General features: G+C 43.0%; 1 protein-coding gene across 1 annotated transcript; it reads left to right on the top strand.

Moving 5' to 3' along the window:
* Positions 1-5,194: 5,194 nt before the first annotated feature.
* Positions 5,195-53,968, top strand: LOC118857504 (putative PIP5K1A and PSMD4-like protein). The gene is made up of 27 exons (XM_036768173.1): positions 5,195-5,288; positions 12,735-12,773; positions 20,783-20,820; positions 22,362-22,439; positions 24,962-25,092; positions 26,089-26,206; positions 26,321-26,473; positions 27,201-27,500; positions 29,067-29,272; positions 29,725-29,808; positions 31,115-31,163; positions 31,664-31,748; positions 32,705-32,854; positions 33,050-33,176; positions 33,303-33,383; positions 33,896-33,967; positions 44,846-45,046; positions 45,108-45,191; positions 49,665-49,805; positions 50,414-50,528; positions 50,951-51,037; positions 51,668-51,736; positions 51,920-52,135; positions 52,583-52,691; positions 52,897-53,028; positions 53,109-53,176; positions 53,652-53,968. Exons 1-27 carry the CDS (start codon positions 5,210-5,212, stop codon positions 53,820-53,822), a joined length of 3,183 nt encoding a protein of 1,060 aa, XP_036624068.1. The 5' UTR covers positions 5,195-5,209; the 3' UTR covers positions 53,823-53,968.
* The last annotated feature ends 7,166 nt before the right edge of the window (positions 53,969-61,134 follow it).

The raw sequence follows: 61,134 nt of genomic DNA, 5'->3' as shown, positions 1-61,134 counted from the left end.
CCTTTAAAAACAGGGAATCAGATAACCTTATCAAGGACTGGCTTGTCAACAAAGCTGTTAAAGATGGTGTGTGGACGATGTCAAAACGAGGAAATGCTTATGTGAAACAATGTGTTAAGAACATAGATTAAAAAATGGCCATGAAAATAGCACTTATCATAGGACTGGTGTGAGACTCAGGAAGTATTTGTAAAGTGCTTAGCACAGTGCCTGACACATAGTAAGCACTATATAGAAGTTAGCAGTGATTATTATTATCATTATAATACATAAGGTGCTCTGCAATCTTTTATGTTTGTTACAATTCCTCTGGAAAGGATGATGATAGAATTTGTACAGCACTTTAAGGTTTGCTATGTATATATACGCAGCATATATAAAAATACATGTATGTATATATAATGCAATATTACAAAAATTAGCTTCTTTTAAGCCTTGGGGGAATGCAAGGTTCCTATGGTTTTCTTCTCTTCAGCTTTATGGACAATATTTTAGATGAAAAGTTATAAATTCAGTCACAAGCTCCAAGATCCTACGTTAGAAAATTCCTAACATTGAGACAGAGATCAAACTATTTGCCTTACTCTTCATATATGTGTGTGTTTGTATATATACATATACACACATGTTATATATGTTAACTATTAATATAGTTAATATATTTAATAATTAATATACAGGCATATATTATATACACACATATAGTTAACCTATGGCCTCTTTATGGTTTAGGCAAAAATCAATTCACTAGAAATATTTGAGCAACAGGTTATACTATAGTGTCTGTGGATAGATGGGCACGAACAAAGTATGCAGGCCCTTCACACTTGGTTCTGATTGATTGATTCAATCAAGAACCGTTTTGGTTTGGAGGGAGAAGGCAGGGCAATTGGGGTTAAGTGACTTGCCCAAGGCCACACAGCTAGTAAGTGTGTTAAGTGTCTGAGGTCACATTTGAACTCAGGTCCTCCTGACTCCAGGGCCAGTGCTCTACTCACTGTGCCACCTAGCTGCCCCAAGAACTGTTTTTCCTTTTTATTAGGTGAGATAATCAATGGAGTCTGACCCTTATTCAGATTAATAAAGATCAAAATATAATTTCACAGAACCACAGAGATTTAGAGCTAGAAGAGATATCACTGGGCAAAGTAGTCTAACCTGTAAGGGGTAACTAGGTTAGAGTTAGATGCTATATTTTTTTCCTGTAAATTTACTTCAGTTTCGTAATTTTAAAACAATTGTGAGGGAGAGAAAAGATTCCTAAACTCCTTGCTTGTCCTCTGTCCCCTCCACCTGTTTTTCATCCAGACTCACTAAACTGTCCAATATTTTGGAGGGTGGTCATATCTGGCCTCCCTAGTAGAGGGATGTGTATAATAATGAGAGCTGACATTTATATAGCATCTTAAAGTTTGGAAAGTGCTTTGGGGATCAATCAACTGTGCCAAACTGTCTCTCATACATGCAGGATTGTCTCTATGATTCTTTTTAGAGGCACCATTCCATTTCCCCTTTTCTAGTGGAAATGGAGATTAGCCCCTTTTCCCACTTCCTGAAGAATACAAAACCAACCTGCCCTACCCTTACCCCCACACCCTGCCACATCATCCTGTGTCCTCATGCGCTATGCCAGGAATGTTGCTAGGGAAGATCAGGGATATGACTCAAACAGAATGTTGCAGAGAAGGGGGTGGAGGGGCTGCCTTGCCTGAACAGCATACCGCCCCTGCATGAGTCAAGATTGAGAAGGAGGAATCCCCTCATTATGTTCTTGCCCATTCCCCGACCCCTCTGATTTAGTTATGAATATATAATTGCTCATTACTGTGATTCCTTTTCTAATACATGGAGAGAAAACTAAGATTTCCTAGGCCAGAATGAAACTGCAAGACAGAGGCCCCCATTGGAGCTGTTTTTGTCATCCAAATCCCACTCTTTCCTGGATTCAAATGTATTGCTGAGGCCGATGGGTTTCCTTCATATGGCTGGATTCCATCTTGCTCAGACTCACGGAGAGATGTCCAACTTTAATGTAATCTCGGCTTTATACTCATAACTGCTGGTTGTAGAAGTAACTCAGCATATGAAAGGAACCCTAGGCTCCTTGGGGAGGTATTGTCTTCTGTGGGAGAATTTTCACAGGAATGTAGTGGCCCTTTTCGAAATCTCCTACACTCATAGCAGCTCATGGAATCATATCCAACCCTCTCCTTTTACAGATGAAATAAAACAACTGCAGCTGATGGTCCAGTAGATGGAACATCAGGCCTGGAGTCAGGAAGACTCATCTTCCTGGGTTGAAATCTGGACTCAGACACTTTCTAGCTGCGTGAACCTGGGCGAGTCACTTAACCCTGTTTGCCTCAGTTTCCTCATCTGTTAAATGAGCTGGAAAAGGAAATGGCAAACCACTCCAGTATCTTTGCCAAGAAAGACCCCTAAATGAGGTCTCAAAGATTCAAACAGGACTGAACAAGAACAGAAAAGGTAAGTAATTTAGTCAAAGCTACTCAGCCAGTCCAGCCAGGATTGTAACCCAAGTCCCCTGCCTGACCCTAAATTCAGTGGTTCTTCTAACATACCAAACGACCTTCCTTCTTCTCTCCTTTGTACATCTTGAGCTGGGCAACCTAATATATGGGGGGAAACAAAACAAACAAACAAAACCAAAAAGTCCAGTAGATGGCAGCAGGGAGCAATTACTATAGTTCTTGACTTCTCATAGGCATAAGAGATAGCAAAGTTCATTTGGTGCATATTGGTTGGTTGTAGTCTTCCCTTCTCCAAGAAGACCAAAATGACATCACTATGTTAGAGTCAAATTACAATGCCTCCGACTGTGGCTGATCAGACCAATTTGAGCTCAGAATGCTCTAACACAGGTCGGGAACAAATAGTCTGTGTGAACATTTAGGGTGGATTCTCTAAATTTGCACATCTTGCATTTCTTTTGAGTTACTTCAACTCTGCTTTGCTGATAGAGCACAGCACCTTCTCTGATGAGGGCATACCATATGGGCAGTCCTGTGCCAGTGTCTCCCATGTCATACAATCAATTCCAAAGTTCTTTTTTTGTTTGTTTAGTTAATTAATTTTTAGTTTTCAACATTCACTTTTATAAGATTTTGAGTTCTAAATTCCCCCCCTTTCCTTTTCTCCTCCCCAAGAGACAGCACGCAATCTGATATATGTACAATCATCTTAAACATATTTATACATTAGTCACGTTATGAAAGAAGAATTGAAACAAAGGAGAAAAACCACAAAAAAGAATGAACAAAAAACAAAAAAAGAAGATAAAATAGTATGCTTTTGATGTGCATACAGATTCTGTACTTCTTTCTCTCTGGATATGGATAGCAGACCTTGAGAGAGTCTTTGTATTGATTCTTCAGACCACCATGTGAATACTTGCCCTGTGTGAGTTCTCCATCTTTTTTAGGCAAGCTTATGTTTGGCATTCAAACAGTGTGGCTAGCTCATTGGAGATTCACTCTCTGCAGTAGAGTTTGAATGCTTGGCAGTTTGTTAGAGAAAGGACCTTTGTGTCTGGTATCTTAGCCTGCCAGGTGATCTTCAGAGTCTTCCTAAGACAGTTCAAATGGAAGCCATTCAGTTTCCTGGCATGGTGCTGGTAGATTGTTCAGGTTTCACAGGCATACAACAATGAGGTCAGCACAATGGCTCTGTAGCCCTTCAGTTTGGTAGTCAGTCTAATACCTCTTCTCTCCCACTATTTCCTTCGGAGCCTCCCAAACACTGAGCTAACTCTGGCAATGCATGCTTCAACCCAAGATAAGCTTATATAATTCATGGGGTGCATATATGTATGAGGCAGATGTCCATGACGTTTCAGCCCTGACATTTCTTCCTCAAGAGAAAACTGAATTATTGAAATATTAAAATGGAGATAGGGAAGAAATGATCTTGAAAATACTTAAACAGGATTTCTCTGCTCTCCTCCAAATTTCCACAATACTTCTGGCAATCTTTGTTGAAACTGAATAGACCTAATACAAAGATGACAGGATGAAAATGTCAGCTAAAGCTCTCTGTCTTATGCCTATTTTTCTTTAAACCTACAAGAATTCTTGACTGAGAACAAGAGCGGCACGATGACTTTTAGTTGGGGTCAGATGACCTCTGATACGATCCACTGATTACGGCCTTCTGAGCGTGGTGACTTGCACTCATTCAACCATTATATAAGTGCTTACTACGGGCACGTTTTGCTTGGCCAGTGGGGCATGGAGAAGTATGCGATGGGACGTGTTCAGAAGCCTGTGAGAGAGGCATGACAGCTTCAGAATGAGTCCAATGAACGTGTGTCAAATGAATGAACATACGTGAAGATAATCGTGACGAATATCAGGAGGGTGGGGACCACATAGGCCTTTGAGGTGGGGCTCTTGGAACTTGACTTGTGAACTCGCTAAAAGTTCCTAGACTTGTGAATTCTCTTGCAAAGGGCTTTTTCTTCCATCAGTGCCCTTTGATTAACTGAACGCTAACTATATACTCTGACTCCTAGCCCACTCCTAAATGACCCACCCAGGCCACCATAGTGTAGGAAGGCCAAGCGAGTTCGGCTTCCCCTCCCCGCCCCCCAGAGCCTCCCGGGATTTGCTGGGGCGTGTGAGGCTCGCGTCATGAGACCTCCAGACGTGCCCAGATTGGTCTCGCCGTCCCTTGGCTCCCGCCCACCGAAAGTGTGGGCTGGAACGCGAGCGAAGTAGGGCGGAGAACAGGCGCATGCGCGGGCTCCGGATTTTCCTAGACACCCAGTGTGGCGCTCCGAAGTTGGACGATAAACAAGTCTCTGGAAGGGGTTGGGATTCGCTCAGCAGGGGACTTCTCACGCCCCCTTTTTTCTTTAGGTGTGGTTCAGCCCGAAGGCGTGGCCCAAGCGGTCCGGGCGACACCAAAGAGTTTCCAGGGTGGAGGGGGAAAGCAGATCCAGTTGAGATCTTTACGGTGTCGGGGCCCGAGAGCGGGGGCGAATCCCCCTGTGCCAGACGAATGGTGCGGTCCTGAGCCGGGTCCGGAGCCGGCCGGACGCGTCTGAGTGAGGCCCTCGAGGAGGGGGCGCCGGCCGGCGGGAAGCGGGCTACCTGCGGAGCCTGCCGAGGGAGATTCGTCTCCAGGAAGGGGAAAAGCCCGATCTGCGACGGAGCGAGGGCGCCGGGGTGGGGGGGAGGGGGCTGCCAAGATGGCGTCGTTCTCCGGGTCGTCGACGGTCGGGACTACCTCCTTGGAGTTGGGGAGCAGTAGCTGTACCTCCAGTTCAGGTGAGGCAGGGGTGCCGGGGGGTGGTCCCGCTGGCGGGTGTACGGGGGCCGTGGGTTGGGGCGGACCCGAAGAGGGGCTGGAGCCGAGAGCGGGTCGGGGTGGGGAGTGAGTGAGGAGGCCGGGAGGGAACGCACCGAGAGCGGAGACCCGCGGCTGGGAAAGTTCAGAGTCCGGGGACGGGAATCGAGGGGGAGCGTTTGTGTGGGGTGGTGGCTGCCGCTTATCTGGGGGGCGCAGAGGGAGAGACACACATAGGACCTCTTAAAGAACATAGGACTCCTTACCAGGGGGCGGGGGAGGTAGGAGACAGGGGGCTCGAAGTGGCTGAAGAGTTTGTGGCCGTGGAAGTGGGTGCCGGAAAGCAGGGGAAAGGACCCCCCCCCACGAGGAGTGCGAGAAATCGGGGTCTCCAAAAGAGGGTCTGAGAGGCAGCAAAGGTGGGGCCTCAGGTTGCGCCTGAGGAGGGAGGACTGACTGGTGGGACGTGCGGGGCGAAAGGATGGGCAGTGTGCCTTTGGGGGTTTGGGGGGAGTGGTCGAGGTTTGGTGAAGGAGGCCCCAGAAGAGGGATCTCGGGTCAGGCAGAAGAATTTGGGGGAGATTGGGAGTGGGCTGAGCAGCAGGATGTGAGGAGCCCAGAAGAAAAAACAGCAGAGTGTCTGTGGGAGGGAAAGTGTGTGGCGTTGGGGGAGGAAGGGGATGTGAGTCAGGGATTGGAAAGGGATGGTGCAAAGGGCTGGGGATTGATGAAAAATCTTTAAGATAACTTTGGGTGGGAGTATCTTCTTTGGAAATAGATGGTATGGAATGGGTATGGTTGCCCCCTCCAGTGAGCTGGGAATACTGCTGGATGTTGGTTGCTCTGCCTAAAATCTGGTGCCTGGTGATGTCCCTGTGCTGATTGCCACTTCTTGGTCTCCCTCTCCCCTTCTCACCCCCACCCCCCTTTCCAATTTTGAATAGATCGATGGTTTTCAGGGACCTAGCTTTCACACTCTTAATTAGCTGAATGGCAGAATACAAAGTCTTAGACATTTCATTAGTTTAAGTTTTATTTATGTTGCACATGTTATGGGGAGTCACTTTGAGCTTGAGGAGAGACACTTGGAAAATGACTGCCTTCCGTCCTTGGCTGGAAGTCAGATCCTCCAAGTAGGGATGGGAAAAATAGAATAGTTGTATATGGTCTTTAATCAGACTTGTCATTAATTAGCTAGAAAAAAAGGGGGGTCTATTACTACTGGATTACTTATGAGAGCTTATGTTTGTGTTCCAAAACCTTGATTAAGACTTTTTTGGAGAGATTGACCAGATGAATGGGTTTAACAATAAGGAGGAAACATCTGTTTGTCACTTAATTATACTTTTCCCTCTATCCTCACCCCTCTTTTCCTGCTACAAAGAATCCTAATTTTAGCCTTCTTCGATATTACTAGTTTACACCTCTTAACTTTGTGGGCCTTGTGTCCTATGGGCAGTGTTGTGTCTTTTGTCATCTGGAAATTAAAAAAATAGATGTTTATGTATTGTTAACTCTCCTGTTTTTGCCAGAAAGTCAATTGTTAGATTTGGGTTATACTTTACCACACATTTTAATGGGCATGAAAACATTCAGCATAAAATTGTACATCTTTTTTTAAAAAGTACTTTGTATAATTATGTAATTTCTTTCTTTTCTCTGGCAAATTATTTAAGAAGTTGCAGCCAAACTATTTTTGCCTTTAAAATTATTTTGTTTCCTCTAATGTGTCTGAAAATTTGAGGTGAGAGGCACACTTGTGCCCAAATGTAGCATGATGCATTTTTATATATTTAGATGTATATGGGTACTTTTGGTTTTAATCTGATAGTGTTTTTCCCTCCATGGATATGTTTTTCAGAAGCTTGATCCTAGTGCCGAAAAGCTAATAAGAAAGAGATTTTGTGTGTTGATTGGAGAAGATAATTGTACCTCTGGCTCCAGGGAAATAGCGAAATTGAAACAAATAGGAGATAACTTATGATTTCCTAAATATTTATGAAATAACACTGTGGGGACACAACATGTATTCTTATTCCCCTGAAATAAACTGATCTTTTCTCCATTTTGATGCTCTTCATTCTTGAATTTAAACAGTGTTAACATTTCAGTAGAACTCTGGAATTCCACAGGCAATGTTTTCTAGCAAGACTAAAACTGAAGTGAAGGGAGCGGACAGGGTGACCCTTATAGAGGAGCCACTCTTCAATCTGTGGGTGTTAAAAAGCTTTGCCATCTCAGTCAGGAAGGGCCAGTGTTTAAAAGAATGTCGGTCTCTATCATTATTAAACCCCAGAATTCATTCTCTTGCCTGCTTTCAGATTGTTTGCCCATCAGGCCTGGGCTGCTCCCTAATGATCTGTTAACAAACTGAAATACAGGGTGTAGCAAATCATAAGCTGTAAGAGTTGCTTAACATCTCTTCGTAGTGGGGTAATTAACATGTTTGGCTTTTGGGAAGACAATGACTGGTAAATATCTTATGTCAGATTCATTCTTGCATTTTGTTAATGAGTAGTGGCAAAAGTTTGTCATTTTGCTTGAACTTTTTGATTTGCATAGGAGATTTTCTCCTTCACTCCAGTCTTTGTTATTTGGGACAATGACACCATCTTAATAAAATTGAAGATGATATGTAGGGGCTGACAGTGCAGCCATCTGTCACACACCAATGTGCAACATCTATATCTCAATCTTTGTTTCCAGCTTGTCTTAGTCCATCAGAGCGTTGAAATCTACTACCTAGCCTAGAACCTTCTCTCCCATTATTGAAAGGGGGTCCCAACTTTCCTCTTATTGGCTCGATTTGGAGGTTAGTGAAATCAGGTCACCTGAAATAAACATAGAACAATAAAGTAAAGTCTGACTCCCGTGGAAATGCATTTTATTTCTTAGACATCCATGAACTGTAGCTCCTTTTGATTCCTGAAGGGCCAGAACAGCAGTCTCATCACAACGTGTGTCTGAAATGTCACCATTCCCTGTTGAATATCAGGAATACGAAGTGACCTGCTCTATTCTTGATTCCATCCAGAGGACATGACATTGGGTCACTTTTGTTTGTGACTTTTTTGTTGAGGCCCACTCATCCATCTGTGGCTGTGATGCCTTTGTTCTCTTTAGCCTTGCCCAACCAGTAAACTGTGCTGTAATCTGATAACCCCATAGTGCAGCCATTCTTGTTGAGAATTTTTTTTTGTCTGTGTTCATTGTATACATCAAAAGCAATTTCTAGGCTGACCTGACAGATTCTCTCCTCTTTCTATTTTGTTTTCTTATGAGTGACAAGGAGTTTAGACTTAAGTGAGCCATCTTGTTAGTGAAACCTAAGGGGAAAAATTAAATTTTTAAATGCATACTATCTAGAACTTAATCCAATGCACTTACTTTTAGAGACCTGCTTTTGGTCTCTATTCTCCCTCTAATTCTACATAGGTATCTATTGTTTTTTTTTTTTTAAAGATGCTGGAGTTTTGAAGGTGGAAAAGGTGTTTTGTTTGTCTTTTAAAGAGAGGGCAATAATTGTCCGTGGAGAAGTTTGTTTTCTTTTACTTGTTGGCATATAAGAGTGTTAAAGAAAATGCAGATTTGGTGTTAGGTTTCCCGTTGCTTCTGACTTGACCATGTATACATTATGGTTCTTATGTTCATTCATTGACAGGTTTAATGAATGGATTCTGCACACACCCAGTGCCTGATTGATTAGGAACTTGTGAACTAGGTTTGAGTGCCGGAGTATACTTTTTATTTTTGGCCCTGTTGATGATCTTTGTAGGCTTTTTTTGAGCTGATATAAAACTACTGATAATACCTTTGGCTATCTACTACATAACAGCTGTTCTTTAAAAACTAATCTTTTGGGAGCATATGGAAATTAAAGCCTTTGAAGGTGAACGATAGATGATAACAGATCAAGGCGGGGAAGGGGTTATTTTCTCTAGTAAACCTGCCAAGTGCTTTCTTGGGAGGTGTCTGAATACCCCTTTTGATACTGAGTAAGCTCCCAAGTTACCAATGTCCCCAGTCTCTTTTTCTCCTTTTTCTCCCCCTCTCAACTGGGGTATTTCAGGTTATGTGGTGCTTCATGATACCCTAGGAATGGGAATCTCTGTTCTGCTGTCCTCTAAGTCCAGTCTTTCACCACTCAGCTCTGAGAGAGTGTTTGATCTGATGGTGTTTCCTAGAGAATGGAAGCTCTTACCCAGCCTGTTTCCTGTACTGCATCCCACTTCCCCACCCTTTTCCATCAAAAAAGTAAGTTTAGTTTATTCTTTCTGGGTGTCGATCCTGTTTTGTTCGTTTCACTTTGCAGTTTACTTTTCTATTCCTCCTCCTCCCATTTTTAAACCCTGCTTCAAGATTCATTTCTCCTCCTCTAGCCAGTGGATCTGTCACTATGCAAAATATTTTGCTTATGGACATTTTATTCTTGGGTCTCTTATTGTTTTTTCGGGAAGCTTCTGTTGAAAAGATTATCAGGTTCTGGGAAATCCCATTGTTACTATATCTTGTTTTGTATGCCTGGCTACCAAGTGAATATACAATCCAAATAAGCAGGGCTCGGTCAGGAAAGTGGCTGAAGTATTAGAAGAGATGACTGTATGAACGGGGATGGGATTTCAAGAGATATTCTTGTTGATAACATATTATACATAGTAAGAACCAGAGTCCTATATTACAGGAATCTGATCATAGAGAGGATAGTGACCATTTGGCTACCACTTTTGTCCTATTCTGGGTTATGAGGAACTCTAGGACATATTTGGGACAGTTGTTGCCAATCCTGTAGTTCACCCTGACATTTTCAAGAGTGAGACTTTACTTTAACAAACATTTATTGAATATATGAGGCACTTTCCTGAATGCTAAGGATGCATATATTACAGTCTTAAATTGATTGTTTCCCCAAGGTAGTTGGAGCTGTGTTTGGGAGTGGTGATTGAAGGGGCAATAGGCCAGAAATATTAAATGTCTCTTGGCCAGGAGCCATTCAACAGACCTTTGTGGGAGGGATGGGAGTTTGTTACAAGCCTGGGGCAGAGTTTTGAAGCCATGGAGAACAAATGTTAGAACTGAGAACCTTAATCCTCTCCTGAGAAAAGAGAAATAAAGTTAGAGCTAGAAGAGATGAGAGACCTAGACTAAATGTCTTTTTTTACAGGTGAGGAAACTATGTCCGGAGAAGTGAGTTTCCTAGGATCACACAGCTAGTTATTGGTGGAGTTGTTGGACGAGGGTATGCCTGCTAGGGTTGTCAGACTGGTTTTTAGTCCATTCCCTTCTCCCTCAACACACACAGACTTTACAAGTATTAATTCCCCTTTGTCAACTAAGATAACCCCAGTATCACCAGACTAACTTGGTTAAAAGATTTGTTCTCTAGGAATATCCTAACTTTTCGAATGTCTTCCCAAGCCAGTCATGCATTCTTAGGAAAAAGAAAATTTCCATTGAGCTAAGTTTAATTTTTATCTATGATATATGTTCTTGATCAGTCATTATCACATGTGGTGGGAGTTGGGTGGGGGGGTCTTTTCTCAACACTTTCCTTGAGCTGTGTTCAGCTAAACTTCTCAGGAGGCAGGCTGGCATTAAAGATAGAGTTGTGAGGTTTTTTTTTTGAGGCAGAGAACATATTGTGCCTCCCACCTCTGGCAGGGTAAAGGGAATGACTACCCAGATTGCAAATATCTAGAAGGGAGCTATTCCTCCAGAGAACTTGTACAGTAAACAAATGGCTTTCTTGATTATTTGACTGATTTGTTTTAAAATGTTCTGCTGTGCCAGATGAGAGACCATAGTGATTGGCAGTTTAATTCTTTGGTTTATTTTGCTTCTATCTGACCTATGTAGGACTCACTGGCACATTTGAAACCAATTAAAAATTGCCCCATAATTCTCTAAGATGGCTTCTTCTGTGATCAGTCTGGGAACTAGCATGCAGCTTAAGTAGTTTTAGGAATGCATATCTGTCTGGCCTGCAGCTTCCCAAAATTATATATATACTGCAAATATTGAAGTTAGCCACACACAAGCTCTTAGTTTCTCTGCTGGTAGATGATGTCATTTCATCTCCTACGGAAATGCTTCTGCCCTGAAAACACAGGGAGAGGCTCCAGTATTAAGGCCAGCTCTGTTTTGCTCTACACGTTGAAATAACCCTCACTGCAGACCTATCTACTGCCTGTAAAACCAGCTTTGTTTCAGTCATCTCTTCTTATGACACTCAATTTCTTTTCCCCCCTTTCAAGTCTACATTTACCACATCTCTTGATATTACTTTTGAACTTCTTGTTTTCCTCATCTCTTTCTCTCCTTTCTCCCAAAATTGAGTCTGAATTTTCAGTAGCTCAGCAACAGTAGGTACATTTATATAGAGTTATGACTGTAACTCTACACAAATACACATTTTGCCAAGTGACTTGAAACCAATCCTTCCATGTGGAAAGTAGTCTCTTTTGCTCCACAAACACAGCTCTGGGTGGGGTCAGGAACCAAAATTTAAGTCTTCCTTAAAACTAGGACTAAGTAAATGATTTTTTAAAACTGTCCTGTGACAGGATGATGATACAATTTCATCTTTTAGAGAGAGAATAGAGTATAACTGATTTGGGACTTGATTCGGTTGGCACAACTGTTTTCTGAGGTTACATTGGCAACATTTAACAATCCAGTGATATTTGTACTGGAACATTTAGCCTAAGTCTTAAAGTTCAGGAAATATATTGAGATTAAATGGTAGACTTGTTTATTTCTGTTCTGATAGGAAAGTATCAGTGTTATCCTGATGACTAGGAAGCTCTCTGTGGGTGATATACTCGAGCAGCAACCCTAGTATGATATATTCTCAGGTGGGTTTACTGGTCACTTTAGCTGGCATCAAAAGCAGGGTTTTGAATGTGTGGGAATCATCTTGTAATGTTGGGGATCTTTGGAGCCCAAAAGTGTCAATAGCACCTTGGATGTTTTCTGTTGGCTTTTTCCCCTTCTTGTAACAGCTTTGGAGCATCAGAGTGGCAGGTTTATGAGTTTAGTTTAATGGAAGGCAACATAAGCATGTGTTCAGTGTAACTGAATGGTGATGACCTGGTAGAGAATGAGTGTTGGACACAAAGAACTGAGAACTACTTAAAATGGAAAGCTTCTGTCTAAAATTTCTGAAAGGAAAAATGTGATTCTTGGGTTGGGGTGAGGGTATTATGTCTGCTAATGAAATTCTTCTGCCAAAGCTTTTCCTTGACTTGTGACCTTTTGAAAATGGCACACTCAGTATCAAAAGTTATTCCACATTTGAAAATTGGTCCATGGGACTTAATCTCTTTCCTTTTTCTTAGTTTAAGCTTTTAGAATCTTTTAAAATGTTCATTCTGCTATAAGCAAGTAGAAACTCCTCAGTTTATGATAACTTTCTGTTTTTCCTCATTTAGGTTTCCACTTTCTGTGCTGTGGGGCCACCCGTAAGAGAGGTAGATCTGATGCATATCTGTGCTTATTGAGGCATGAGCTCCCCACAATAACTAGCAGCCAGCTCCCCTTCCCCATAACCATCTCAGGTTCCTCGGAATGGGATGGAGTGGAGTATAGTCCTCTCTGAAAGGGCTATGAATGAAGGGTTTTGTAAGCACATTTGACTAAAGGTTCCTGCTCTTCTCCCTTCCATCATGCCTCTTGAGGAGGAAAAAAAAAAGTCCCCTCCTAATATAGAAGTATCTTTGCTTACAGTTCTCTAATACAATGTGAACTGCTATTCCCAACTCCTCCATTCCCATCTGCCAGTGCCTCCCTTCTGCTTACCCTGGAGTCTTTTTGTAGCATCCTTCTTACTGTTCCAACAGCCTGTTTCTCTGCCCTACCTCTCCTGGCTATCTAATTTCCACTGCTCTCATTGCTTAGAAGGGCTTTGTTGGTGTTATTAACAAGAAAATTTTTGTGTTAACCAATTTGGCAATGAACCCAGGGGTCCAGGGATTGGACCATCCAAGGATTCCAGTTCATTTTAAAAATGTGAAAACCATTCATGTCTCACAGTCCATTGAAAAAAGTCAGTTGGATTTAGCCCTTGAACTGTAGTTTGCCAGCCCTTGTCTAGCTACGGAGGCCTTCTTCCCTCCCCATTTTGTAAATGAACGCCCTAGTATGGGATTAGTTGACTTGCTGACAGTTTCTCTACACAATGCTCTGAAACTAGGGAATAGTGCTAAAGTTTTATACTTCATTCAGTCAATTTTAAGTAATCTGTAAACATCCTGGTATTTAAGATTCCCTCTTTTGTGTCTCCTCCACAATAATAAATAAGACTGTTGGTAAAATGGTAAAAAAGGCTTTTTGATTAAAATTCACTGTTGTTCCATTTATTATTTGGGGGAAGAAGGTTGGAAATCATGCTCTGATCAGCAGAAATGCTTCTAGATGTGTGCAAAAGAGCTGAAAGCATTATGCTTTTTGCTGCAGTAAGCAATGAAAACATAGGTACCAAACCCGGGCAGAAATCTGCAATCTCAGAGGAAACTATTTCTATTTTTTAAAAAAACTGATGATTCCTATTATAAAGGCAAAAGCTCTTTTTTCCTCTGTTTGTGGCACTTTGGAATTTTACTCTCCTTGGGTTGGCAGCTTCAAGCCATTCCTTCATTCCTGGAGAAACTTTGGGACCTGTGAAAATGAGAAACTGCCCCCTCAGGTGCAGGAGTGGCAGGAAAATGGCACTCTCTTATATAATAATAGGGTAGCTCCTCAGTTTAATCAGTGGAAGGGGCGAGGAGTGGGGAGTCGTCAAGGATCTACCTGGTTTTCATTCCTTTTGGTTAAAGAAATTGCCTGCTGTCACACAGGAGATAAAGGATATTGTTGATTTCACTGAAAAGAGCTGAGGGAAGAGAACTGTGTTCTTCTGTTGCTGAAACTGACCTCCTGGGGCACTGAGGAGCAAGTATCTCCAAGTGATCAAAAAATATGTGTCATCAGCTTATTCATTGCAGTTTTTGGTTTTTTTTGAACCCCAATATTCTGTTAGAGTCACCCAGTTGGAGAAGGAAGCATGAAGCATGAAAAATACTAGACTAGGGGATTAATAGATTGGGCTTCTGGTTTTGTCTCTCACTATCTGTAAGATCTTGGGTAAGGTACTGAACATATTTAGGCCTTGATTTCCATATATGTCAACCACAGGGATTGGAATAGATAATCTCTTAAGTGCTCTTCCAACTTTGTGGTGCAGTGATTTCAAGAATTTTTCTTGTTTTAGCTTAGGAATGGGTAAGCAGCTTCATGTGGAGCTCATGGAGCCAAACTTCCAATTTGGAGTATTTTTTTAAAGCCAGCTGTCATTAGCTGATTTAGCTATAGGTAACTGAGAAGTGACATTCTCCTAAAATAAGTGATTGGTGACCCAAGTGGGTCACAGACTGCTCATCTACTTTTTTTCTCTTCTGCTCTCTATATTGAGGGCTTGGAAGTCTGAATCATTGGGCCTGACACTGTGTCATCTACTCCTTTGGCCAAAACAGGCTATTTGTAGCCACTCCGTGTTTTCTGTAAAGCAGCCAACTTGTCTTAGCTTCATCTTTGTTTCCAGTAAAGTCGCTATATCTAGTCCTCTGAAATGTACTTCAGGGCCTATTAATAAAGTAGGATACCTGAAAGCATGTTGGGAACAACCAGGAGAGGCAGGGCAAAGCAGCCCATTACACTGAATGGTACCAGAGACAATTGTTGGTCACATTCCACCACCTTGTATAGGTAGGTCTTTCATCTTTCTCCATTTTTTAATCTTTTATTTTTCTCTCTCCCACCTTCCTTTCCTTTTAATAAATGTGGTTTGTTATTTTTTTTCCCTCCTCCTTTCCTTCCTTCAACAAATATTTATTAAGTTCCTATCATGTGCAGGATACTATGCCCAGTGCCAGGGGTGGGGGGTAAAGAAATCAATGACTCCTTACTTTTACATTCTAGGTTTGTGGGTAGGGTGCCTAAAAGTGGTATGAGGGGACATAGTTAAGTCAACAAGCATTTATTAGGTGCCAGGCACTGTACTAACCGCTGGAGATACAGAGAAAGGCAAAAAGCCCGCAGTCTCTGCCCTCAAAAGAGCTTACATTCTAATAGAGAAGACAACATGTCAAAAAAGGAGGTGCTTACAAGATAAAGGAGTTCATGGAAAGAGAATACTGAGCTTTATTTACACTGGGCCTTAATGTATGTGCCACACAATTATGGAGAACGATTAGAGTTGTTGCTTTTTTCTGCTTTACAATTGTCGAAGTACTTCCGCAAAAATATTCCAGCTTCATTAACCAGCTGTAGCACTAGAACGAGCGCTAGATTGAGCCAAAAGACTTTAGTTCAAGTTTCAACTCCACCACTTATTGTCTGTGTCACTTTACACAAGCCATTTAAACTATCAGCTTTTTCCTTTTCTGTAAAATGAATTACTCTCAGAGTTGTTGTTAGAATCAAAAAAGTGTTTTATATTCTTCAAGTTATAAATATGAGATTACTGTTATTGATACCTTCCTACTCTGAGAGGTACTGTTACTGAGGTCATTCTACATACCCCAGTTCCATCCTGGCTTCTTTAGCACCTTCTTGTCATTCACCTCAGTCTTTGGGCTAACAGCCCTGCTCCAGGGCCTGATACCACTGTCAAAGCACTTGGACTAAAAGCTCAGGCAGTACTGACCTTGAATACAGTAGCTGGTCTGTCCTGCATCTCTCTATCTTGCAGATGCTATGAAGGATAACACAGTTGTGCATCATCCTTTTTAGTGAAGGTCAGCATAGGCTGGATGGAAGTAAGGTAGGTGAGGACCTTGTCTATACCAATGCTGGCTTTTACCAGTGCAGTTTCAAGACTTCAGGGAAGCGTTTCTAGCCAAGTCTAGTGTACCACTCATTACTTTAGGGTCCTGTATGAGAGACCTGCATTGTCTCTGTCACTTAACCACTACTTCCTGCCAGTGCTAACACAACATGAACTCTCTTTTCTACTTCTTTTCCTTCTGTTAGATTTGAGGAGGCAGGAATGCCCCCTCTGTGCTACATAAGCTTTAGTGGAATAGAAGTAGAAAGTGTTGGCAGTGGCCTTAGGTGTACCCCGAATGCATCTAATGATGGTACTGTGTCTCACCAGCTGCTGTCTTGGTATCTCATTGGCACTGAATCTCTTAGAGGATAGAGTTCCTGCCTGACTCCTCCTTATTTCTTCTGTTGCTAAATGTGCTAATTGTGAAGAATTTCATAGTTTCTCCCTTTTTTGCTTCTCTTTTCTGTGCTTAATCACAATACTCTTGGATGAAGGGGTTGTTAATACCTACAAACTAAGCAGTTTAAGGTACCTTTGAAGCTAGTTTTCTCCAAGATCTATGAACCTACAAAACATCTCCCCTAATAGTACTTCAACACTAATGGTGAGAATCATTGACCTAAGAATTGTTAGTCTTACTGCTGGGATTATGCTTTCCATTTTGTTTCCTTCTGGCTGTATATGCATCCTGATCTCTTTCTTGTCCTGTGGGCCATATGTTCCATTGGATTAATTGCCTAGAAATTATCTTGGTCATATCTTTTTTCCTTAAGTTGGTAATTCCCTAAAAGTCTTCTTGGAAACGTCATAAGCTTCTCTCTTATCCTGTTCCCACATATCAGTGTGAAGAAACTGGCTCAAAAAATGTATCAAAGAAGGTTGGCTTATGAGGGTGATTCAGTATCACAGAGTGGAAGGTTGTAGAGAAGCCACAGTAATGGTGGTGAAAAGGAGCAAAAAATATTTCATCTTTGAGACTACTAGAATGTGGTGGTAGAATAGAGTGATATCAGGCTTTGTTCAGACTTACTCTGCAGCCTTCCTGGCTGAGCTAGTTACTAGTATGTTTGGTTTACCTTCATAGGTTGAAATATGTGCTAAGTTCTTCCAAAGCTTTCCACACCTCAACTTAACAGTATTTTAAATACCATTTTAGGAGAAAAAAAATAAGATCTCATAAATGCCAGGGAGAAACCTTTCCTGTTTGAGAAAAGTCATTTTATATATTTACCTCTATTCCTTCTTCTGGGTTCCCCATTCAATAAGAGAATATACTGGGATGATTGTATTCTTACCAGAAGGTATTTGAGGAAAAGTGTCAAGAAATAAATGTCCTACTTAAAGAAATTTGGTCTTATGCAAAGAGATTAAATCTCTCCTCTCCTCTCAAGTCAAATGGCATAGTATTTTAGATCAAATACGATTCAGCTGAAAGTATCAAGCTGGTATTGCCATGCTGAGTTGGCATTTTTGACAGTTTCTCTTTTGAGGCCATTTCCCACAATTATAAAATGTTTAGACAGAGGAAAGAAGGCTTAATTGTGAAGAGGACAGGTGCAGTGATATTGGCTGCTCCAGCTTTGGAGTTTCCTCGATAGGCCATCTCAAGTTGGCAGAACTCTAGGGCTAAGTGGGCAGTCCATAGCAGATGGTACCCAGTGTTGGCACTCCAATGTCCATCAGGCCTCTGCACTAAGCTGGGTTGTAGCATTGAGTCTTTGTTAGCAGCATTAGCAAAATCCTATAGGTTTTCTCTTTTTTCTATCCCTCCCTGGTAGCTTGGCACGCTAATCAGTTTCCTAAGGACATAACTTCCGGCAAAGAGAAGAGTCAGTCCTGTTCTCCAAGTGCCATTTGGTCTGAGGGCCATTATTTAGCACCTGGCAGCCCCCTTTCTTCAACCCTTACAGCTGCAAGCTTCCTGGGATGCACCCCAGCTCTGCAGCTGCGGTATCCCAGCTAAAAAAAGGAGAGAGAAAGACATCATTGGATGGAGTCCTCCCACCAATCTTAGGCATTGTCTAGGACTACGGCTCTAGATCTGGTTGGTACATGTTACATGAATACTGTGAAAGTGTAAGAACCAGAACCTCTTTTAAGGAGTGTATGAAACAAAGTTGTCCTAGAGCTGTCAAGTTCTCTCTCTCTCTCTCTCTCTCTCCCCCCCCTCCCCCTCTCTCCCTGTCCCTCTCTGTCCCCCCTTTCTCCTTTCCTCTCCCCACCCCCCTCTTTCCCTCTTGTCTCCTTTCTTTCCTCTTCTCTTGGAAATAGCATTGTAAAAATTCCTTCATTTTCATTATTTTGGCCTCTACTAATGACTCAATTTCCATCCAATTGGAATATTCTCTCCCTCTCATTTCGCCTCCTTCCCCCAGTGAAAGGAAGGAAGGAGGAGTGAAAAAAAAAAAAAAATCTTTGTAACATGCATGGTCAAACAAAACAAATTTTTGCATTGGCCATGTCTAAAAATTAGATGTTTCAGTCTGTACCGTGAATCTATCACTTATCAGGATGTGGGTAGCATGTTTTTGTGGTCTTCTGGAATCATAGGTGGGACCTACCAGCATTTTCAGAATTCAGCTCTCCTTTTGTTTGTCTTATTTGGGCATCTGTCTCCAACCTCAAAGCAGAGTAAGTTCTACCTAGAGGATTAAGGAGTGAGAGAAACCAAGGCTTTGAGATGCTCAGTATAAATTCATGAGTGTTTACATGGGAGATGAACTTCAGACCTTGCTCTTTGACCCATCTTTCCCACATTAGAATTCATGCTCAGTATCTTACTCCTCCCATCGAGGAAATAACTTTTTTATCTTTTTTCAGAGGCTAAGCCACTAAATTGAGAGAGTCAGTCACAAATTTACAATCAAAATGTAAATGTGCTGCTTTGGAATCCCTAATCTAGGCCCTCAAGTCTCAAACTAATTTTGGTGTTCACTCAAGTTAATTTTTGTGAGAATTGGTCAGATATGTAAAGGGTGAAGGATTTATAGGGCCATGGTAAGGGAGAGGCAATAATTTTCTTTAGATCTCTGGGTGAAGGGCATCTGTTTTTCATACATGTTTCATTTTGTGTAGCATGTCTTCTTACCAGCATAGAAATGTTAAGCATAAGAACTGGTACCAGCATTCAACTCTTTGCTTTTTTGGGAAGAGAGGAATGAGAACCATCTGTTCTACTTCGTTGGCTTCTAGCCTGTCTATGGGGAGGGAAATTCTGTTGCTCTGCCTTGTGGGACTGTAAACACTTAGCCTGTGGCCAGTATTGAGTCAGAACCTTTTCCTTCAGTCCTGTCTGGTCCTCAAATCTAGATTGTCTGGTTTACATAATTAGATGTAATTTTTTCCCCTAAGTATCCCCAAATTTCCCTCTCTCTTCTTTCTCCCAGGTCTTTACTTTCATTCCTGAATTGCCATCATATTTGGACTTAGCATTTATTTCTTTTTTAAGATATTTAAACTTTTCCCTTTCAGATTCTTCAGAAGTAGGCCAAAGAAATGATTGAGTAAACCCTGAAGATAAATGTAGCTTAAAGTTCTATCTTCTGCCCAAATGCAGAAACTGTCCGTCATCCTGGCTTTGCTTTGGCTTCATCTTTTTCCTGGTTGGCATGTGGGTAAAGGTGAGGGGGGCAAACTTACCTGTTCATGGGTGTAAGTCCTGCAGCCAATTTTTAAAGATAATTGCTTCACATTTTTCCTAAATCAAATGGATGAAAAGCCATAAATTGAAATTCGAATGACAAAGTTTGTCCATAGCAAACACTCAGTATTTTTGTTAAACCTAAACTACTTATATCTTTTAATTTATTGACATTAACAGCACAGTAAACCAGGCCAAGATATAGAAATCCTAAGTAGTTCCTATATACCTTAAGTTCCTCTACATCAGTGGTTTTCAAAGTGAAATCTGGGGGTCTCTGGGACTCTTTCAGGGAGTCCATGAAGTCAGAATTGATATTTTAATTTCTAATGTGGTAAACATCAGTAAATATAACGCACATGAACAAAAGCTCTTTGAGAGCTAATCAGTCATTTTTAAGAGTATTCCTGAGACCAAAAAGTTTGAGAACCAGTGCTTTCCATTGTACCCTTTCACTCCTCCTGCGAGTCTTTATTTCTGTTTCACTGTAATCTGTGCTAACCAAACCCTCTCCTCATATGGAGTGAACATCTTATTCTGGTTTGTATTGGACAGAAGATCCTGGACTCTCAAGAATATATTCTATAAAATTCTGAGGGATTTTATCAGACCAATGTGTAATAATGACAGCCTACTTTGAACATGGGAATAAACTAGTCCAGCTCTAGGTTCTCTAGGAGCATTGGGATATTCCCTGTCCCTCCCCTTTCCTACCTTGGTGTCAAGTCAGAGCCACTGACTTTGTGTTCAGAGAATAACTATATTTTTTCAGTGAGAATCTGAGCTCAGTGTAAGAAGGATGTATACTAAGAAGAAGATGAACTAAAAATTATGTGTTGGGTACAAGGTGTTGTGTACAAGGTTCCTAAAAAGGAATTAATGAAGAACTTACTGACATGTTAGGATCAAACATTGATTTTTAGTGTGTTTAAGCAAGAAATACTGTGTGCTCGAAAGCACGCACATATGTGTGTGCGTGTGTGCATGTAGTCTAGCATGTACTTATGTTTATGTTTTTGTTTTGTATTTTACAGTACAGTCAACCAAAAAATCTTCGACCCCTTCCTCTGAGGTGAGTGTCAGAAGATAATAAGAATTTGGGTAGGGTAAAAGGTTTTTTGTACATGGTACGTACCTCTACTAACTATGCCCTAGATTGGGATGGAGTGAGCTGACTCTTGCCTCTGGTAGACAGAAAAGAGGTTCCTGGTGTCTAACTTATGTCACTTCTGCTTTGATTTTATCTAGTCCTTCAGCAAACATAGAACACAACTCTTTTCACCATACAGGAGAATATTCTTTAAAACTTCCTTCCTGGACCATATTCCTTGCCTTTTCCTATTTTTCTGCCCAATCTGGGTGTCTGTGATAGCTCGCAGAACATACAGGTAGAAAGCAACCAAGACCTGAGATTTCAGTACTAAGCCTTGAGGGCCTTTGAAGAAACCCTTCCTCTGAGTCATTTTCCAAGATCCCTGTGCTCACGAACCAGGGATATAATGGTAAGAATGCTGGTATTGAGACTCAGGAGGTCTTGTGTAAGTCCTGGCTCAGACACTTATTAGCTGTACAACCCAGAGCAAATCATTAACTTCTAAGCCTCATTTTCATTGTCTGTTAGATGGAGATAGCAGTACTCATAAAACTTATTTTACAGAATTGTTGTTTGAAAAGTGTTTTATAAATCTTAAATCATAAAAATGTGACCAGCTGTGATTATCTTCATGAACCACGGGCCTTGAGAGAAAGCATAGGATTTTAATGTCATGTACTGGAGTCTAGGAGGCCTTATCTACACTCCTCTCTTCTGACTTTTGGCTCCTAGGGTTAACATTATTGGTTCTTCCCTAAATCACTGTTCCCTCTTCCCTACTTATTTTGAGAATGGAAAACTAAGTCAAGACTAAAGTCCCAGAAATTTCTCTTGCTGTGACCAGAATGGTCCATCTCAGCTTTGTGACTGCTAGGCTCTAAATCTGCTCCCATAAGCAAATGACTAGACTATCTAGGCAGTGTGTGATCTTCTGATCTGACTTACTAGGGTCTAGAATGGTTTGATGATCATCATTTTAGATATAGAAAATGAGCTTCCTTTTTAGTAATTTTAATAACACCAGCTGACATTTCACATAGCACGTTAAGGTTTCCGAAGTGCTTAATAAACATTGCCACATTTTATTCTCTTAAAAATCATGTGAAGTAAGTAGTAGAAATACCACCCCCATTTTGAGTCTCTGAGGTTTTAAGGGACTTGACCTTGTCACATAGGTAGTATTAGAAATGATATTTGTATCAAGTTGTCTCTCATTTCTAAATCCAAAATGCTTTCCATTACATAGTACTTCATTCTTTTAAAGGTCAACCAGGGATTTAGCATAGTTTATGCCTGTTCCACAATCTCATTTTTTCTTCCTCTCTGTTGACAGTACCATTGTATAGCTACTCTCTTCAATTGACCTTTGTCCCTGCTTCTGTTGATGTATAGGAAATAAGCATTGATGCTTTGAGGCTTTATTAAATGCCCTTGACCTAGAAAGCAGAGCTTTAGTGGTTGTATCTACTTTGGTAATGGCCTAATGTGAATATTTACTTTTGTCTTCTTTCTCTTTATAGGTGTCTGGCTCCTCTGGTCCAGTCAAGAAAATAGGACATAGAAGTGTTGATCCCTCTGGGGAGACGACATATAAAAAGGTATATCTGGATTCATGTGTCTGCTCTTAGAACTGGGCAGTGATAGCTCTGTTCACCCTCATCCCCTTTTCTAATTTCCCACATCTTCTGCCTTTGCATAATAGCATTACACACAGCTAGTGCCATGCAGTCTGCCTCACAAAAGATAGACTGTTATTCATTTCTGTATGCTTAAATAAGGATACTCTTAATCGAAAGTTTACATTTCCGTCCATTTCTTGCAACAGAGTTGGCAACAAGTACCAGCTTACTGTACTAAAGAAACTGAGTTTCTCTGTTGGGAAAACGCATACAACAGGTCCTTCAAGGCGGCTCTCACCTTACTGCAGGGCAAATACATCTCCTCCTACCTTTCCTGTGATGCCTTGTATACATGAAACTGCATGAAGAGGCCAGGTCCTTATATGGCATTTCCCAGACAGACAGCAGCAGGCCAGCGTTGCAGCCTGTCCTGTCAAACTCATTACCTCCAAGTGTTGTCTTTGGAATGAAAGAGTTCTTCAAACTGGTGGGAGGAGCCTGGATACCTGCCCTTGAGATACCAACTGGAGCTTGCCCAGCCAAGAAGAGAGAGAGAGATGTAGATTGGGGCAGGGGCAGGGGAAGGAAAGAGAAGAACAGCCACTTCAGGTTTTCTCAGCTCTTGGCCAAGCTCCAACATAGGTTCTTGTTCTGTATCCCTCCCTGGGAGCTCTGTAGCTAGCTTCCTAATAATAGTACCTACTTCACAGGGATGTTGTCAAGATCAAATGAGATACTCTATGTAAAGGGTTTTATAAACTTTAAGCTCATTGTAGAAATGCTCACTACCACTATGCCAGAGCTCCTTTGACTGGTGTAAGAGGTGCTTAGGGCTGCCAGCCTCTTTATTTGGTGGTGCTAGATTCTGCCTTCTGGTCATATTGGCTCTTTGTCTTAGTGGCATTATCCTAAATCAGCACTTCAATATAGTGACATACACTTATCTCTTTGGCTTTTGCAGTAAGGTTTTCACAGAGCCAATTCTTGAAACAGAATTAAGACAAATCAACAGACATTTATTTGGTGCCTCCTACTTGCCAGGCACTGTGCTAAGTGCTAGGCACATAAAGAAAGGCAAAAAGCAGTCCCTGCTCTTTAGGAGTCTAATGGGGTAGAAAACCTACACAGGATAGATCAAAGATAATTGACATAAGGAAGGTACCAGCATTAAGTCAGATTGTAAAAAACTTCCTTTATAAGGTGAAATTTTAGCTGGGATTTGAAAGAAGCCAGGGATAATTGAATCCATAGGACCTGATGAGATCACCAAGTGAATTGGTATAGAGGGAGAGAGAAAAAATTGCTTCATTTTATTCCCAGCTTTTTTGTATTTGGTAGTTTGTAATCTCTCTTCCAGCCCTGGGTAAGCTGTAGTTTACTTTCTCTAAAGTCTATAATATCTTAGAACTTTAAAGCTGAAAGGGATCTGTACAATTATTTAGTCCAGGAGTTAATTTTTTTGTGACATGGACTCCTTTAGCATTCTAGTGAAGCCTATACATACTTCAGAATAATGTTTTTAAATGCTCAAAATAAAATATGTAGGATTACAAAGGAAACTAATTATATTGAAATACAGTCATCAAAGTACTCAAAAAAAACAAGTTCATGGATTCCAGATTAAGAACCCTTGTCCAACTCTTTCATTTTATAGACGAAACTCTCCTAATGCTACGACAGTAGGCAATGTTTATTTTTCATTTTTTAGTAGGCAGTGTTCAGAATGGCTTAGGCCCCTGTTTCTGCCTCTTTTTCTCTAAAACAAGATGCAAAGAGGCAAATTATTCCATAGTTCATTAGAGAAATGCCTTCCCCTTGTATTAGGCTCTGGATCTCGTGGTACAAATTCTTGTGGAATTAGGATCCTGAATTAGGGTGAGAGGGGGCCTTTGCTTCCTGGATTAAGAATTTCTATCATGTTGGGGAAGATGAGTTTATTAAGCCATTCCTTTTTCTTTATGAAGTGATTTGCATCTTTTATGTTCCTTTCACCTCCAACTAAGAATTTCTAGTCTTTTGGGGATCCTAGTCAGGCCCTGCTGCACAATACTGTAATATCTCCATAGTCAGCCAGGCACCCACAAAGTGACCATCAGGGGTATAAAGTGCTTTTCGGGGAGAAAGGTGTGTATCTGTTGTTCTCCTCCAGGGTTCCCAGCTCCAGGGTTCCTAAGATTGAAGTCTAAGAGTGAGGAAGAGACAGAATAATGAGCCCTAAAGAAAGTGTGTCTGGCAGTGTAGTGAACTCATTTGGAAGGGAGCACCCTGCCTGGAGACCCACCTCTTGCTATTCTGTTTAGCAGAATGTTCTGCTCCCTCTAGGCATTAGCAGGCCCTGGTGTAGCAGTAAGCCCAGGAGTACGTGGGGAGTATGTATTTGTTTGCACCTATTACTGAGAAGCTCTGCTTTCATTTCTTGCCTCCAGCACCCTGAATCTGAACTTTCATAGTGTGTGTCAGATTTAATAACTTGAATTTATTCAACTTTTTCTTTTCCCTAGACAACCTCATCAGCCCTGAAAGGTGCCATTCAGCTGGGCATTACCCATACCGTTGGCAGTCTTAGCACCAAACCGGAGCGTGATGTCCTCATGCAAGACTTCTATGTAGTGGAGAGTATCTTCTTCCCCAGGTGAGACAACCTGACATTTAGGGGAACAGATCTGGTCCCTTTCTGCTAATGCACAAAATGAGATTTAGAGGTTCCTCGGTTCCTCGAGGAGATTGGATGTGGCATTTCCTGATTTCTCCCCCACCCCCCCAAAAGATAACCACCACACACACAAAAAATTAGCCTTATTATTTTGTAATTTACTTAATTGTGTACATTATATGCCTCTAGTAGAAAGTAAGCTCCTTGAGGTCAGGGGCTGTTTGGTTTTTGTCTCTTGTGTAACCCTGGTGATGAGCACAATGCTTTGCACTTAATGCTTTTGGAAGGTTGAACAGCTCAGTAGGACACACAAAGAAAGACCATATCAGCTATTTGAGTCTAGTCTACATCCTGTCACTGGCCTTTAGAAGTTAAGTACCCTCAATGGTGACCCTTGACTGGGACAGTGGGGTTCAGCCAGAACAGAATAGCAAGTTATTGGCACTTGCTGCACTTTTAGGGTAGGAAAAGGATGGCCTGGTGTGGTACCCACTCCCAGCACCCAGCACTGTGGCCAGAGTCTCTATTGCTGGTAGTCCTACACACTCTGGTTTAAACTCCTTATTTTAGAAGTTTATGTGATCTTCCTTCTGAGCAACACATTTGGAAGAGGTTAAAAGGTCAGGTGTCTTCCCAGGCCCAATAAAGGGATCATGGGTCTGACTTGCCACTGCAGATCTTCTTGTCCTCAGCTGCCACAGAGAATTAGTTTTACATGCTTAATGAGCTGAAAATTAAAGCAGCTGCTGCTTTTTTTTTTTTTAATGAGTTGAGTATGGGAGTAATGTGAGCACTCCCTCAGCCCATGCCTTAATCACCATATTCAGCCCCTGACTTACTAAGTGACTCAGTCAAAACCTTGATTATCCCTCTGGGAGGGTGATCTTGGTGAGACTCTGGGGGGCACTGAGGGACTTCCTCAGGCTTCCTTACCAGTTTTTGCACATCTTGACTGTTTCTACTTATCCTGTACAGTGAAGGGAGCAACCTGACCCCTGGCCATCATTATAATGACTTCCGTTTTAAGACTTATGCCCCTGTTGCTTTCCGATACTTCCGAGAGTTATTTGGAATACGGCCTGATGACTACCTGGTAAGCTTCTGGGATGCCTTTGTTCCTAGTTCTCCTTTAGCCCACAGTTTCATTCCTAGGTTTGCCAGGTCCTGGTGTTTCTGAAACAGTTTTCCCTTTCTTTCTGGATCCCAGTATTCCCTTTGTAGTGAGCCGCTGATTGAGCTCTGCAACTCTGGAGCCAGTGGCTCCATCTTCTACGTGTCCAGTGATGACGAATTCATCATCAAGACTGTCCAGCACAAAGAGGCCGAGTTTTTACAGAAGCTGCTGCCAGGATACTACATGGTAAGAGATCTGGGTTACAGTTCCCTTCCATCTACTCCCAGGCCGTGGCGCCAGGGAGTACGGAAAAACAGCTTTGACACTTCCTTCCCAAGAGCTTTGTTTTGGCATGTTTTGTCCCTTCCTTTCCTGCCTCACCTTGGTCTTAGTTTCCTGTGTCTGGCCTACCCTGAGGCCCAGGGTGGGTGATGCTGTTGGGTTTAAGGTCTTTAAGAAGCCCAAAGCCAAGCCACCTGCTCATGTTCAGTTTCTTTAACTTACTTCTGCTGCCTTTGCCCACTTTGTGTATACATTCCCAGGCTTGAGGAATGATCAGGAAGGCCTCCTAGTCCCTCTTCCCTCCATTTGTCCCCAGGAAATTTCCTTTGTTACAGGATGATCTCATCCTTATCTCAGCAACTCCAGATAAATATTTCCTCACTCTTTCTGTGTTCTGACTCTACATTACTATTATTGCATGGGTCACTGTATCCACAGCTCCTTTTGGTATAGTGATTTCCATGAAGAATTGAAATGAATGCCATGGAGGATTGAGGCAGCTAGGAGTAACTTGAAAATCCCAGGCTGACAGACCCCAAAGATGTGCCTTGGGAAGTAAATACCAGCACTCTTAAGGCAAGAAAGCAGTGGAGATCAAGATGATGGTGTCACTTATCCTGGAGCTTCAGTGAAAGTCATCTTCCCCTTTAACATACTCCCCCTTCATCTCTTCTTGTCTCTGCCCCCTCAGAACCTGAATCAGAATCCACGGACTCTGTTACCCAAATTCTACGGGCTGTACTGTGTACAGGCAGGTGGCAAGAACATTCGAATTGTGGTGATGAACAACCTACTTCCACGCTCAGTCAAAATGCATGTCAAGTATGACCTCAAGGGTTCAACTTACAAACGACGGGCTTCGCAGAAAGAGCGAGAAAAAGTGTTCCCCACCTTCAAAGATCTGGACTTTTTGCAAGATATGCCAGATGGCCTCTTCTTGGATGCTGACATGTATAATGCCCTGTGCAAGACTCTGCAGCGAGATTGCTTGGTGAGTGCCCCCTCTCCCCTGCAAAAGGAACATCAGGATCAAGCCTCAGTCTTGACCTTGTGGCAAACAAGGTAGGATGATATTCTTTAAATGTCCCTTCCCTCAAAAAAAAGTCAGCAGACTTCCCACTGACACCAAGTATCACAGTGAGCCCAGCCCTGTGAAGTTTGTAGGTAGAGTAACCTCTTCATCACGATGCTTAACTCCTGTTTCTCTCACTACCACCTGGCAGTGGATTCACAAGAATCTGGTATTATTTTATAAAGTGCAGAGAGAAAGGAGGGGCAAAAGCAGGGGGAGGTGAAAGCTTACAAGGAAGACTTGGGAGAAAAATGGGAAGAATGGGCTGAGGGACCCCTGAAGGAATGGAAGATTTAGGGAAAGATAATCTGCTGTTCTCTAGAGAACTCAGCAAGGTATAACCAAGTGAAACTTGTGAGCCTGGATTAGGCCAAAAGGAGGGTGAAAGGGGGAGGGTCCCCTTCCCCATAAGACCTTTGTTAGAGTCATAGGAACCCCATCTTTTTATGTTGGGAAAGAAGGAGAAAACAGCTTTTTGTCTTTGAGCTTTAATTTGCTATTGGTATCTTTTGTTTTTACATTACCTTCATTTCCAAATTTATTCTTCATCCTTTTCCTGTCTGGTGAGCTTGCCCTTGTAACCAGGGGTTAAGAAAGACAGAGGATGGGGCAGCTGGGTGGTGCAGTGAGTAGAGCACCAGCCCTGGAGTCAGGAGGACTTGAGTTCAAATCCAGCCTCAGACACTTGACACATATACTAGCTGTGTGACCTTGGGCACTTAACCCCAGCTGCCCTGCCCAAAAGACAAAAAACAAAAAAAAAGGGGAAAAAAAGGCACTTTGGGAAAATTGATACACATATCAACCAAGTCTGATAGTAATAGGCAGAGTCCCATGCCTTCTTTTGCCAAGGAAAAGTTCATTTTTTTGTTTCCTTTAGGGCCAAGGTTGGTGGTCATAATCACACGGCATTTAGCTTAATTTTGTTATTCTTTCCACTTACAGTGTTGTCATTATGTATGTTGTTTTCCTGGCTTTGCTTACTTGCCTTTGCATCAGTTCTTTTAAGTCTTCCCATGCTTCTCTGAATTCTTCATAATTGTGATTTCTTACAGCACAGTGGTATTGCGTTATGGTAACATTCCACAATTTATTTAGCTATTTCCATTGTTTCTAGTTCTTTGTTTTCCATAATGGTTACACCAAATCACAGCTTCTTCAGCACTGTACTAGTGTGCCTGTCTTTCTGTAATCCCTCCAGCATAGACTGTTATCATCTTTGTCAGTTTGCTAACCAGGAGGTGAAACAGAGTTGTTTTGATTTTGATTTGTAAAAATTATTTGTGATAGGTTGCAATTCTTTTGAGAACCATTTGCTAATAGAATAACTCTAAGAGAACCTGTCCAAACTCTGCCAGGGGTGGCGGGGAGGTGTTAGGCCCTAATAATCCTCATCCTCATGCTGGAATTTTCATTTCTTTTTTTCCAATTTGGATTTCATGTGTCTCACAAAGCCTATAGTCAAAGTATCTTCCTTGTACCTAGGTGCTACAAAGCTTCAAAATCATGGACTATAGTCTGCTGGTGGCGATTCACAACATGGAGCATGCACAGCGAGAGCGGCTGCCCACTGAAATGGGTTCTGGGAATGACACTCGAAAACCAGCCCCACAGAAGGCTCTCTATTCCACAGCAATGGAATCCATCCAGGGGGAGGCCCGACGGGGTGGCACCATGGAAACAGAGGACCAGTGAGTATATGATGGGTCCTGGGAAATTGAGTGGAAGGCAGAGCACTGTTGATTGGAATTCAGTTTAGAACGCGACCATCTTGGCGACCATCCAAGAAAATCTAGTTATTGGAATACTATTCAGTGAGGTTGTCCTATAGCACGACTCCTAAGAAAAATGTTATAATATGGGTAAAGATCTAGTATAGATTGTGATATCTGTGGGATAAGGTTTGTCATTGTCCAGTGGGGCTCATTAAAGAAGGTTTCCTGAAAGGCAGGGTTGGGAGGAACATGCCTGCCATGTTTTTGAAGGGAGAGGATTTCATGATTCTCCAATCCTTGGTAATTAAGTATAGTTTGTGCTTTGGTGACCTCAAGTCCATGCCTGGATTTGGTGTAGGGATGGGAGGCAGCATGCTCTTATAGCTCTGTGGTTTCTTCATTCTTCTCCCTCACTGCATTTGTCCCAGGATGGGTGGCATTCCTGCCCGAAACAATAAAGGGGATCGACTGCTGCTCTATATCGGTATCATTGACATTCTACAGTCTTATAGGTAAGAATCTCTTGGGCACAAAAATGGATCCTAGGTTTGGGAGCTGAGAAGGGATGGGTGTATAGGGTTAAATATCCCCCTTCCAGTCAGATAAGTTAGCCTTGCCTCCAAGGTAGCTCCTGATTAAGAATCATAGATTTCAAGACATCTGCTTGTTATGCAAGATTTCAGATGAGAGGCTTCATTTCCTCCCCCAATTCACACATGCCTTCTGGTAGAAAGCTAAGTCAGCCCCAAGACCATCTGTCTGCTACTGCTTTACATGGTGTGAGTCACACTTCACTGCAGGCTGTAGCTGGAAGTTAACTTCTCTTCCTTTCTCACTTTCCCAGTAGGGAAAAACAAGGGAGTTTCTATAATTGGGCTAAGAGCCCTAGCTTCTAGCCCCACTGAACAGAGGTGAGGAGCATCTGCTGCAGCCCAGAGTTCCTCTCTCCCTTTTCCCCTGGGAGGCTCTTGCTTTTGAGAATGCTGAACAGCTACATAACAAGTATTCAGTATTTGTTGATTTTTTTCATGAAGAAAGGATCACCTGTCTTTAGATCCCCCTTGCCACCACAACAAACCAGAATCTGATCTACACAGTTACCTTGGTCGAGATAACCACCTCATTCCTCACATAGATTTTGCCCTTTTTTTACATTCTCAAATAGATATCTAGAACACTCGTGTGGGTGTTCCCTCCAGCAATGCAGATTGCAGTTCATCCATAACTTCCCATCCTGGCTGACACATGTTTGCCACAGAGCTTCTACCCAACACACTTGGTGCCATCATTACTTTCTCTCATCGTAGCAATGGACACAGGAAGTCCATGGAGAGAAATCCCCAGCCCATCCATTTTTTTGATCATATATTTATTTGATGACATCTTTACTGAAGTTCCTGTTGTAGTTTCTTATTTGTTTTGTGTAGCAACCTGTGTGTAATCTCCATGGTCCTCTGCTTTTTAATTCTTTGGAGACTGTATAGTTTTCTGTGAATTGCAGCCATACAATGCCACCAGCAAAATATTAGTGTTAAAACGATGGGCTTTTGTTTCTGGGGGAAGTTTGGTGTTGTTAAAAGAGCTTTGTAGTTACTGAAAGACTATCCAGCCTGCTCTTCTCCATCCATGTCATTCTGGCCCCAGCCCATTGCCCATTTGCAGTTGTCCAGTTGAATTGTTCAATTCTTCGGAGAATTGAGAGTTCGGATGGCTTTGTCCTCTTAGCCACCATTTACCACCCCCCCCAAAACAAATCATAATTTTTTTTAATGCATCCATGACTCTCAAGATGTCTTTGCACTAATAACTCTTTCACAGGTTCATGAAGAAGCTGGAACATTCGTGGAAAGCTCTGGTCCATGATGGGGTAAGTGGGTTGTTTTTACCTGCTTCTTCACCCCTTTGTCCTGCATTTCCCTGCTCAGTTTTCTTTATAATGAAATGAGTAGAGTTGACTTTGAGTTTGAGAAGCCCTGGGTTTGAGTCTGAAATATACTGGCTATGTCACTTAGCCCCTCTGGATCTGTTTCCTTGTCTGTAAAAAGAAGAGATTGGACTCACTGACTCTGAAACTTCCCAGTTCTGAATTTATGACCCTGTGGTCCTGTGACATGCTGACCTTTGGAGCTGGGCAGGTCACTTAATTTCTCAGTGCTCCAGGCACCTCTGTCTGACTGTTTCAGAGAAGGTTACCACCTGTGTTGATCGAGAAATTCCCTTTATTATTGAAATCACTAGTCTAGGCTCTCTCCCTGTTCTCTCTTCTGCCCTCTATAGGTCCTTGGCCCAGGGGCACATGGCATTTAGAACTGGGCAGGGGGTCCTCTTTCTCAGAGTCTTATTTCCCAAACTTGTTCTTCTCCACAGGACACAGTGTCAGTGCATAGGCCAGGTTTCTATGCTGAGCGGTTCCATCGATTCATGTGCCATACAGTATTCAAGAAAATCCCCTGTAAGTGGTTCTTCCCGGATGACCCAACGCCGTCACTATCCCTACACATTGTGCTACTGAGGTGAAGGGTATTTGGAAGGGCTGGGGGAATTACAGAGTGCAGCTTCAGAATGTGGCAACCGTGCCAGCCGTGGGTCAGACAACCAACTAGATATGGAACGATAACATACATTTCCTATCTTGGGGTGGGGGTGGGAGGCATGCAAGGAGGGTTTCTTTGTCTCCTGTCCCAGGCCATGCTCACAGTGATTACTATGACATAAACTCACTGTAGTCTCTATCATCTCACCAGGGACTCTTCTATTTTTCCCTCTCAGCACCAAAGATAGACTAGTTCATCCTGGCCTCTGTGTTGCTTTAGGCCCTTTCCATGCTTCTGCTTCCCCTCTCACTACTAAGTCCACCAAAATTCCTTCAGTAGGGCCTCAGGGACCTAGGAATTTTATGGAACTCTACCAAATAATCAGGTCTTTGCTTAATTACTGTTTATGGAACAAAGTTGTCTGGGATGGTGCAAAAGAAATCAAAGATAGCCTCTTCTTTCGAGAGGGATGTAAGTTGGAAAGAACATATACAAATAAAAAGCCTTAATAGAACTCTTAAGACAATATACTAAAAAACGCAAGTAATACTCATTGACAATTTACAGGGCTGAAAGGGTAATCATTTTTAAGCCTTCTTGAATAAGGGGAATTTGGAGGGAAGGACAGTCAGGGGGTGGGCAGTATTAAACCCATTTAGGGTTTAGGAGAAGCTGCATCTCCCTTACCTTTTGTCACCCCATTTTCTTCCCCAGTGGAACTGACTACTGATGTATTGCTGTACAAGTTAAGCTCGCTCTCCCCTTTTCAGAAGGATGGGAAGGTGGGGGAAGGGAAGTCAGACACTTTATACATTTTTTCACAGTGCTGATTTCTGTGTTGAGTACTAAGCCAGTCTCTCTCTCCCTTTTGAAGTGAAGCTCTCTCCTTCCAAAAAGAGTCGAATGAGTTCATCCCTTCGTCGCATGGGCCCAAGTGGAAACTCTCTCTCCCCTCCCCCGCTGACAGTCCCCGTCTCTGGAGATAACAAGGCAGAAATGACAGCCCAGGTGGAAGTGGAGCCAGGTGAGCACCATGAGTGGGGCCATGGGCCAGCAGGAGCCTCCTCCCCTTGCTTCCCCAGCACCTTTCCGATGGGGATGCCTGTGAGCCTCTACCACATCCTGGACTCCTTTTGCTGACTCAGTGGGATGCTGAATTCCTGTGGAGTTTTCCTCTTCTCCTTCCTCACTGGTTCTTATTTCATCTTTCATCTTCTAGGCATCTACTTTCGCCGCCCTGATTTACTCCCCCGTACTCCACCAGTAGATGAGACCAATAGTGACTCTGCTGCCACCACCCTTTCTACCTCTCCAGGCAGTGAGAAATTCAACACGCCCGCTAACAGGTTTGTTCCTTGGCCCCTCTTCCAAAAGTCATCCCTTTCTGCAGCTCTCTGTACTCTTCTGGAAAGGCAGTTTGTGACCTCTTGTGATGCTCAGAGGTCATGATCTGTCCTCTGCTCTCCACTTAGGTTCATGGGTGTGCAGGTTCACCTTCCTGTGGGCTCAAGCTCAGAGATCCTGAGAAGGGCGAGAAACCTCAGCCTTGATCGGTGAGGGGAGGGTCGAACCCCTACCCTGGGACTGGGCCTCGGCTTTGGGCGGAGTCCCGTTACTGCCTAGTCCTCTCCCTGACTGCTCTAATCTCAAAGCTGAGTCCCCTAGCTCCACTCTCCAAACCTTTTTTCATCCAGTAATCTTCAGAGTGAGACCCCTTCCTGCCCCTGCCAAACCACTTTTTGACAGTACTGAGGAATAGTGTTGTCGGCCTTTGTGCGAGGGTCCAGAGTGAGGATGCTGGTACAATTCATGTTACCATTGAGGGAGCGGAGGACCACAGGAGGGAGCTAGGAAATAGGTTTTAGTTGGCTAGTTTGAGGAAAATAACAGTCCCTAACTTAGCTTTTCCTTAACCTCTTCCACCTGATGCTCAGAAGCGGTAACATTGAAATACCTTTGAGGGGTAGGGGGAGCAGGGCAGTGAGGAGGAAAGATAATGAGGCCTGAGCAGGGACACCGCCTTGCCCCATCTGACTTTTCTTCCCTAACACTTTTCCTCCCACAGTTCACCTCCTTCAGAAAGAATTGACGCCGTAGAGTCAGAATTCAGCTGTGTGAGTGACTGGGATTTGGGGAGGTTGGTGTCCTAAGGCACAAGACAATTATTATCAAGGTGGGGAGGGGCTGGTCGTACTGTTAATTGCCATAATCCCTTCCCCCTTTGTGATTCAGTGATATGGCCCAAATTGGGTGGAGAGCCTTTGTTTCTGCTGCCCAGGCTGAAATGAACTTTAATTATTCCGAAGCTATGATTCTCTTCTACTCTTTTTTCCTTCCCCACAATTTTACTCATTTTTTCTTTCCCTCCCCAGTGAGAAAAAACCCAACAGAGGACCTGGCACTTGGAATTAGATTCTTCCATCATTGTGGTCCCAAGGTGTCAGCCCCAATCCCAGCGCTGCTGAGCTCCCCCTTTCCTGGCTATTGAAAAGGAGAATAGTAGAGTCTGGGAGAACCCTCTCCCCAAGAGGAGCCTCTTCCCCCACCCCCAGGATGGGCATTAATTAGTGCCTTAGGCAGTCCGGGCAGTGTCATTGTGTGGAGAGCATCCTGGACCCCAAGTTGGGTGGCCCCCATTCTGCACTTCCCAGCTCAGCTTCCAAAGTTGACTTTAGGACTGTACCCTCTCCAAAACTGAAAGTAGGGCTGGTGGACCATGTGGTTCTCTTCAGCCTTCCTCACCTCTTTTTTAGCAACTGGACTCTGTTCCTTTGCAGCAGGCTGGCTGACAACCCCCACCTCGGCTCTCTCCTTGGCTTCAGGAGGGGAGGTTCTCTATAACTTTGGTAAAAGTTTTTTGGGAAGTAGGGGTGTTCCTACCCCCTCCTTGGCTTTTCAGAAGCTCCTCACACTCCCCCCCCCCTTTTCTTTTTTAAAAAAAGATTTCAAGCCAATTTCAGAACAAGAAGTTGGACCCTGGCCACCTCAGAGGCCTCGAGCAATGACACGTCGGGGGGGAAGGATTGCAGGCTCTCCATAAAGAGGAGAAAGGCTGGTAAAGCACAGGACAGTGACGACTATGACTCCAGGAGAATCCTCTTTGCATCCTCTTCTTGGAGCACATTATGAGTTTCTCCTGTCTTAAGAATCTGAGATAAGAGTCTACACATGGCTAAACAAAATACTTACTTTGGAGTGGCCTTGGGATAAATGGTCAGAGATGTGACCAGGATCCCTGCTGACTGTCAGGCCACACTGATTATTACTCTCTGCAATTTGAAATATTTTCTGGTTGTTTTCCTGAATATAAAGACTTATCAAGTGAATCTTGTATCCTTCTTCAAAGGATTTCCCCTCCTTGCTCTTTCTTGTCTGTTACAACAGCGTCCTGCTGTCTGGGGAACTGGGTCGGGAGGGTGGACAGCTTTGTGTATGTAACAGGCAGTCCTCGCTGATGAGACGGAAGAATGTAGCGTCTCTCAAATCTCTTCTTGAGTCATCATCCCTGCATCCTCAAGAGAAGAGAGATTGGGGAAAAGGTACTGTAGACCTCTATTCCCCAGTGACAAGGATCAAAGGTCTCCACCTCACCACTCTGGTCTTGTGGGGATAATGGGGGCTGGAATCTCAGGCAGATTGTTGAATCCCCATTCCCCTTTTCCCCTCCTTTCCCCCTATCAGGTTAGTCTGTACCCAAGTAACTGTCTATATTAGACACCCCAACCCCCACCTGAAGCCAGTTTCTGGCCTTCTGTCTTTGCTGCCATTTTTTAAATAAGAAGGAAACAGAATTCTTGCTATTTTTTTCATGATTTACTATTTATGAAGTATTTAAGTGTTTTATTCAGGGCAGAGTTAATCTCTAGGGGGTGGGAGGGAAACAGGATATTGGAGGGAGGGCTGGGCCTCTGTATGGCAGGGGGAATTAGAAGGGAAGGGGCCTCAGCATTTCTATGAAGCGTCGCTATCTGCCTCTACTTTGTATTGTTCAGAAATGGCAAATGCATTATAAAATGATGAGTACGTGGTTTTAATGTATTAAAACTTTTATCAGTTATTTTAACCCCTTTTAAAAAGCTTTTTGTCTTTTTCCTTTCTGGTTCTCTTTTACCACTCTCCCTTCCACACACTTTATTCAGGTGACCCCAAACTGTTGCCTTCCTTCTGTTGCTCTGAGACTCAACCTGCCCTACCCACGTCCCGTTTTCCTGGTGTTAGCTCATTTCTAAACTTAGGGTAGAAGCTGCAGTATAATCTTGTATTCCATGCCCCATTTTATGTCAGGACACAGGTATGTGGGATGGATGGATGGAGGGAGGAAAGTTTACCCCATTAATGCTTGGGTTTCAAACGTTGCAATGCTGCCTGGCCTCCTCTAAGGCTTCCTGCCCTGAACAGCTTCCTTTCTCCTCGACCCAATTTTCCTTTCCAAGGTGCCCAAAGCATCCTCCTCTGCTGTGCTGAACCTGAGCTCTCACTACCTGTTTAGAATGGGACAGGTAGAGTAAAAGGGAAAAGGTGAGTTCCTTCTAACCCATCCTAGGGATTGAATGAGCCAGGTTGAAAGCCACCACTTTCTTTTCTACAGCACCCTTGAACAAATAGTGAACACCTAATTGTTTGTCCGTCCTTCCTTCTTGAAGAGAACCATGACATCAAGAAGGTGATGCCATGACTTGCAAGTGAATTAGATTTAAGTGAATGAGGGCTGTGCAGAGTCATCAGCCTCACTTTCTCCTCCAGAGCCATCTGGGTCCGGTGGCCAGATACATATCAGGACAACTGGAGATGGCCCTGGATGCAGTGGGAGACCATGGCCTTTTAAGGCTAAGGTCTTTCCCAGGTCTCAGTTTGATCGATGCAGTGCCCATTCGCTGATTAAGGGTAGGTAAGAATGAGGCAAAGAATGGCCTCTTTTACCAAGTAAAAAAGAAATAAAAATCTGAGATGGTTTCTGGCCAAAACAAAAACAATTGCTGTTTACAGTCACTCAGAGCATTCAGGGACCCTGTGGGCTTGGGCTGGGACCTATTGTTGGCCAAGCTAGGAGAGCTAGAGTGATTTGGATTTAAGGCATGGTCCTTAAGAAAGAAATCTAGCTTGTAAACCCCCAGATATATTGTGAGGTTTCAGCAGTCAAAATTTACATTCCTTTGGCCAGAGCACCCCACAGTTAAAGGTATGATACCCTATGTGGACAGAGGGAGAGGGAAGGAAGGAAGGAGCTGCATTGCCCAACTGGAATTGGCCATTTGGGTCCCCTGTGGGGCAGCTCATGCTATTCACAGGTTGTTTGTCCTTCGTTCTCAAAGAGGTCCATGACATCAGGAAGATGATGCCATGACTTGCAAGTGAATTGGATTTAAGTGAGGAAGAACTGTGCAAAATCACTAGCCTCTCTTTCTCCTCCAGAGCCATCTGGATCCCAGTAGCAAGATATAGTTCAGAACAACTGGAGATGGCCCAAAGGATAGGTGAGAATTGAGGCAAAAGAGTCAGTCTGGGAGGGGAAGACACCTTATGTGTGCATAGTATACATGACTTTGAGGATTTTACAATCTAATGGGGAAGCAAAACATAGGCAAAAATGAACATTTCAATGATAGAAGGCAGGTTTTAAGTGCTCACATGTCACTGTTATGCACTTTTAGACACCACTGTTGATTAAAAAAATGCTTTTTAGGAGTTGAAAGAAAGGTAAAGTGTCTGGTTTAGGGAAATTTTATGGCAGAGGCAAATGGGAACTGGGCCTTGATGGACAAGCAGGGTTTGAAGATGAAGGGGTACCCTGAGAATAGATGATCAGAGGGAACAATAAATGTGACACACAAGAGGCTGATCGGACAGTTTGGAAAAGTAGGCCAGATTATTATGGGCTTTAATGCCGAGCTGAGAAGTTTGGACTTTATCCTGTAGACGATGGAAGGCTTTTGAGAAGGGAAAGAGATGTCCAGAATCACACCTGAGAATGTTTAATCTTCTTTCAGTGTACTATAAGGCCCAGAGTGGGAGATAACAGTCCAGGATACCTTCATTCAGTGATTTAAGGTTTGCTAAGGACTTTGCTTACAACCCCATGAATTAAGTGATTGGTGTATTTTCTTCATTTTAAATATTGGAAACTGACACCCTTAAGATGTTAAGTCATTTGCCCCATAGCCTCACATCCAGTGGCAGGGAAGGTTTCAAAACCAGGGTTCCCAACTCCTGAGTCCATTGTTCTCCCCACTACCATTTACTCCTTCTCAGGAGGGTGCTCCTGTAAAATTCAGGTGAGAAGTGATCAGGGCCCAAAGTGGTGGTAGCATTGGTAATGGAAATGAAGGAACAGATTCCAGAAGAATATGGAGGAGGGGCCACTCACTGGCAGATGGAGGGTACCTCAGACACTTACTAGGCATGTGTTCCTGGACAAGTCACTTAGCTCCTCAAGCTTTAGTTTCTTCATCTTAAATTGAGGTGTCATATAAAGTCACTTGTTTCTCTTGGTGCGGTGGCAAGGCCACTAAATTTGGGGTTGGAGGACTTGGGTTAGACTCTCCAGCTCTGCCACTTACCACCTGTGTGACCCTAGGTAAATCCTGTCTTTATACTTTAGTTTCCCTCTTTTTATGGATGAAGAATGAGTTCTCAACAGCTCGAAACCTCTATTCTTCACATTACCTCCAGCCAAAGATGACTTGTGAGACCGGATAAGGGAAAAAAACCTGGCCTCAGCCCCTCTGATTAGCTAAGAACAATTTTTCACTCTAAAAACCTTAGGCTGAGGAAGTGCACTACTCTCTTCAGTTACTTTGACTTTGGGTTCTTTTTGTTATGCTGCTCCTTACACTGAATGGGCAGCTAAGATGGGGTTTGGCCAACTCTAGGGGGTTTCTGCCTTTGTTGGAGGAGCCCTCCAGTGGTCAGCAATAATACTGCTGTTTATTTGGCAGTCATTCACAGTGCTGTTTGTACAAAGGACCATGTCCTAAAATGTAAATCTTGGGACTGATTAGCATGTGTAAAAATTAGGAAAATTAATATAAATCATGAACATAAAAGGGTGGGAAGCCTTTGGAAGATCATCTTGCCTTTATGATGGAGGCTTTACAATTTTTCCAGTGTTTTATATCTAAATTCTTATATCCAACCAAAATTCCTCCTGAATTGACTTAAATCCATTTCCTTTTCAATCTTTCAAGGACATAAAACAACTTCTCATCCTCATTAAAACCCCAAAGTAGTATGTATTTCATTATACTTTGGATTTTTACTCCCAGTGAAAACAATAATCACCCTTCAGATTTCTCCAAGTTATTTTATTATAAACTTATTTTCTATCTCTTTATATTTTAATCTTGTTTTTATTGGTGTTTGTTTTCTTCTGTTTTTACATCCCCTTCATTTTTTAAATTGATCCTTTCCCCTCTTCTGCCTATTATCCCTGGTAACAAAGATTTTAAAGGAAAGAAGAAACGAAAGCTATTCTGCAAAAGCAACCAACACAGTAATAGTTCCTGACAATGTATGCAATATTCCACAGCCAGTCACTCCACCCTTGCAAAGAGGAGGGAGGTATGTTTTCTCAACCCTTCGCTTGAGTGAAGTGAGCAGAAAGAGAACAATTAATACTGTTCAGAAAGAGAAAAATCCTATTCATAGCAACAATATTGTAAAAACAAACAACTTTGAAGGAATTAAGAACTCTGATCAATTCGATGACCAGCCACAATCCCCAGTGGACCCTTGGCGAAATATACTTCCCATGTCCTGACAGGGAGGTGGTGGACTTGGAGTGTGGATTGAGACACATATTTTTGGATATGTTATTGTGGAAACTTGCTTGTCACAAGGGGTTTTTCTCCCTGTCTTTTTCAGGGGGATGGTGGTTAGAGGGATAGAAGGTGGACTATGATTAATTGAAAAAATAAAATAAAATTTAAAAAAAACCTCTGGGGTCAAGTTTGGTGATTATAATTGCACAACATTCGCTTTTATTTTCTGTCCCTTTTCACTCTTTGTACATATTATTTTCCTGGTTTTCCTTACTTCACTGTCAGTTTCTAACTCTTCCCATGCTTCTCTGAATTCTTTGTATTTGTCGTTTTTAATGATGTAGTAATGTAACAACAGTTTGGCTAGCAGCTGCTATTGGGGTGTAAGACGCAACAAGGAGCTGCCAGCACAGGTTCTTTGATCTGCTTTACCAAGGAAAGTAATTTTAAGGGGTTGACAATCTCACTTTAATCCAACATACAAATATAATTCACTTAGTTCAGGAGGAAAAGCCAGCAAACTGAACTTCAGAGCAAATACAAATATATTACAGACGTCAACAGACAGACCTTGTCTGATTCAAATCACAATTCATAGTTACCAGAGAAGCACCAACATCTATCTGGGTTACAAAGCCGGGGGGCAGTAAGACAGCTTGCCCAGAGTCTCTACACTCCTTCCATGAGTGAGTCCCCAAACAAAACATCTGGGTTTCTTCACAGCCAGGGGGCTCTTAAAAATGGCTGCCCAGAGTCTCCACATCAACACCCCTCCTGAGTGAGAGGCCCAGACAAAATGCTAACCTTTGGGGTTTTATACCCTGTTCAGGGCCGGAAGGGTTCACAAGTGATCAGCCAAAGGGTGTGAGCCCGGGGCTTTGCACCTAGTATGGCTTAATCAAAGGCATTTGATTACTTTAGCATTTCTAAAAGAGAAAACAGTAAAAAAAAAAAGTCCGGCCTTAATTACATCCATGTGTCACAGTTTATTTAGCCATTTCATTTGTCTAACTGATTCATCTCTGATTTAGCCTTGGGAAGAAACTAGGTGGGGTAGTGGATTGTGCCGGACTTGGAGTCTGGAAGACCCTGTTCAAATCCTCAGGCTGTGTGGCCCAGGACAAATCACTCAGTTCCTCTCAGGCTCATCTGTAAAATGAGGCTGATAATAGCAGGTGTGTCAGGTTTTTTCTGATGATCACATGACACATGGCTAAAACTCTTTGCAAACCTTAAAACGTTATTTAAATGGAGGCATCTAAGTGATGTAGTGGAAAGTGCCAGTGGATCCCCTGGCCCTGGAGTCAAGAAGCCCTGAGCTCAGATTTGGCCTTGACACTACCTATGGGCAAGTCACTTAACCTTTCTTTGCCTTACTTTCCTCAACTTTAAAGTGGATGATAATAGCCCCTACCTTTCAGGGTTGTTGTAAGTATCAGATCATTGAAACTCAATTAGCATAGTTCCTGGCACATAGTAGGTATTATATAAATGCTTATTCTCTTCCTCCTCCCAGAATGCTAGCTATTAGTAATATTCTAGTAGGAGAGCTAGTCATATGCCCTTGACTAAAGAATGGTATGCTACCTCCATGAAGTCCTCTGGTGCTTCATCATGGCATGAAGGTTCTCAAAGACCATCAATAGCTCTGACAAATTCTGCCACAATAGAAAGATTTCAAATATTGTCCTAGGAATAGATTGCATTCCAAGGACAAAGTGGATAAGACTATCATGAGGCATTTGGCAATAATTATTTTTTTTAACTATGGCTATACAGTAAAGAAATAAGTAAAGTAAATGAATGATAGCTAGTATTTTTGTATATTGCTTTACATGTTCTCTCATTTGATTCTCAGACTAACCCTGTGAGGTTGGTTGGTTGGTTGATTGTTGTCCTTCATTCTGGAAGAGGACCCAAATGACATCACTATGTTAGAGTCAAGGTATAGTGTGTCTGACTGCAGCTGATCAGACCAATATGAACTCAGAAAGTTCTATCACAGGTTGGACACAAATAGTCCATGTGCACATTTAGGGAGGAGATGGCTCTAAATTTACACACTTCACATTCCTTTGAGCTACTACAATTCTGCTTCACTCATAGAGTACAGTGCCTTCTTTGATGTGGGCACAACATCCGGGTGATCCTTTGCCAGTGTCTTCCATGTCACTCAATTCCAAAGTTCTTAAGAGAAACCTTGAGAATGTCCCTGTATTGCTTCTTCTGACCACCATCTGAGCACTTGCCTTGTGTGAGTTTTTCTTAAGATAGTCTTTTAATCAAATATACATTTGGCACTGGATCTCTCTGATTGGCCAATAGAAGGTCCCAGCCTAAGCCTCACTTGCTTATTGTTTGGCTTTTGATGGCTCAGAGTGAATGTAAATAGAAATTATTTCTATCCTGGCCAGAAACTGAGGGTCTTACTCTCCCAGACTGATTTTTATGAAAGCAAACTAGGCCATCTTTTGCCTCAATTCTTACCTTCTCTTTACTGAATGAGAGTTGTCTCAGATAAAACAGACCTGGGGAGGCCCTTAGCTTCAAAAGGCCAAGGTCTCCCACTGTATCCAGAGCCGACCTGTGTTTTGCCACTGGGCTCTGAATGATTCTGGAGGAGAGTGAAGCTGATGGCTTTGCACAGCTCTGCCTCACTTAAATCCAATTCACTTGCAAGTCAAGACATCACCCTCCTAATGACATTGGTCCTCTTTAGAACAAACAACATTTGGCATTCGAACAATGTGGCCAGCCTAGAGTTTGAATGCCTGGCAGTTCAGCTCAAGAAAGTACCTTAATGTCTAGTATCTTATCTTGCCAGCTGATCTTCAGAACCTTCTTAAGACAATTCAAGTGATTCAGTTTCCTGTCGTGGTGCTGGCAGAGCACTAAGTTTCACAAGCACACAGCAATGGGTCAGCACAAGGGTTCTATGAACCTTCAGTTTGGTAGGCAGCCCAGTACCTCCTCTCCTACACTTTTCTTCAGAGCCCCCCAAACATTGAGCTAGCTCTGGCAATGTTGTGTACCAACCTCATCATCTGTGTGCACATAGTATACCGCCAGGGTAAGTGAACTTTTCCACAGCATCCAGTGTGTCTCCATTTGCTGCTTCCATATATGAAAGGTGCGGTGCTGCCTGGTGGAGAACCTGGGTTTTCTTGGTGTTAATTGTTAAGCCAAAATTAGCATAAGCAGCAGAGAATTGATCCATACTTTGTTACATCTCAGCCTCAGAGGCTGCATTGATCCTCAGACTAACCCTGGAGTAGGTTACTGATGAGTACTATTATCCTCATTCTATCTGGCCCGGGTCACATAGCTAGTAAATGTTTCCAGGAGAATAGAAAACATGTCTTTTAGGCTTCAAGTCTAACACTTTGCCCACTGTGCCATCTGCCTGTCTCCACAACATACGAAATGACCTTCAGTCCTGTGTCACTTCCCCTTCCACTTCAGTGATATCAACAGTGGTAGAAAATCAGGGCCAAAGGTGCTTCAGATCGCAAGGTTTTTAGACTGCCTACAAACGATGATGTCCTTGTCCAGTAGACTAGAAGAACCAAATCACAGCCATCTTGACATTCTTGTACATGAAATCAGAAAACATCAGATTAGGTGCCTATATGCCAGGCAGGCACTGTACTAAGTGCTGGGGCTACAAATATGAAAAAAGAAAGTCACTGCCCTCAAGGAACTTATAATCTAATTGAGGAAGACAAAACACACGAGGAAGCTGAAAAAGGTGAGAGAAGAAAGTAGTAGAGGGGCATGATGGAAAAGCAGAGGAGTCCCAAAGTAGTGCAGCCAAGTACAAAATGAGAGATCTGGACTGAACTCTCCTTAAATGAAGGTTTGGAGTTGATAGCCCTACTTTCCAATCCCAGAGACAAAGGGTAGTGACGAAATAGCGTCCCAAGGCTGACGAAATTAGCCCAAGAATGAGTTTCCAGGGGTGTGATGAAGTCCGAGAAATCCAGAAGTACGGCAGCCAGGTGAGAAAAGAGCACAGTAGGCTTGAACGTCCATTTACTTTCTTGGAAGGACCACACCCATTGATGAGATCACAGAAACCTTTGGGTACTCTATATCATCCCCAGTTCCTACCTAGACTTTTAAAAGTATAGCAAAAACTAGACACATGATCTAATTAGGATCTGACCGAGGCAAAGCGTAGTGAGGAGATATCATTGCCTTTTTTTTTTTTTTTTTTACACTTTAGGGGGGAAGGCAGGGCGATTGGGGTTAAGTGACTTGCCCAAGGTCACACAGCTAGTTAAGTGTGTCAAGTGTCTGAGACTGGGTTTGAACTCAGGTCCTCCTGACTCCAGGACCAGTGCTCTACTCACTGCGCCACCTAGCTGCCCCTATCATTGCCTTTTTAATGCATTTCAGTTCATTTAATACAGTTGCCTGTTCTCAGATTTTTTTCATTAATGTTACTTGCTAACAGCTTAGGAGCAATCATAATCTCTCGGTTTGTTTGCTTTTTTTTTTAAACTACACATGTAACTATCAACGTGAGTTGTAGTGCATTTGTATTTGTCAGAGGTTTTGCATCTGTCTCTACTGAATTCATATTTTGTCTTTACCTAGAGCTACTCCTCTCATTTATCAAGATGGTTTTGTAGTTAATTCTTGATTCGTAAATTCCATATGAAAAAAATCTTTAAGAGGGCGAAGAATTATCTTTCTCCTTCAGGCTTTGAGGGTGAAGAATTTGGAATCTGCCTGCATCACTGCGGAGGGGAGGGACTCCCTCATTTCATTTCCTTAGCCTGGCACCAGTTCCACCTATTGCTTGGTCAGGGTTGGGGCAGGGGGTGATTCGGGGCATCCCAAGGAGATTACCCAGTCACCTATTTAAAGATATAGGTATAGGCTTGGAAAGGTGGCGGATTTCTAGGGCACAAGGTTGTATCAAGAAGTGCTTACTGCATCTATATTTAGGAAGGTTTTACTATGAAGCGGGGAGAAGGGCATTTCCAGAAATGACTATGATACAAAAACAAAAGGTATAGAAAAAACGTACTTTTTTTTTTTTAACAGAAGTCTACACCCAGCCGCAATCCTCTCCTCTTTTTCCGTTTTTTTCCCTAGGAAGCACATCCAGTTGGTATAAGCAGAGCAGACCGTAGGGCTTTTGATTAGGTACCTACAAGGCAGCTTCGGAGCCCTGGGTTCCAGTCCAGGCTCTGACACATGCTGATTGTGTGACCCTGGCCAAGTTATTTAACGTCTCTGTGCACTGGCAGAGGGAATTTTAGCAGCGAAATCCCACGTGCAGTCCCCATCCTTCGCTTTCCGAACCGTCCAACTCAGCGCCCCAAGCAAAGACAGGGCGAGGAGGAGCCCATGCCCCCCTCTCCGGGTTTCTGGTTAAGCCCGGTGCCTCGCTCTGCCCCCTCTCCCGCTCCTGGCCTACAACTCCCAGAGAACCTCGCGGCTCCCACTGTGTAACGCATGCGCCGGACCCCGATAGAGCCCTGGGATTGGAGAGCCGGGTTAAGCCAATAGGATAAAGCATTGTTGGGTAGTCCAGACGAGCCGGTCAGGGAGGGAGAAAGGAGGCAAGATGGTGTTGGAAAGCACTATGGTGTGGTAAGAGACCGGGTCCGGGGCGACGGGAGGGAGTGGGTCCGGGCGGGGAGCGCGAGGAGCCGCCGCCGGCGCCCCCGGGAGCGGGAACGAGGGAGTGCGGCTTGTGCCGCGCGGCTGCCTCGGCGGCAGCGGCCCCGAGCGGATTCCCTGAGTCATCCCGGGGCCCGGGAGGGCAGGCTGGAGGGGGCGGGAGAGGCCGCCCTGGAGCCCAGGGCCCATCGTGGTGCTGCCAGCGCGGCCTCCCTTGCTCGCCCAGCCGAGCCTGGGCCCCTTCCCCGGGCTTCCCTTCCCCCCTTCAGCGCCCGCTCGGGCGGCAGCCGGGCTCCTGCTGGCGGGGGACCGTGCACGCAGAGGCCAGAGACGCCGGCCCTGCCCCGGGGGCCTTGTCATAGGACCGCGGAGACCAGAAACATTCCCCCAAGCACGTCGGCCCCCAGGAACATCGGCCCAGTGCCGAAAAGCAGTTACGGCGGTGGGTGGAGCAGAGGCAGCAGACCCGGCTTTGATGCCATCTGTGCACTGTGCACGGGTCACTTGGCGGAGATGGAGAAGGCGGGTCTCGTAGCCTGGCCCCCTCCGACCTTTCCAGTCTTCCCCATCTCACCCACCAACAGGTATTCTTGGGTCCTGTGACGCTCCGGCAGTATCCCATACCTGGAGTGCGCTGCCCTCCTGCTTTAAGTCCCAACTAAAATCCCATTTTTTACAGGAAACCCCTCTGAATTTCAGCGCCTTCCCTCTGTTAATTCTTTCCGATCTATCTTGTATGTAGCTTGCTTTGTATACATATCTTTGTATATTGTCTTTCCAGTTAGATTGTAAGCCCCTTGAAGGCAGGGACTATTTTCTGCCTCCTTTTGTATCCTTGATGCTTAGCACAGCGCCTGGCACAAAGTATGCGCTTAATAAATGTTTGTTGAATTGAATTATAGGATGAGGAGGCCCTGGGGCAGAAGGAGGACCTAGCGTGAGTAAAGAGGTGCCAAGGTTAGTGTTGTGTTCAGGGAACATTAAGTAGTTCAAATTGACGAGTATGGTAGGTTGCTGTTGGGAGTGATAAAAGTAGTAAAAAGTGAAGAAGGGGCCAGATTGCAGAAGGTCTTGATTGCCAGAGTAAGGAGTTTGGACTTTATCTTATAGGTAATATGAAATCATTTGTTTGAAAGTTCTTGACCAAAATAAAATGATAGTGCAAGGTAGCTTTTTAGGAGAATTAATGTAGTATCAGTTTAGGATTTATTGGAGAAGATAAACATTGGAAGCAACAAGACAGTGGGCTTAGAATGGTTTGGCAGAGGGATTCCAACATGACAGCGACTGATGGGGCAGGAGAGTCAAAGATGGCTTGGAGGCTAAGTAACTCAAGGTTAGGGAAGTTCAACTTTGTATGTTGAATTTTGAGGAAAGATGATGAGCTTAGTTTTAGGCATCCATAGTTGGAGATTCTATAGGGCTTCCCCTGGTACAAATTTCTAGTAGGTGCAGAAATGAAAGGAGAGAGGTGTCATTTGGTCCAGAATATTTACTCTCTACTGTGTAACTGTAGGAATATTTTTAAAAATAGAATCTAGCCCCTGACCTAAAAGAGATTACAAGCTAATTTTGTTTAAGGTTAAACCTATCCTCTCCTTTCTTGAAGATGGGGAATGTTTCTGTCTTCACTATTTGATTGATCCCCCTTGCCTCATTTGGCTTTATTTTTTCTATCCCATCTCCATGTGTTGACTTTGTTCACAGTCCAGTATTTTCCTTATACTTAGTAACCATTTGGATTGTTCCCAAAGTTTTTGTTTCTCCTTTCAAGGAATTTGTATTCAAATTAATCCCGGAACCTAGAGAAAAAGCTCCTTACATTTTTTGTGAGGATATAGCTAATCTGGATCACTGAGATCCTAATTATCTTAATGTGATTTAACTATTTTGTGGATTACATTTGGCTCATTTTAACACTGAAATTATGAATCTCTGAATGGAAGGGGACCTCAGAGGTCATGTATTCCAGCTCATTCCTAAACAGTAATTTTCTTTATATCATCTCTGATAGGGATCCATTCTCTGCTTAGACATCCCCATTGATGGAGAGTTTACTATCTACCAAGATGGCCCATTCTATTTTTGGACAGTTCTTACTGTTAGGTTAAGAACTATTTTTGGACAGTTCTTACTGTTAGGAAGTTTTCCTTCTATGAAACCTAAAGTAGCCTCCACAATTTCCTAGTTTTGTCCTTTATGCGTTACTTTTTTTTTTTGGAGGGGGAAAGGCAGGGCAGTTGGGGTTAAGTGACTTGCCCAAGGTCACACAGCTAGTACGTGGGTCAAGTGTCTGGGGCCGGATTTGAACTCAGGTCCTCCTGACTCCAGGGCCGGTGCTCCACTCACTGTGCCATCTAGCTGCCCCAGTTTTATTCTTTATGGCCAGGCAGAACAAGTCACAGGATTTCAGAGTTGGAATGGATCTTAGCTTATATAGTTCTAATGGTTCCCAGGTTTTAAAATTTAAAAAAAAATTTGAAATCTACCTCATGATACTAATTTTACTACTATTATGCACTGATTGAGAAAACACATAATGACAAAATGCTACTAGGAATTCAGTAGCTTTCAAATTAATTTGTATTGTATTAATAGCATCTGCATACATTTAAAAAGTTATAATAATATTTGTGAGACATTCAACTACGGAAGGTATATTTGCTTTTTTACGATACTGATGCATTTAATGTGGTGACTGGTACTGTTTTTTAGTTCTCAGAGAAAGCTGATTGAAAAATTGAAAAAGTTTAAGCTATAGATTTGATTCCACAGATACCTTCTTTCAATATTTAGATTTCAGTGCAACAAATGCAGAAAATCCACTTTTGTAAATGTATGTTGGAGGAAAAAGTATTTCACAGCCTTCTCTGACAGAATTAACATCTAGCCAGAATTCAACCCAGTAGTGTTTTATAAAAATTAATTTTAAAGAATTGTCATGTTTTTAGACTGACTTGTTCTTTTGATGTGAGATCTGGGAATATGGTGCTCCTAACATTCAGTGTATATTTTTTTTAAATAAAATTGTATCTTGAGTTAGGAGTGTACTTGCTGTACTTGCAAGTATGTCCCTGCATTTGCAGACCCTTCTAATAACTGAATAATGCACTACAAGGTTCTAATATCCACAGACCTAGTCTAACTTAAACCTAAACACTATCTTCCTACTAAGAACATCCTTGAGAATTGGTTATCTAACCTTTGTTTAAATATTTCAAGGAAAATTTCAAGAAATCTTCCGAGGTTGCCCATGTTGGCCCTTCCGGTATTTGAAGATGGTGATCATATCTTCGCCCACTCAAATGTCTTTTCTCCAGTGAGACCCCTCCTACCTCTTTTCATCTTGGGTATCACTCAGATAAATCCCTCTCCTGGGCTTCACTGCTTTCTCTGTTCCTTCTTTCTTCTGTTTCTTTTCCCTCTGAGGCTTCTCAGCCTCTTTCCCACACCATTAGTTGGTATGTACTGAGCTAGTAGAAGCATTTTACTGTCAGATGAGCCGCAACATTAGAACTTCTCCTGGACTCACCTCCATCAAAGACAAATAGAAACGAATTTTGAATTCTCTTACTGCAGCGTCTTTCACTTAGCTTAGATCACCAGATGTGGACCACATGCATGTGCATGTTTCACCTTGGGCCAGAGCATTTGTATCCCTCACTGTGCTTGACCTGTGGCCCCGGAGGATCAAAAGGGAGAGAATAAGGGGAAACTTGGAAAACTCACACCCTTCTAACCTAATTTTCATAACTTGATTTGTCTGCCTTTCTGTCCCATCTTTTATCAAAGCTGCTGACCTAACTCCAAGTGACCAAGTATAGAGAAGCAGTGATAGGACTGCACTTGGAGTGAAGTTCAGTTCCCAGTTATAACATTGCTGAGGATCATAAGATTAGAGCTGAAAGGTGTTCTGTAAAGGAACAAACTCAGGCCCAGAGAGACTACATGAGGTGTCCAAGGCCACACATACAGTGGGTGCCAGAGACTGGCGGTTTGACCATCAGTGAGTCAGATAACCTGTCAGTCTCAGTTTCCTCATCAGTAAAGTGGGAAGGATAAAATTTATATCTAGTTCAGAGGGGTATGAGAATGACTTCTTTAAACCTTAAAGCATCGTATAGATTTGCTGTACTAATATTCTTTTCTTTAGCTGGTTTGTATCTTACTTGTTCGCATTGGTATGTATGCTGTTTTGCAAATATTCTTAAATTTTGCCTGCCTCTGGGAAGCTTCCCGTTCAATGGGAGACATAGACCATTAACAAATCAAAGACTTAAGAATACTTAGAAAATAATATTTGGATTAGTACAAACTGTATGTCATAGTGCACACGTGCTTAGGAGATATTGAAGGGTCCCAGAAAGTAAGAAGGGTGATGTCTTAAGATTCAGACATCCCAGGAACATTGTTCATTCCCGACCCTGTGCCCTGATCCCACAGTGTTGATAACAGTGAGTACATGCGGAACGGGGATTTCCTGCCCACACGGCTACAGGCCCAGCAGGATGCAGTCAACATAGTATGTCACTCCAAGACACGAAGCAACCCCGAGAACAACGTGGGACTCATCACACTGGCCAAGTACGGAGGTTGGACTTGGTGGGCTGTGTCATTGTTTTCCCATGAATCAGTTCAAATGGGTTGCACACTGTCACTACTCCTGTGTGTAAATGCAGAGAATTCCAATTCACTTGAATAGCCTGGACAAAACATAATAAGATAAACTGGCTAGATGAAACCCAAGTTATATAGTCTATTTGAGAAGCAATTAAGAACAACTTAGATCATTGAAGTCACTTGGCATTGACCACTGACAATTGACCATTTCCTCAAACTAATTGTCATCTCAAAAATGGGTTTGGAAAAGATGATTTGGATGGGGCGGGGGCACAGAATTGAAACAGAACTATAGGGTGGACTATAGGGCCCCCAAGAGGATTGATTGCATTGAGCTGGTTCCCTTGGTCCTTTCAGTGAGTCTGTGCTGATTAAGTTCTCTGTAGAGAGTCCAATAGTAGGGGATAAAAAGGGGGAAAAGAATCTCTGCACCTGGAAGTGGAAGAGATTGGACACATACTCAAATGAAAAATATGTATAAATTATAGTAATCCCAAAAGGGAAAGGTGATTGGAGCAGTTAGGAGTCTTATGCTGCCCTGGATTTACTTAACTTGTCTGTCCCCTTCCTAGTGACTGTGAGGTACTTACTACGCTAACCCCTGACACTGGCCGAATTTTGTCCAAGCTCCACACAGTTCAACCCAAGGGCAAGATTACCTTCTGTATTGGCATTCGAGTTGCCCATGTAAGTGTGACAGACCTTTCTGACTCTGGTCCCACAGGGCCTTCATACCAGTTTTTCTTTCCTTGGGATAATCTCCTTCCAACTCCCCAAATCAAGCAGGAGAATGGAGGTGATCTAGAGATATTTAGCCTTGAGAATGGAAGAGGTGAGGTAGAGTCCAAGATTCAGGGAATGTGGGAAGTGGGGGCTGACTTTGGAGTAGAAATACTAGCCTTCCCAGTGCCCAGAGCCCTGGGTGTTAGGGTTTACACCTTGTAGAGATCTGGGACTTGGAGGAAGAAGGAGAAGCAAGGCCAGTGAGATCTCCTTTCCTAGAAACCATAGGAATGGTCTCCTTCTCTGGGCAGGGAGTTGATTCAGTGGGCAGGCAGTGATCCCTGGGTTGTCCCTGAGACTAGGATTCCTCTTTTTTTCCCCACAAGTTGGCTCTGAAACACAGACAAGGCAAGAACCACAAGATGCGGATCATTGCTTTTGTGGGCAGCCCAGTAGAAGACAATGAGAAGGACGTGAGTCTAGCCAGGGGATGAGACAAGATGGGCTGGGAGTGGGGAGTGGAGATCTGGAAGATCAGAGCATTTCTGGGGAAGGGGATGTTTGGGAATCTGGACCTTAGCACAGATCTTGGATGGGAATGAGGGATCTACTCGGATGGATGGGCCTTCCCCCATGATGCTGCTCACTGCGTATCTGGATACTCATGTTCCCTCAATGCTGGAGAGGGGACAGTTAGGGTGAGGGGCTCTGTTTGTCTGGAGTGGGGCTTTTCTCAGGAGGTGAGAGGAACAGGCAGTGACTCCTAAGAGGCAGCATGGGGTCTTGGGAAGAGGGCGAGGCTTGAAGTAAGGAGAAATCAGATCTCATAGCCTCGTTTTGAGACTTAGCAGGGTGATAGTTAATGCCTCTGAGCCTTAGTTTCCTCATTTTTAATATAGGGAAAGTAATTATAGCTAACATTCATAAAAGACTTTAAGGTTATTATGGCAGTTTACATTTATTATTTCATTTAGTTAGTAATGTTCATACTCCCCACCTCACAGGTTGTTTTGAATAAAGTACTTTGTAAATCTCAAAGTGCTGTATAAATGTGAGTTATTATTTATTTTATTTATCTTTCATTTTCCCAACTCCCTTTGTAGCTGGTGAAGCTAGCAAAGCGGCTAAAGAAAGAGAAAGTGAATGTTGACATTATCAACTTTGGGGAGGAGGTAAGTGGGGGGCAGTTGGGATTCTGACTTGAATGAACCAACAGGGAAGAATCTTAGGGGTACTGAAAAGAGATCCTTACTTAGAGGTGCGCCTTCCCTTGGAGAGCTGCTGGGATGGGAAACAACAGTGGGAAGGATGATGTTCCCTAGTGAGATCAGCCTCCCGTATTGTTTTCTCCCCAGGAGGCAAACACAGACAAACTGACAGCCTTCGTGAACACGCTAAATGGCAAGGATGGGACCGGCTCGCATCTGGTGACGGTACCCCCTGGGCCCAGCCTGGCTGATGCCCTCATCAGCTCCCCTATCCTGGCTGGAGAAGGTGGTGCCATGTTGGGGCTAGGGGCCAGCGACTTCGAGTTTGGGGTGGACCCCAGTGCTGATCCTGAACTGGCCCTGGTGAGGGAAAAGCCCTGATCCCACACAAACCCCTACTGTCCCTCATACTCATATTCCTGGCAGCATCTCTAGGACTCCCTAGTCACTTATTCAACAAATTCTTGTATACCTGCTAGGTGCAAGACACTGCTCGTGTGTCCATCTCTTTCCCCCATACCCCTTAAAAAGCCTCACTGTCTTTCTGATTATCCAGGCTTTGGAGGCTCTAATCCTGGGTTACATCAAAACTGCTTCTTTTTGAGATGGTTTCCTCCAGTCCTCACAATTTGGCCCCAACCATTCTCCTAGTCCCCTTCTCGTCACACCATCCAGTTGTCCTTTTCATCCTTTTCCCTGAAACATAGACCAGAATCCACTCTTTTATCCTCTTGCTCCAGAGCCCCACCTAATTTTTCTAGAGCTGGAGGAGCTGGGAAGGTGACTCCTGACCTTCCCTCCTTCCCTCAGGCGCTTCGTGTATCCATGGAAGAACAGCGACAGAGGCAAGAGGAGGAGGCAAGACGGGCAGCAGCAGCCTCTGCTGCTGAGGCTGGGATTGCCACAGCTGGGACCGAAGGTGGGGGTGAGAGATGGGAACCTAAGGCTGGGTAGCCTGAGATCTAAGACCAGGAAGATGGCAGTATGACAGAATGAGAGTATGGGGGTGCAGGAGAAGAGATCTGGTGACGGCAGAATAGGGGTCTGCCTCAAAGGGCCAGGCAAAGGCATGGGAGAAGGGCGTACCCCCTACTACCCTTTGGTTTTTCTCCCTGACTCCTCAGATTCAGATGATGCCCTGCTAAAGATGACCATCAGTCAGCAAGAGTTTGGTCGGAGTGGGCTCCCTGACTTAAGCAGCATGACTGAAGAAGAGCAGATTGCGTACGCCATGCAGATGTCCTTGCAGGGAGCTGGTGAGTGAAGAACTGAAAGGAAGGGGACATGGACAAAGGGCCTGGGGAGCATGTTGACCAAAGGGACCCCTCTTTTCCAGAGTTTGGTCAGGCAGAGTCAGGCGACATCGATGCCAGCTCAGCCATGGATACCTCTGAGCCTGCCAAGGTAACTGTTGTCCCTTCCCCTCCAACTCCCCAGAAACTCATTAGCATCCAAGTTTAGGATTCCAATTCTGGCCCCTCCCTCCCTAGTCGAGTCATCACGGCCTACCCCTGGAGAGTCCTGTCATTCTCCTAGGGCTTGTGTATTCTTAGTGTTCTCACTGTGGGAAATTGGTGGAAAAGCAAAGATATCCTTGCTGAGTGGAAAAGATGCAGTGAATTCAGTCTCAGGGAAAGGACCAGGAGAATCCTGTCTTTTATTTCTCTAAGAGGAGCAGACTTAGGCCTCTAGAAGAAGCAGATTTGTTAGAATATGAAAAGGGAACCCAGGTGACAAATTATCTGGGTCCTGTGGATTCTGTCTTGCTTTGGCCAGGGATGTCCTTCTTGCCTAGTCACATTCAGGGGTAGGAAACAGGATGTCTTGGGACCAGACATAGTCTACCTGCTCCAAGATTAACATTGTCATTTCCAACTAGGAGGAGGATGATTACGATGTGATGCAAGACCCTGAGTTTCTACAGAGTGTCCTGGAGAATCTGCCAGGTGTGGACCCGAACAATGAGGCCATACGAAATGCCATGGGGTCACTAGCCTCACAAGCGACTAAGGATGGCAAAAAGGAAAAGAAAGAGGAGGACAAGAAGTGAGAACAGAGGCGAAGGAGTGCTTGGTCTCCTCCCTGAAATGGGGCCGAAAAGGGTGTGGGGGGGAGTTGTCACATAGTATTTAGGTGATGGTCTTCTGTAACAGTTAAAACCGAAATAAAGTTTGGTGATTTTTTTTTTCCTTAAAACTCAAAACTACCACTTTGAGTGAGGGGGAAGGGCTGTACACCAGGAAGAAAGGGATTTTTAGCTCCCTTGGGCCTCTGAGGTGTGCTCACTGTTGGAAATAGATAAAGGAGCCAAGAAATGAGAAGAACTGAAGAGGGAGCTCTGTTCCTGGGGTAGAAGAAAAGGAAATTTGCCAAACAAGACGGATGTTGGTTTCAAGGTAAATAGTAGATCCAGTTTTAGGAGGATTAATGGAATTTAGAACTGGAGCCCTTCATTGTGCAAATGAAGAAACTGAAACCCAGACATATTAAAGGCTTCAAGTTCATAGTCACTGAACTAGGATTTGCCCTCGGGCCCACTGACCCCAAAGTCTATGTTCTTTTGGTTACACCACGTTGTCCTTTTTTCTTCCAACGGTGATTGTTACTGTGGACAAGTCACCCAGTTTATGTACCAAAAACATAGATGGAAAGGGTGACAGTTTCCACATGGCCATCACTGACAATGGCCACATCTAGGGATTCTGCCCAACCTGACACCTCATTCCAGGACTTGGGATTGGTTCAGATTGAGTGCTCAGAACAATATTTTTACAATTTTTGCATTTTAGCTAGTGCTGGCCCACACCCACACCCTGTCTCCCCAGTCATGCAAGCTTTAGGATCAGAACATCTTTATAGAAGCTATTTCCTGCCTCCCTCCTTTGCCATTTTCTTACTATTTATTTTTCACTTGTTCCTTCTTTGGGTAATGGATAGATGAGGTTGGAGGCTGAAGAGCTCAGATGGCTTCTTTGAATTTGTCTTGCTACACGGGAAGGACAGTTCTCCTAAGAATGAAAGGAATAGTGATTTGGGATTGGGAAGCTCTGATATAGGAAGACAGGGCAGTTGGCTGGGGTGCTTGGGAATTCTATAATAGAGTGGAGATTCTCTGGTAGGTAGTGATTTTATTCCTTAGACTACTGTCTAAGGAATTATTGTATTGTTATTCTGGTCTATCATATGCATATAAAGTTCTTTCCATGGGTACCAGAAAAGAATCATTTTTATCTTTGCATCAGTGGTGTAATGTTGCACATTTCCAAATCGGGCCACAGCTGGATGGAGAGGGCATTTGTCACTTAGGATGACCGACAGGGACAGGTGGCATTTTGTATGCCCAGTGCTTAGCACAATGCCTGTCACCTTTTCCTTTGCACAGGTGGATCTCAAGGGGAGGCAGCATGAGGCAGTGGATAGAGTTTGACTCCGTTTGCTGGGTGACCCTGAACAAATCACTCCTGTACTCAAGCTAAGTCAAGCTGTAATTTGCAGAGGAGGTGCTGACTTGCATTAGTAGAAGAAATTCCTCCCCCCGGAGCCTCCTTTCCCATGCCTTATTCCTGTCTCTTTTACCAAAGCGCTAAGTCAGGATATTGGTAGTTTCATGGTAGCTTCTCAACAGGATTGTTTTTAGTCTCACTGCAATTCATGCCTGCTATTAATAACTGACATTTCGATAGGGCTTCACACACCTCACCTCTTGATCCTCACAACTGCCTTGGGAAGTAGGGACTATTGTCATCCCCATCTTATGGATGAAACGATCATTGTAGTTGCAACTTGCAATTGGTCACATGATTATGAAGTGACTGATGGGAAATGGAACCTTATCTCTTACCAACCACACTACACCGCCAACCTCTAGGCTCCCAGCACCTCGCTCTCCAGGTCCCCTCCTCTTCTAGGTGCCTCAAATACATCCTTCCTGCACTGGAATGGTGGCAGTGTCAGAGGAGTGAAGTGTTAAGAGGTGTTGCAAAGGTGAAATTGACAGGCCTTGGCAACAGATTGGGTCATTCCAGGTATCCAGAGTTGGACTCCATGGAGACTGCCCATTCTGGCTTCTCTATTCCTGTCTCCAAGCCCTTACTCTCATTCCCTGGGCTGAAGCTAAACCTTCCTTGAGGAGCTAAGGTTAACAAACACCCAGCTTGTTTTGAGGAGGGAGAAGAAAAGGAGTATTATAATGATCTGCACTGGGAGCAGAAAGTCTCCTTAAGAACTCAAACTAAAGAAGAAATGAAGCAATAAAGTCTTCAGTTTATATCAGGTGTGGGTAGGAGAGATTCTTTACAAATTATAGGAAAGTAGATTTAATAATATTTTTGCATAACAAAATATTTGGTTATATGATGTTTTATGTAGGACAAAGCTTTGTGTACAATGTCAAAAAGGAACGGGGAAAATAAATCCTTTTTAAGTACATGGTCCAATTTTTTGCTCTTGTAAGGGAGAGAGCTTTACAGGGGTTGGACTGTAACAGAAAATGCCATGTAAAATGACAGTCACCACATAAAAAAGATCTTTGCAGTAGTAAATGTTTATTGGATATATCTGATAAAAACCCAACACCCAGCATCTATCAGGAATTGATCAACATTTATGTTAAAATCTACTGGATAGTAACCGGCCCGGCAGTTTTTGAAGGAAGAAACAAATTATGAGTGATAACCTGAAAAAAATACAAACTTTCAAAACACTCTGAGGTATTGCTTTAATTATCAAGATTGAAATTTACTAAATTAATTAAAAAATAAAATTAAATAATTGTGGGGATATGGGAAAATGGGCACCCTATTAAAAACCCATGAAGTTGTGAAATTAGTGTGATCTTTTTGGAAAGTAATATGGCATACAGTAAGTTCCAAAACTGGGCCGCTAGATGGCGCAGTGGATACGGCACCAGGCCTTTAAGTCGAGAAGACCTGAGTTCAAATGGGTCTCAGACACTAGCTGTGTGACTGCAAAGTCACTTAACTCTTTGCCTGAGTTTCCTCGTCTGTAAAATGAGGTGGAAAAGGAAATGGCAAACAATTCCAATTTCTTGGCCAAGAAAACCCCAAATAGGGTCACGAAGAGTTGTTCGTGACTAAACAAGAACAAAAGTTCCAAAACTTAATACTTTTTGACATAGTGATCCTATTAGACCTGTACCCTAAATGTGTTATTAAAAGGAAAAAAAGCCCCTTTTGTCTACATACAATAACTTTACCTAAAATAGCACAAATTAGGAACACTATGTATTTCCATTGATTAGGAAATGATTGAAGAAACTGTCATATTAATGTAATGGAATATTATTGTGCCATTAAGAAATGAGAAATATGAAGAATATAAATGTAGGAAGAACATCATGAAGGGACATAAAGTGAAAAAATCTGAACATGTACCCCAACTAACAAAATTAAGGAATATACAGAAGTAAAAGATCAGAAGGGGACTTGGTGGCAGATAGAACACATTTTTCTTACTGCTTTGTTAAAGTTAATACGCACTTTTAAAAAAAATGTATAATCCTAAGTTTTTGTTTATTTGAAGGTTCGTTGATGGTTACAGTTTGGAATAAAAAAAATTGTAACGATTTCATTACAGACATTACCTCCTCACCCTAAAAAGGTCAGGATTCCTTTCAACATGTGTTCTAACCTAGGCTCAGAAGTCATCTTAGCTGTTGCTGAAAGTCTCAGGATGCTAGTTTAGTATATGTTAATTTTAATACTCTTCTGAGGACCAGGCCTGGAAACAAGTTTTTATAAATAAGAAACTTGAAAATCTCTAGACTTAGATTCTATCTGTACTCCCATTCAAATACAATTTGTAAGGACCAACATAAAAGCTGTCCAGAATGCTGAATAATGACAACTGATTTTGTATATGGCAGGTTTTCATAACAAAGGTGGCTTCAACAGGCCCTTTTGTTTTTACACTAGGATTTGTTTGCATATAAATCTGTGTGCCAGGAGCCTAGGGGTTCTTCTTCACCTCAGCCCCCACACACAATTCTGGTATGATTTGAAGGGAAGTCTCCAAAACAGCGAGGGAACTCACTGATAATTTTGTATCCCCAGCACTGAGCACAGTGCTGGGCACATGGTAGGCACATAATGTGTTTAATCAATAAATATTCAGCATCTGCTATGTGCCAGGTACTGTGATCAGTGCTAAGGATACAAAAAACGCAAAAGACAATCAAGGAGCTCACAATCTAATAGGAGGGATGACATGCAAACAAATACAGATGGAGCAACCAGTGTCTAGGCTCAAAGAATATTGAGCTGGGAGTAGGGTATAAGAAGACTGGAAAGGCAGGAGGGGGAAAGGTTATGAAGGGCTTTGAAAGCCAAACAGATCATTTTGCATTTGTTCCTGGAGACAATAGGGAGCCACTAGAGTTTATTGAGTAAGGGGGTGACATGGTATATTAGCAAGGCAATAATCACAATATAGATCTTCAACTCTAAATTGTTATTACACATGGTCAGAGCTGTGCTTTAGGAAAATCATTTTAAAGGCTAAATGGAGGATGAATTGGAATGGGGAGAGACCTGAAGCAGGCAGACCCTTGAGAAGGCTATTGTAATAATCCAGGCAAAAGTGATGAGGGCCTGCACTGGAATGGTGGCAGTGTCAGAGGAGTGAAGTGAGCATATTCAAGAGGTGTTGCAAAGGTGAAATTTTCAAGCCTTGGCAACAGATTGGACATGGCGGGTGAGAGAGAGTGAGGAGTCCAGGATGACACCTAGGTTATGAACCTGAGGAACTGGGAAGATGATGATGCCTTTTACAGTAATAGGCAAGGTAGGAGGTGGGGAGGATTTAGGAGGAAAGACAATAAGTTGAGTTTTGGACATGTTGAGTTTAAGATGTGTATTGGATATGCAGTGTGAAATGTCTGAAAGGTAGTTGGAGATGCAAGATTGGAGATCAGTAGAGAGACTGGTGGAGGAAATGTAGATTTGAGAATCATTAGCATAGAGAGGGTAGTTAAATTCACAGAAGGTAACCAGATCACCGAATGAAGCAGCATAGATGAAAAAGAGAAGAGGGTCTAGGACAGAAACCTGAGGGTCACCTATAGAGGGCATGACTTGGATGAGGATCCAGCAAAAGAGATTGAGCAGGAAGCATCAGATAGGTAGGAGGAGAACCAGGAGAGAGTGGTGTCCTGAAAACCTAGAAAGGAGAAAGTATCAAAGAGCAGATAGTGATCAACCGTTTTAAAGGCTACTAAGAGGTCGGGGAAAATGAAGATTGAGGAAAGGCCATTAGATTTGGCAACTAAGAAATCACTGGTAATTTTGGAAAGGCAGTTAGATTGGTAGAATGATGAGGTCAGAAGCCAAATGGTAAGGAGTTAAGAAGAGAGTGAGAGGAGAAAAAGGGAAGGCACCAATTGTAGATAGGTTTTTTGAGGAGTTTAACTACAAGGGGGAGAAGAGATATAAGATAGTGAGGATGGAAGGGTTTGGTGAGGGTTTTTTTTTAGGATACAGAAGACTTGTGCATGTTTATAGGCAGTAGGAATTGAGCCAGTAGAGAGGGGAAATCGAAAATAAGTGATAGAGTATTGATGACAGAGGGGACAATTTGTTGGAGGAGACAAGATGGAATGGGATCACTGAGCAGGTAGAGGGGGTAACCCTTGGTAATGAGTAAGTCCACATCATCATGTGAGACATGAGTGAAGGAGGAGATAGTCAAAGTAGACATATAAAATGAGAAACAGGCTAGGTTAAAATGAGGCAAAGAGTGGCCTCTTTTACCTAGCAAAAATAAATAAATGGCAAGTGGCTTCAATTTTATCTGCAAAATATGAGGCACAGTTCTCAGGTGAGTGGGGTGGGGGGAAGCTATGGGAGATTTGGGGAGGGATGAAAAGGTTTGGCAGAGCTGCTCTGGGATAATGAGTTGATGAAGGAGGTATAGTAGGATTGCTTAGAAGCAGTGAAGGCCCAGTTGAAGCTTCGTAACATAAATTTGTAGTGCACCCAATCAGAATGGTTGTGTGATTTTTCTCCTCCTTTGTTCAGCAGCACCTGTGGAGGAGTAAAGGCAGCAAATAGTGGGAGGGATCTAAAGCTTAGGCTTGGCAGGACATAATTGGTAAAATGATAAAGGGGCTAAGGATTCAAGAGAGGACAGTATAGAGGTGAACTGGTTTGCTAAGGACTCAAGATGGGGAGAAAAGGAGAGGATGGCTAGTGCAGGGGTGATGGCCTGGGAAAGAATGGAGGGGTCAAGGAATGGAGATGCAGGTGAAGAGCAGGGTTTGGTAAAGTAAGGCAGAGAGAGAGGTGAAAAGCCAATGGATTATGGTCAGATAAGGGGATTTTGGAAGCCTTGAATACGGAGCTGACAGCAAGATCAAGAGCATGACTGTCATTGCCCAGCAACTGAGGAATGGCTGAACAAGTTGTGGTATATGAATGTAATGGAATACTATTGTGCCATAAGAAATGATGAACAGGTGGACTTCAGAAAAACCTGGAAAGACTTGTATGAACTGATGCTGGGTGAAGTGAGCAGAACCAGGAGAACACTGTACACAGTAACAGCAACGCTGCTCAAGGACTGATTTTGATAGATTTAGCCCTTCTCAGCAATGCAAGGGCCTAAAACAATTCCAAAGGACTCATGATAGAAAATGCCATCCACATCCAAAGAAAGAATTATATGGAGTCGGAATGCAGAGTGAAAAGACTAGTTTCTTTTTTTGTTTTTTTTTTTCTCTTATGGTTTCTCTCATTTGTTATAATTCTTCTATACAACATGACTAATGAGCAAATATGTTTAATAGGAATGTATATGTAGAGCCCATTTCAGATTGCAGGTCATCTCGGGGAGGGACAGAGAGGGGAGGGGGAGAAAATTTAAAACTTATGGAAGTGAACGTTAAAAACTAAAAATAAATAAATTAATAAAAAAAGAAAAGAAAAAAGAATATGACCATCATTGTCTGTAGCTGAATTGGGGTGGAGGAATAGATCATAGGAAATAAGTAGGTTGAAGAACTCAGTGGTTAGAGTGTTTGAGGGAAGAATCAATACGTATGTTGAAGTCCCTTAGTATAAGAAATTGGGAAGCAAAAAAAATTGTGAGCTATACACAGAACTCATTGAGAAAGGAAGGGGAATGATGGGGTGTGGGGTAGTATCTACAGACACCAGCTATCAGGATTTTGATTAGGTAGTAGATATGAATGGCCTGAAACTTAAAGATGTTACTGAATGATAAAGGTAGGGAAGGAACCTAGAAGTTGCAGTGGGGAGCAAGGAGTATTCCAACTCTTCCACCTTGACCAGTGAGCTGAGAAGAAGAAGTGAAGGTACATCCAGTACTGGAAAAGGTGACCAGGGAAG

Source organism: Trichosurus vulpecula, chromosome 7, assembly GCF_011100635.1.
Source record: "Trichosurus vulpecula isolate mTriVul1 chromosome 7, mTriVul1.pri, whole genome shotgun sequence".
In the NCBI taxonomy this organism is placed as follows: Eukaryota; Metazoa; Chordata; class Mammalia; order Diprotodontia; family Phalangeridae; genus Trichosurus; species Trichosurus vulpecula.
This window is presented reverse-complemented; position numbering and strand designations above follow the sequence as displayed.

What these genes read in the sequence shown, in the direction of transcription:
- LOC118857504 (XM_036768173.1), top strand. Translation starts at nt 5,210, where the DNA reads ATGGCGTCGTTCTCCGGGTCGTCGACGGTCGGGACTACCTCCTTGGAG. An exon ending in CTTCGACCCCTTCCTCTGAG is followed by an intron (nt 20,821 to 22,361) that starts GTGAGTGTCAGA and finishes TTCTCTTTATAG; the next exon opens with GTGTCTGGCTCCTCTGGTCC. An exon ending in ACCATGGAAACAGAGGACCA is followed by an intron (nt 29,273 to 29,724) that starts GTGAGTATATGA and finishes CATTTGTCCCAG; the next exon opens with GATGGGTGGCATTCCTGCCC.